The 72089-nt window shown below is 38.0% G+C and overlaps 2 protein-coding genes across 2 annotated transcripts; one reads left to right on the top strand and one right to left on the bottom strand.

Annotated features, from left to right (window-relative positions):
* Window positions 1-15380: 15380 nt before the first annotated feature.
* Window positions 15381-26315, top strand: LOC107795839 (putative mitochondrial-processing peptidase subunit beta, mitochondrial). The gene is made up of 9 exons (XM_016618544.2): window positions 15381-16119; window positions 20158-20322; window positions 20675-20812; window positions 20901-21052; window positions 21320-21428; window positions 24169-24267; window positions 24417-24482; window positions 25486-25593; window positions 25912-26315. The coding sequence occupies exons 1-9, from the start codon at window positions 15448-15450 to the stop codon at window positions 25996-25998; spliced, it is 1596 nt and encodes a 531-aa protein (XP_016474030.2). The 5' UTR covers window positions 15381-15447; the 3' UTR covers window positions 25999-26315.
* Window positions 26316-27173: 858 nt separating this feature from the next.
* Window positions 27174-33522, bottom strand: LOC107795840 (beta-glucosidase 6-like). The gene is made up of 13 exons (XM_016618545.2): window positions 33051-33522; window positions 31951-32017; window positions 31482-31540; window positions 31217-31292; window positions 30338-30409; window positions 29805-29892; window positions 29452-29707; window positions 29227-29342; window positions 28378-28601; window positions 28255-28286; window positions 27943-28045; window positions 27686-27794; window positions 27174-27581 (listed from the first exon to the last, which is right to left on the bottom strand). The coding sequence occupies exons 1-13, from the start codon at window positions 33198-33200 to the stop codon at window positions 27407-27409; spliced, it is 1527 nt and encodes a 508-aa protein (XP_016474031.1). The 5' UTR covers window positions 33201-33522; the 3' UTR covers window positions 27174-27406.
* Between the last annotated feature and the right edge of the window lie 38567 nt (window positions 33523-72089).

Raw genomic sequence — 72089 nt, 5'->3', positions numbered from 1 at the left:
CTCGGACTGCCTGCCCATCTGAGGGTGAAAAGGTGTGCTCAACTCAACCTGAGTACCCAACTCTCGCTGCACAGACCTCCAAAACTGTGAAGTAACTGAGTCCCCCTATCTGAAATGATGGAAACTAGGACACCATGCAAACAAACAATCTCCCAGATATAGATCTCTGCCAACCGCTCTAAAGAATAGGTAGTACACACAGGAATGAAGTGCGCGGACTTGGTCAATCGATCCATAATCACCCAAATAGCATCGAACTTCTTCAAAGTCCGTGGAAGTCCAACTACAAAGTCCATAGTGATCCTCTCCCACTTCCACTCTGGAATATTCATCCGCTAAAGCAAGCCACCCGGTCTTTGATGCTCATATTTCACCTGCTGACAATTGAGACACCAAGCTACAAATCCAACAATGTCTTTCTTTATTCTCCTACACCAATAGTGTTGCTTTAAATCCTGATACATCTTTGTGGCACCCGGATGAATGGAATACCGCGAGCTATGGGGCTCCTCCAGAATCAACTCTCGAAGCCCATCCATATTGGGCACACAAATCTGGCCCTGCATCCTCAACACCCCATCATCACCAATGGTCACATATCTAGCATCATCGTGCTGAACTCTATCCTTAAGGACAAGCAAATACGGATCATCATATTGGCGCTCTCTGATGCGATCATATAAGGAAGACCGAGAAACCACGCAAGCAAATACCCGACTGGGCTCCGAAATATCTAACCTCACGAACCGATTGGCCAAGGCCTGATCATCAACTGTAAGAGGTCTATCCCCAACTGGAATATATGCCTAACTCCCCATATTCACCACCTTTCAGCTCAAAGCATCGGCCACCATATTGACCTTTTCTCGGATGGTACAATATAGTGATATCATAATCCTTAAGCAACTTCAACCACCTCCGCTGCCTCAAATTGAGATCCTTCTGTTCGAACAAGTGTTGGAGGCTACGATGATCAATAAACACCTCATAAGACACACCATGCAAGTAATTCCTCCAAATCTTCACGCGTGAACTATGGCAGCCAACTCTAAATCATGAACATGGTAGTTCTTCTCATGGGGCTTCAACTGACGAGAAGCATAAGTAATAACTCTACCCTCCTGCATCAACACACAACTAATTCCAACTCTCGAAGCATCACAATACACGGTATATGAACCTGAAGCTGATGGAAAAACTAACACTGGAGCTGTGGTCAAAGCTGTCTTGAGCTTCTGAAATCTCTCCTCACACTCGTCCGACCATACAAATGAAGCACCCTTCTAAGTCAACTTGGTCAAGGGCGATGCGATAGATGAGAATCCCTGAACAAACCGACGATAATAACCCGTCAAACCAAGAAAGCTGCGAATATTTGTACCCGAGGACGGTCTGGGCTAACTCTGAACTGCCTCTATATTCTTCGGATCAACCGGAATACCCTCACTGGACACCACGTGCCCCAAGAAAGCCACTGAATTGAGCCAAAACTCACACTTGGAGAATTTTGCATAAAGTTTCTCCTCTCTCAATCTCTGCAACACAAATCTCAAATGCTCTGCGTGCTCCTCCTAACTACGTGAATATACCAGAATATCATCAATAAAAACTATGACAAACGAGTCAAGATAAGGCCGGAACACACTGTTCATCAAATGCATGAACGATGTTGGGGTATTGGTCAGCCCAAAAGACATCATCAAGAACTCATAATGACCATATCGGGTCCTGAAAGCTGTCTTAAGAATATCCGAGTCCCTGATCTTTAATTGGTGATAACCTGAATAGAGATCAATCTTGGAGAACACTCTCGCTCCCTGAAGCTGGTCGAATAAATCATCAATGCGAGGCAAATGATACTTGTTCTTAATTGTTACCTTGTTCAATTGCCTATAATCAATGCACATCCTCATTGTGCCATTCTTCTTCTTCACAAATAGAACCGGCGCACCCCAAGGTGACACACTAGGCCGAATGAACCCTTTATTAAGGAGTTGCTGAAGATGCTCCTTTAATTCCTTCAACTCTACTAGTGTCATACGATACGACGGAATAGAAATGGGATGAGTTCCCGGCACCAGGTCAATACTGAAATCAATATCCCTGTCTGGTGGCATGCCTGGCAGCTTTGTAGGAAGCACATCGGAAAAATCCCTCAGAACTAGAACAGAATCAATACTGGGAGTCTCAGCTCCGACATCCCTCACAAAGGCTAGATACGAAAGACAACCCTTTCCAACCATACGCTGGGCTTTCAAGAATGAGATCACTCTACTGGGAAGATAATCAGTCACACCTCGCCACTCAATCCATGGCACACCCGGTATAGCCAATGTGACTGTCTTAGCATGACAGTCCAGAATAGCACGACACGGAGATAGCCAATTCATGCCTAAAATGACATCGAAATCCACCATACATAATAATAAAAGATCCACACGGGTCTCCAGACCCCCAATAGCCACCACACATGACCGGTACACACGATCTACAACAACAGTATTGCCCACCGGGGTAGATACATGAACAGGTGAAGCAAGAAACTCACGGGGCGTACCCAAACAACGAGCAAGGTATGATGACACATAAAAAAGGTGGAACCAGGATGAAATAATACAGAGACATCTCTATGGCAGACTGAAACAATATATGTAATAACAGCATCTGAAGCAATAGCATCGGGTATACCCGGAAGTGCATAGAAACGGGTCTGACCACCACCTGATCGACCTCCCCCTAGCTGACTGGGTGGGTGGTGGTGAAGTAACTAGCGTTGAAGCCAATGACTGATTCACCCGAACGCCTCAAACTGGAACCAACATAACACATAACCGTGCAATCGACTAATTAATAGTGGACTCCCCCACTTGGCTCGAAGCCATAGACCAAAACATACACAATAACTCATAACGCATGTACTTTATTGCTGCCATAATACCATAGTGAGATTAAACTCAGTCCTTCATAAGCTCGTGGAACATAGACCATCTGGTACTTTATATCTTCTGCAAATCTCGCATTCACTCTCGTAGTAGTCAAGCCTACTCTCTTGAGCAACCCAAATTCAAATTGTAAAACCTATATTTCCTTGGCAACAGAGATCTTCCAATAAATGACACAAGGGATTACGCAAACTTCTGAACAATCCGCATGAGATAACCCCACCTGCTTTGCCTCAAACTAACATTTTTGTATACCTTCCACCGTCATAAACATTACGCAGTCACTTAAACTTCCCGAGTCTGAACTCAGACCGCAACATGAAATTTACTCGACTCCCAACTAGGACACATGGAAATATTTTTCACACACCCATAACTCGGGGTTATACCTCAAATCAATATGAAAATCGAGCACCTAATAGTCCTTTTATCCTCCAGTAGACTCTTCTCATCACTTCCAAATCACGTGAATACATCTCATAGTCACATCACACTCATCACGTAACCATCTAGTCATCACCTCCCTTAATAGGGACACAATAGAACATATGGATCCAGAAACACGCTCTCACGAAATCAACAGCTCAGGGCTCAAGCTATAGGCAAATATCCGACCTCGAGTCCTCCAGACTGGCCCAACATCAACGCACAAAGATCACATCTCGCCCCTCGATCGGGGAATCACAAGCCATCGATGCACATCGGGTACTGAGTGCTTATGCGCGCATACGAACGCGTGGAAGGAATTCAAAGAGTTACTTTTCAAGTTGACTCAAGGACGCACGATAAGAATTTCAAGAATATGAAATTTTTCCTAAAGGTTCTGCAGCCTCTCGAGGATAAATAAAGACGTCTCCGTACCGATCCATGAGACTCTACTAAACCTGATCATGACTCATGAGACCTATGTAACCTAGGCTCTGATACCAACTTGTCACGACCCTAACCCGGACCCGGTCATAATAGCGCCTCTCGTGAAGACAAGGCCAGCCGACACTTCCCATTTTCCATTTATTAACAGTTAAGCATTTAAGGAACGGTCTAAACACGATAAAATAAATCCGAAATAACCATGATAATATAAATACGTGGAAGAACACACATGTACAGCCCTAACCGGGGTGTCACTAGTCATAAGCATTTATAAGTCATAATACAAATCCGTTAAGTCAATAAACTAGTACAACTGTCTAAAAGAGATAGAAGTGATAAAGGAGTAGAGACACGGGGCTACGGATGCCAACAGCTACCTCGTGAACTCCAAATGCCCGCCTGAAGCTGGAGGGATCAGCACTCGGGAGCGGAACCAGCTACGCCTGAATCTGCACACAGGGTGCAGGGAGTAAAGTGAGTACTCCAACTCAGTGAGTAACAAATGTAAATAACGACCGAAAGTAAGAAAACACGTAAGGCACAAGGCATTCTATAATGAAGCAGTAAAACAATTAAAACAGTAAACCAGTAAAAGATAGATAAAAATTCTTTAACTCAAACGTAGTTTCATAAAAAGCCTTAATGAATAATTAAGTAGGTAATTGACAATTAATTATGAAAAATAAACACATAGAGGTTCGCCCCTCGGGCACATTATCAACAAATTCGCCCCTCGAACAACATCTCAGAATAGTACCAGCCCCTCGGGCAATCACATAGAACAATACCAGCCCCTCGGGCTCAATCTCACATCACAATGGGTACCCGCGCTCACTGGGGGTGTACAGACTCCTAGAGGGGCCCCTTACGGCCCAAGCGCAATATCAAGCCACCTCGTGGCATCATCACCAGGTCCTCGGCCTGATATCAAACCATCCACCTTATGGCGTACATATCTCAGGCCCTCGGTCTCATAATCATTGTCAAATGTTTCCTCACAACATAGGCCCTCGGCCTTACTCAGTCAAAAATCCTCACAAGCCACTCGGGCAGTAGTAAAACATGTTTCTCAGCCCAAATATCATTTAAAAGATCATGTAAGAGTTAAAACAGAGTAAACATGGCTGAGTACAAAAAACAGTGAAATATAACATAACTGAGTCCAGTAAAAAGTCAAAACAGTGAGGAGATACCAATAAAAATCCCCGAAGGGTTCAAATAATTGGCACAAGGCCCAAATATGACATTCAGCCCAAATAATAATGATAACAAATAGATTTTAGTCAAATACGTGGTAAAAAGTTAAATCCCCAATAGTGCACGACCCCATGCTCATCATCAAGCAGTGCCTCACCTCAATATAACACTGCGATGTGCAATCTGGGGTTTCAAACCCTCAGAAGATCATTTACAATCATTACTCACCTCGAACCGGTCGAGTCTCTAGTTCGCGAAGCCCTTGCCCTCGAATCATCCTCCACTCGTGTCGAATCTATCCAAAATTAGAACGAGGACGTCAAAATATGCTAAGGGAACGAAGCCCAAGCAAAAACAATCAATAAACTGCACAAATCCCGAAATTACCAAAACTTGACCCCTGGGCCCACGTCTCGGAATTCAATAATTTTACATCAATAGATTTCTTATCTCCCCACGAGTTCATACATATCAAAAGTTCTCAAATCCGACCCCAAATGGTCCTTCAAATCCCCGGTTAAAGGTCTAAGTTTCCAATCCCTAGTTTTTTTCCATGATTTCTAGCTCTAATCCATGTAATAATAGCATAGGAACGAGTTTTAGGTCCAAATTCCTTACCTCAATGAAGTTCCCTTGAAATCCCTCTTTCAAATCGCCCAAAAAGTTCTCAAACCGAAGTCAAAAATGGTGAAATAGCTCAAATTTGCAAAATGAAATAACTTATATGTTTTGCCCAGATCTTTTCGCATATGCGGCACAATACCCGTTTCTGCGGTACTGCATTTGCGGTTAAATCCTCTGCTTCTGCGGAAATCACTTATCCAGCCTAAATCACATCTGCGACCATACTTCCGCTTCTGCGGTCTCTGCTCACCTGACCCTTTTTAGCTACTGCGATGGATCTCCCGCACGTGCGGCGCCGCACCTGCGGTCCACAATACGCAGGTGCGAAAATACCAGAAGCAGCAATTCAGCAGCTGCAACAACAATCCAAACTTCCCGTCAACCATCCGAAATCTTCCTGATGCCCCCGGGACCTCAACCAAAAGCACAAACATATCCTAATACCTTATTCGAACTTGTTCCAATCATCAAAACACCTCAAACAACAACAAATCACCCAAAACACATCGGATTCAAGCCAAACTTTCTAAAATCTTTCGGATTTCGCTTTTGATCAAAAACCCAACCAAACCACGTCCGAATGACCTGAAATTTTGCACACACATCCCAAATAACACAATGGAACTACTGCAACTCTCGAAATTCCATTCCGACCCCTATATCAAAATCTCGCCTACCAACCGGAAATCGCCAAAATATCAACTTCGCTAATTCAAGCCTAAATCTACTCCGGACCTCCAAAATCCATTTCGATCGCACTCCTAAGTCCCAAATCACCTCCCGAAGATAACCGAACCACCGGAACTCACATCCAAGCCCTCTAACATAGAATCCAATATCCAGTTGACTTTTCCAACTTAAACTTCCTTAAAGAAGACTAAGTTTCTCAAATCTTATCAAAATCATTCCGGATTCGATCCGATCAACCCGATACCACAAAACATGGATAAACAAAGCATAATGAAGCAGAAATGGAGACAACTGAGTGGTAACTCATGAGACGACTGGCCGGGTCGTCACAATTTAGAGATGATATTACTTTAGTTAGGAGAGCTGTTGGTGTAAGTCAAGGAAATAATAGAAGTGCTAGATTAAATGCATTTAAGGAAAAATGTGTACACTATGGACTAAAACCAAGACTCATGCCTGAAGAAATAGTTACTAGGTGGAATTATACTTATTTATTCTTAATATGTTGTTATAAATATTGAATGCCTATAACTGAAGTTGCTAATTCTCATTGTACTGATCCTAACCGTTTGTTAATATCTAAAACTTGGGATGCCATTCATGATTTGGTATAATTTTTACAAAAATTTTATGTGGCTACGCTTGAGTTTTCTGGAGCTTATTATCCTACTATTGCAAATGGTTTAGTTCATATTGCTGAAATGTCACGACCCAAATTTTCCACCCTCGGGAGTCGTGATGGCACCTACTCGTAGAAGCTAGGAAAGCCGTGAAACATAGAAATTCCTAACTTTTTCATTTTTAACCCTTTTTACTCATCTGAATTAACAGGTAATCAACATTTAAATATTAACGATAAATGAAATCAAATGGAAGACTTAGTCTAATATAATAACCAAAATCAGTGCTACAAATGTCAACATACGTCTCTACCCGGAATCTGGTGTCACAATATCACGGACCGACTAAGATTACTACAACAAATGTCTGAAAGAAATAAAATTTGTCTCGAAATCAAATGAAAACACAGTACATAATAATATAGAAGAGAACGTCGGGCCTGTGGACGCCTGCAGGACTACCTCGGGATCTCTAGCTGGACTGAAGGCAGCCTCCCCAAGTGCTGCTGTCCAAAAGCTGCTCCGGGATCTGCACATAGTGCAGAGTGTAGCATCAGCACAACTGACCCCATGTGCTGGTAAGTGCCTGGCCTAACCCCAACGAAGTAGTGATGAGGCTAGGACTAGACCACCAAATAAACCTGTGCAATTATATAATATATAGCGGAAAATAAAACACGAATAAACAATTAAAGATGGAAGGGAGTGCATGCTGCGGGGGAAATATCAAATCCAATAGAAAATTAAGAGAAATATAAGAGAACAATTCAAGATCTACAACAAACAATAATAACATTGTTGCGGCGCGCACCCGATCCCTATTATTTAACACTGTTGCGGCATGCAACCCGATCCAACTGTATCATTGTTGCGGCGTGCAACCCGATCCATTTATATCATTGTTGCGGTGTGAAACTTGATCCACTATAACATTGTTGCAGCGTGCAACCCGATCCATTTATATCATTGTTGTGGCGTGCAACCCGATCCATATACTTACATTTAACAACAATCATACCAAGAGTCCCGGCAAGGGATCAACAAAGAACTATACTATCCTGACAAAGGATTCGACCGTAAAAAAATAAATACGTCCCGGCATGGGAGAAACAACTATAACCAATCTTATTCCAACATCTAACCATCTCAGCTAACACCAATACTCAATCATAAGTAATTTCCACGAGAACAATCTTAATTCTTGCTCAATATCGAGAATCATCAATTAAAGTATCCGTAGTATTATTTAAGAACACATTAAATTGCAATTTAAGACTCACGGTCATACTCGACACCAACGTGTAGATGCTCGTCACCATGCCTATACGTCGTACTCAACAAGAAGCAAATAGCAAATAGGACTCAACTCTTAATCCCTCAAGCTAAGGTTAGACCAAACACTTACCTCGAACATCTACGGCCAACTCAAACCTCAAACACCGCTTTTCCTTTTGAATTTGGCTCCAAATCAATTGTATCTAGACATAATCGACTTAATAATATCAATAAATGCTAAACAATCCAATTCCAATGCTTAATTATAGCTTTCTAATCATTCTTCCCAAAAAGTCAAAAATCGACCCCGGGCCCGCTTGGTCAAAACACGAGGTTCGGACCAAAACCCGATCACCCATTCACCCACGAACCCGAATATATAATTTGTTTCGAAATCCGACCCCAAAATGAGGTCAAATTCCCAAATAATCAAAAAGCCCTAACTCTGCCCAAATCCCTAATTTTCTACCCTTAATCTCATGTTTTAGGTCTAGAAATCTAGTGTGTGTTGATAAAAATGGAAGAAAGCGAGGTTAGGATTATATACCTATGAAGCTATGGTGAAGTTCCTCTTTAAAAATCGCCCAAGAGGTGTGGAGAAGATGAAGTTTATCAAAAATGGTGAAATTACCGTAATGCATTATGTTTTTGAACTTAAAAATAGCTGGGCGAATTTGGTCTATGCATTCGCGATAGGCTCATCGCGTTCGCGATGAGCTAGGCCTGAGAGACTTTCGTGTTCGCGAAAATGGGCTCGCGTTCGCGGAGCACTAACTCCTCGAGCCTTCGCGTTTGCGTCCAGGTGGTCGCGTTCGCGTAGGTATAATACCCCTCCCCTGCCCAGGCTCATAAGCCTTCGCGTTCGCGATACCAGGACCGTGTTCTCGAAGGGAAGACCCCCCCCCCCCCAAAACTTTGCATTCACAAACTGGGTCTCGCGTTCGCGTAGAAGGAAATTTCTTTCAGCATGAATAACTCATCGCATTCGCGAGGGCCCTCCCGCGAACGCGAAGAAGAAAATACCAGAACACCAGAATTGAAAAACCTGCAACTTTTTATGAGTTCAAAACCTTCCGAAACTCACCCGAGCCCTCGGGGCTCCAAACCAAACATATGTACTAACTCAATAATACCATATGAAACAAATTGCCAAAATAATGTCATGAACATCGAATTAAATCTCAAAATCAATGGAATTTCTCAAAACTTCTTTGAACATCAAATTTTGCATTTAAGGTCTAAATCACGTCAAATGGATACCGTTTCTTACCAAACTTTACCGATAACACATATAAATCGTATTGAACCTGTACCGGGCTCCGGAACCATAATACGGGTCCGATACCACAGATTTCACATAGCATTTCACTTTCAAAAACCTTTATATTTTTCAGAAAACAATTTCTTTTAAAAATTTATTTCTCGGATTTGGGACCTCGGAATTCGATTCCGGGCATACGTCTAAGTCCCATATTTTTCCACGGACCCTCCGGGACCGTCAAATCATGGGTCCGGGTTTGTTTACCTAAAATGTTGACCGAAGTCGACTTAAATGCATTTTAAGTCAAAAATTTAACATTTTCACAGATTTTCACATAATAGCTTTCCGGCTACGCACCCGGATTGCGCACGCAAATCGAGATGATGCTGAAAGAGATTTTTTAAGGCCTCGAAACGCAGAATTCATTTTGAAAATAAGTGATGACATTTTGGGTCATCACATGAAATTTCTCTTTTACTATATAATTTGAAGCAGAAAGAAGGATATGCTACTGTTGTTGAATTTATGCTAGATAATTTTAAAAAGTATTTCTACCCAATTCCCTACATTTACCTAATTGATGTTATTTTAAACCCTACTATCAAAATGATAAAGTGTCGTCAATTAATTAGAGCTTTATATACTTATGTGGATATTGGACCAACTGAAACTCCTGATATTGACACTTGTATTTATGAGCTACACACACATTTACAAATTTTATTTAATTATTATGCTAACATTGTTGATGCTTCTTCGGTTGTAGAAGCAAATACTCCTTCAACTAATACTTAAACATCTAGAACAACTATGGATGATGATGATTGTGTTCAAGATTATCTGATTTGGTCGACACTAGGAGAGCATCAACAAACAAGTAGCAGGAATATTGATGAACTACAATTCTACTTGCAAAAGTCACCAGAGCCCCTCACAAAGGATTTTCTACTGCTGGGTTGGTGGAAGAGAAACTCAAATCAATTTCCTGTTCTTTCGGCCATGGCTCGAGACATGCTAAATGTGCCGATTTCAACAGTCGCATCAGAGAGAGCATTTAGTCAAGCAAGACAGCAGCTAGGAGATACCCGTCATTCATTGGGCAGCAACGCTTTGAAAATTCTAGTGTGCTTCAGAGATTGGATAAGATCAGAACGGCGAAATCAAGGGCGTGCCGAGGTAGACGAAGAGGAGGACCAAGAAATTGGAGATATAATGATTTATGGTTCCGATTCAACCAATGCCGGAAACCTAGAACCTCATGTTGACATGGAAGAACTTACAAAAAAGATGCAAAATATGTGATGTGCTATTTCTTATTTTTTATAGTTGTTGTAAACTTTTAATTTGCAAGTTCAAAAATCAAAAAATCAAAAAAGAACTTGCAAATTAATTTGATGTATTAAGAATATAAAATGAAAGCCTTCGGAGTTTGTTCCTTACATATTGCTTATTGGTCTTATTGAATAATTTTTTGTAGCCACTTACTTTCTAATTTCAATTTTATAATTTTAAAATACAAATTTCAAATTTAAAACCTTAACTTTAAACTTCAAAAGTTTAATTCTAAGCCTTAAAAATTTGCAAATACTTAAGTATCAATAACATTGAATAAGAAAAATCAAATTTAATTAAAAAAATACAGTAGCTCGGCCTGCCCGAACCCGCTTAGCCTGAACCCGATCGGGCCCTAAAAAACCCGAAATTTCCCAACCCGCCCCCAGCCCATTATCCCAGCCCGCTAAACAGTCCGTCCGCTAACCGAACGGGTTGAAACTTTTCTCGTTCAATCCGTCCCAACCCGCCCAATAAACAGGTATAGACTTACCTGAAAATAGTATATGAAAACTATGGCACTATGATCTTTTGAGAAATACTTCTCAGCCAAACATACATCTACATGTCCCAGATATTATTGAATCTTATACTTGTTGATGTCATCCCTTATTTAGTTCATTTGAACATAAGAAATGATAAGTTGTATGATTATTTTTTCCTTCTTTTCTACCAGGTTGGTCTGAACAATATGTATATAGAGACATGTTTATGGAGATCAATAACAACAATTAAAACAGTTATTCAAGGAGTTGAAAGACTCAGAATTTGCTTTGACAAAGTTAATCCTTTAATTGTTTTGTACCTATTTTATTGTAATGCTACATGTTTATTTATCCTCTACTCCGAATTTGTAATGATTAGGAATATTGTTCAAATCCATTTAGAAAATATTTTTTCCTTAACTGTAAACCTTTCTGCAACTCTGGTGGAGTAGCTCTATCCATGTATAACAGAGATGAGGATTTCTTTACATGATATTTATTCAAATTTAACTAACGAAATTTCTTAGTCTACACACTGTTTTGGTATCACTTTGTTGATTAGTGTTAAAATAGCGGGTTACCCATTTTATTTGACGTAAAATATTTGAATTATACTACCAAAAGCTATAAAAAAGAAAAAGATATTTTATCTTTTGTTCTCATTTTTTTCCTTTTCATTTTAACAATCATTTTTCCACTAATGTGCTACATGACATGCATTCACAATGAAATCTGAAAAGATACAATTGGTCTACTTAATAGATTTGTAATTTTGTATCGTTTTTTATTTTATTCCTAACTGTTTCTTTTATTTTATTTATTTGAATAATATGTATTAATTTCTACAAGATTCTTTTATATATCGCTAACTCAGTATGGTTTTATGCGTTATACATAGAGTTTGTTTCTAACATAATTTGGATTGGCCGACCAAGTAATTATTTTCACTACAATCATTCTTATAATGTTTACAAGAATTATAAAAAGATAAGTATGCGTTTCTTCTTATTGTTTATTTTCCTATTTTGTGTCTTTCTCTTTTATATATAGCCTTATATATTTATTTTTTAAATATAAATTTTAGCATTTCAAAGAATTTTTAGACTACAAAGGAGACTTATAACATAGGTGTTTGAACTAATTATATATATATTTCTTATTTCACACCGCGCGAAGCGCGGCTATTTCATTAGTGATTAAATAAATACTCGGCTCTTTTTTACTCTAATAAAACATCGAGCACGCGAGTTGGGGGTTTGCGCAAAGAAGAGACCTTACATTTGGCGAAGTCAAAAGAATTGCCGATTCAATTGGCAAAATGCTATGAACCCAAAACCGAATTACTTCTCATTTGTTTCTTGGCGATTTTTCCTTGTATCTTTATATAAATTTGACACCAATTTCTTTTAACTCTACATCCCTATTCTCAAAGTGGTAATTATTTCTTAAGTGGATTAGTTCTGAAAAAGTTGACCATCTTAACCAGAACCATTATCCTCAAAATTACTTTGGTTGGTTTCATTTTAATAAGGAAATTTTACCTCTTAAAATAAACTTTACGTTCTATTTATTATAAATAAAAACTCTTTTAAGATATTATTTTTTATAGCTACTTTTTAGATTTTATAGCAAAATATGTATTTATGGTCACTTCCTACCGTTAAGCCATTAAATACATTATCTAATATTTTTTTCTCTCATTCTTTCAGTTTATTCTCTCCCAAAATCACGACATAGTATCTTATTCTCTTTCCACGATCTCTCTCCTCTCTCCTCTCTCTAAGCGACATGGAGACCTAGCAGGTGCCATGGCCGTGTAGCATTCATCGCACGTTCCTATCCATTCATTTCCTGATGAGTTCATCCATACAAAATAGCAATTTTTATTCATATTTGGCACATAAACATTTATTCGATATGCAAGCTCCAAATTTCTCTCCTAGCTCTCTCCTTTATCAGCGCTATTGTCTCCCTCAATTTTCAATATTTTTTACTTCAAAAAGTTGTGATAAGTGTTAAAATTTTAGGTTTTGGCTGGTTAAAGCTTATTCTTTTTCTCTTCAATAGTTTTTTTGAATATTCACCGTTGTTAGGTTTTCTGCAGAATACCCACTAAAGCACTCAATTTCGAAGGGCCATCTTTCGATACTATAAAAGTTTATTATGTTTTCTGCAGAATACCCGCTAAAGCACTCAATTTCGAAGGGCCATCTTTCGATTTGCAAATCACTCAAGAGGAACCTGTATTTGCAGGTTCATTAGCAACCATTGAAGTCGAAAGGAGAACAAAAATACGCAGTGCGACCCTAATGCAGATGTATTTATATGTATTCGAGTTTGGATACATTGATTTTTAGTTTGTATAGTGATTTTCTCTTCTTGTATTTAGATGTATTTATATGTATTCGATATACACTGATTTTTATTTTGTATAGTTATTTTTGATTGTTGTATTTAGATGTATTTATATGCATTTGAGTTCATACAATAATATTTTTAAATACATTGTTAGTTCTATCATTTTGATGTTATTTATCAATTAATTATGCATTCAATCTAACTGTATTCATTTGTATTTTTAACCTAACTGTATCAATTTGTATTTAAAACAATAATACAGTGAAATACAATAAAATACTCTCAATACAAATAGAAAATCAATGAATACAACTAATGAAATATACTCAATAAAGCAGTAACACTATGTATTAAGAATAAATAAAATATTATGAATACAAAAATAAACTTGAATACATTGAACACAACTATCAGATACAATAGAATTCAAGCACTAAGTTTATTATGAAATATGCAGGCAGTAGGTTACTATTACAGGTTGTATCTGGCATAAATACATGATGTATTCATGTACAGAAAATAAAATTTCAAAGTATTTCTGTAGATACTTGTATCAATTCCGAGCAAAACCTTGAACAATGTCAGGAAAAAAAACCTCGAACTGTATCAGAAAAAAGAGGGACCGAAACTCTGAAGAATGCTCTATTTTTTGTGTTTAGCGTCTGATAAATCTTCTTATTAATTAGATTGATAATGTTGTATGTTATAATTGATTTAAGTGAGTTATATTAGGAGTGTATCATATTAAATTAGCAGCTTTCTGTTATTAAACAACTGGAGAGACCTATTATTACGTTGTATTCATGAATACATGGTATGAACACATGTGAATACAGCAGCAGACAGTTGTGCTGCCTTGTTTTTTAGCCGATTTTTACTACTGTATTCATGAATACTGTAGCTCGAATACATCGAATACATTACCATAACAATTGAAAGGTAGCTATGGAAAGCAATTATGTCTATGATAACTATAGAAAATTAATAACCACTAAACAATAGTCATTTATGAAAATTCGTCTTTTAATAATTGACCAAAATATACTCAAACTTGGTTAGATAGAAGTAATATAAAGAGTTCTACATCACAATAATATTATACAATTCATTTGTTAAGATATTAAAAGGCTACAATCAAAGGATACTTAGGACCCGTTTGGCAATAAGAAAAAATTCACTTTTTTAGATTTTCTTTTTTACTTTTTCTAAAATTAGTGATTGGCCATAAAAATTTCAAATTTCACTTGAAGTTGAATTTTAAAATTTTTCGAAAATTTGAAAAACTCCAAGAACTGTTTTTCAAAATTTTCATTTCAACTCACTCATTAAAATTTAAAAACAACTCCAAATGTATTCATGTCCAAATACAACTCTAATTTTCAAATATCATTTTCACTTGAATTCCCCCCAACTTTTTTCCGAAATTTCACGATTCTTATATCCAAACGCCTACTTAATTAATGCTAAGATATATTGAGTTAGTAAATTATATATCAACTTTTAATTAAGTTAAAATCTCAATAGCAAAACTAAATAAGTTTCAAAACTAGTATAACTAAGTAAAAATTTGTTTTTACATCACGAAGGGAGGGAGAGGCCGTTGGTGCCATAAGTCAAAAAAAATTGGGCTTATTTTGCAATTCCATTAATTTCCTCTACGAGAATGAGTAAAAGGGTAAACTCGTCTTTACATAATCACCACCTATCCTAAAAAGGCAGTATCCTCATTTCTCCTCCGCTATCACTTGGAAAACTTTTCACTCCACTTGGCTCCCTTTCAATCCTACACCATGGCCACGCGCCACCTTCTCAACCTCACGCGCCGCTCTCGAATCAATCGTTTTTCTCTTCTACCACCATGTCTAACAATGTCTTCCCGATCCACCACCTCCGTAACCACCTCACCCCCTTCCTCCCCACCCTCCCCACCTCCCCCAGACTTCATGATCTACGATCGCTTAGCTGAACAAGTCAAATCAAAGATCAAACGCCTCGAAGACCCTAACCCTAAGTTCCTCCAGTACAATTCCCCGCACCCTACGGTAGCGGATCACACCTCAATTCTCTCATCACCGGAGACTAAAATCACTACTCTCCCTAACGGCCTACGTGTCGCTACTGAATCGAACCTGTCATCCTCAACGGCTACCGTCGGAGTTTGGATCGACGCTGGATCTCGATTTGAGACGGAGGAGAATAACGGCGTCGCGCATTTCCTTGAGCATATGATTTTTAAGGGAACGGAGAAACGGCCTATTAGGGCATTGGAAGAGGAAATTGAGAATATGGGAGGGCATTTGAATGCGTATACTTCTAGGGAACAGACTGCGTATTTCGCTAAGGTTTTGGGATCTGATGTGCCAAAGGCGATTGATATACTTGGGGATATTTTGCAGAATTCGCTTTTGGAGGAAGATAAGATTGTTCGGGAGCGTAGTGTGATTCTTCGGGAAATGGAAGAGGTATGAGGAAAACAGCTAATCTTTCTCTGATTCACAATGTGTACTGGAATTAGTCTTACTTTGTTATGATTTATTATTTTTCTCCCTCTACCCCGAAAAAGTGACGGGATAAAGCTCGAAGTATCTATGTTTGGCCTTAATTCGGATATCTGACCACACTTTCTTAAATAAAACTTACTTGATTCGAAACTAGCATACAAGCAAAAGATAAGGCACAATGGAAGAAAAAGATCTATATAGGAATACCGGTTAGTAGAGAATATGTTTTAGTCATGTTAGCAGTTCTACCTTACGTCCCATGTTTTTTAGGAATTTTCTAGCCTTTTTATTTTATTGGCATGAGATGAGTTTAAATGGGGTAACACGGTCAAATGAGGATTCATAAAGCCAATACCTCAACTTGTTTGGGATTGATGCATTGTTGTAGAAACTAGTACTTCAAAACAATCTCTTACAATCAATAAGTAATATCTTGGAAGTGTGTGAAAAAACTGCAGTTAAAGAAAAGATAGATTGATTCCCTGAATATTGATAGTTTACTCCTTTAAAATGGGACCGAGGGAGTATCAGTTATTCTTAAGCTTTGTAAAAAGAAATTATTCTTATGTTGAAGAAAGTATGATTGAAATGATAGTTAGAGCAAAAGAATTTGGGGATGCAATTATCATATAAATACACCAAGGCCATGGTTCTCGAGAGGTTTAAGTGATTCTTTGAGCTGGAAGAAGAAATTGCTGCTTGTAGGAGCTTTTTTAATTTCTAATCCAACTGAAGTTAATGATTTAGAGTACTTATCGTTTAGTTGGTAAGTTGGTTATATAAGTTGGATAGATAACCAGAAACTAGCACCCTGCTTTACCAATTTGATTCAGATTATAGTGAGTTTACTTTGTGCTTGTATGTTCTACCTTTTTAGCTTTCAGAACAGTAGTTTAAGGATAACATTCAAAATGATTTTGTCAAAGCAAATATCTGCAGAGCCTCGGTGAAAGCTGTTACATTTATCTAAAAGTCCTTGAGACCATTTATAATGAGATGAAAACGTGCCATGACGGTTCTGCTTGCCTATTTGGGCAAGATACAATAAATTTGGTGAATCTGATCATGTAGAGTTAGATTAAGAGCTCATCCATATCGCGTGCAGTGTGCTCCAGTGTTTTTGAGAGTGAGAAGCGCAAAAAAGCGACAGGGGCTCGCCTCGCTTCATAAGTTAAGCGCAATTTTTAAATAACACAAAGTAAACCTTGCAAGGTGGGGTTGCTCTGATGGTAAGCAACATCCACTTCTAACCAAGAGGTTGTGAGTTCGAGTCTCCCTAAGAGCAAGGTGGGAAGTTCTTGGAGGGAAGGATGCCGATGGTCTATTTGGAAACAGCCTCTCTACCCCAAGGTAGGGGTAAGGTCTGCTTACACACTACCCTCCTCAGACCCCACCAAGTGGGATTATACTGGGTTGTTGTTGTTGTTGTTGTAAACCTTGCAAAGAGACAAACATATATTTATAACATATATATGTTATGAACCCTGCAAAGAGATAAACTGAAAATACAACACATACACACACAGTGGACCACAAGGGTCTATCGTACGCAAACTTACCCTGCATTTCTACAAGAGACTATTTCCACGGCTCGAACCCGTGACCTCCTGGTCACATGACATCAACTTTACCAATTACGAAATGAGTAAAACCTTAATTAAATTAAATTTAATAACTGAAATCAGTCACATCTCAAAGAAAACGGAAAAAACTGAAAAAAAATAATTATTATTATGTTTAATATACTAAAATCAGCAAAGCATCATCATTTCAAAATATAATAATTAAGTTTATAAACTGAAATACACACAAAAATTAATAAATGAAGGCTAAATAAGAAGAATAAAATGGAAAAAAAGGATCACTGCCTACCCTAGCAGTGAGCAGTCGACGGGAAGAAGAAGAAGAAGAAAGAAGAGAGAAAAAAAGGAGAAGAAGAAATTACCCGGAGGCTGGACGGACTAGCAGTGATGCTCGATTGAATGGAAGAAGAGAAGAAATGTCTTTACTTTGGGGTCTATGTTTTGTATAATATAAAAAAGACCCAATCTCTTTTTAAAAAACAATTGACCCCTTTTGACTGACGCGATCGCTTTTTCGCTTCTCGCTTCAGGTGTTGAAGCTATCGCTTTTGATGGTCGAGTCGCCTCAGCTTCAAAAAAGCGATGAGCTGTCGCTTCTCGCTTAAAGCGACGAAGCGATCGCTTTTTTAAACACTGATGTGCTCCGCATTTGCTGGTGTATAGTTTTCTAATTTTTGGCATGATGTGTTGTCCTTTATGTTATTCTTGGCTGGTCGAAGTGGTATTTCATGTTAATCTTTAGCCTGTGCAGAAACAGGCTATATCTGACATGAAAACTGCATGTATTTTTGTCACTTTATTAAAACCTGCTTTCATTTCTCTGCTGTCTGAAAAGTTAGGAGTTGGGGGACTTGGTGATTGAAACTGGCACATGATTGGGAATGCAAAAGTTTTTTGGTGCTACTGAAAGTATCCTCTTTTGGATGAATGGTTGTACAAAAAATGTTTGAGCCATTTTATCATTTCAATGCACTGTAAGGGGTCGTTTGGTAGGGTGCATAAGAATAATGTTGAATAGGGTGTATTAGTAAAGCTGGTATTAGTTATGCTTGCATTAGTTATGCTGGTATTAGTTATGCTGGCATATTTCTTATCCATTGTTTGGTTTGATGTATTAAAGCATTGTGCAATTTCTAAAAGAATTGTTTGTTTACAAAAATGCCCTCAAAAGCAATCCATCACTTTAACTTTCTAAATGAAACATATGTTGAGAAATATTTTTATCTCAAAAAGTTTTTAAAAAATTATTTAATTTGTCTACCTATATTGTAAAATAGAACTAAATATTTATTTATAAAAAAGGAAATATGCTAAGTATTTATTTATTTACTAGGGCTATAATTTTATTTCTCATTATTTGGATTATTTTAAACTTCCATCAAGATAATAACTAGCATATTTTAATCAAGCATAAATGTTGAAGGACAATTTTGTCTTTAACTGAGCTAATACATGCATTAAAACCTATTGCATTGCTAATACCATTGTTTTCTATGCATTAGTTATGCATAGGATAATACCAAATAGGATGTATAACTAATGCTTGCATAACTAATGCATAGGTTCAAAATGTCTACCAAACAATGTATTATTAATACACAAAGTTAATGCATGCATTATTTTATCTAATGCATCCTACCAAACGACCCCTAATTGATTGTACAAGATGTTTACACATATTGAGATATCTGATTTTGTTCACTGGAGAACGGCGGGATAGGCTAGGCGAGATTTAAAAGCTGTAGAGAACGACCATCTTATTAAGAGGAATTTGCAAATTTATGATTGATTAAAAGAATTTACAAATGGATAGAAAATTGTCACTAACAAATTCTTAGCTGATGAAATGGTTAATTGATTAAAAAGAAAGGGAAATTTTGGCGGAGTATGTGCTGATCAATCAAATTGCCAATAACTTGGTCAATATTTTTTCTTTTTGGACTTGATATTATCTCTAGCTTCATTCCTGTAGCCAGTGTTATAGTGTTCCCCGCTGTTTTCTCAGAGGCTATCTTTGCTTGCAAATCATTTTGGCTCGTAAATCTGTAGGTGGACAATGGTCAGTAATTGAAATGATTTCAAAATGCTGGTATGCCTAGTTAGTACCTAGTCAGACTAGACAATAACCTCTTTAGCTTCTCCAATGATGGATGACTGTAGCTGTCCATGTAATGTGTCGTTGGTTTGCTTACAATTCATATCTGTTAAAGAGGTGTTATTGTTCATGTTAAGTCAGGTAGGTTTCCTTATGTTACACTGTTAATTCATCTTTGTAGTTTATTAGAGGAGTTTGTATGTGTACTCTGCTAGTAATTGTAGTATGTGACAATATCTGCTTCTGCTTTCTCTCTTAAGTGCGAAAATTTTCTTTAATCGCAATATTTACCAGTCTCCATGTTGGACAATCTTCTTGTAGGTGGAAAAACAACCGGAGGAAGTCATCTTTGACCAGTTACATACTACTGCATTCCAGTACACTCCATTGGGTAGAACTATTCTTGGACCTGCCCAGAACATTGAGAAAATGACAAGAGCTCATATTCAAGATTACATTTCAACCCACTATGGTGCTCATAGAATGGTACAGAACCTGTCATAGCTGATGTAGTATCTGTTGGTGACTTCCTTACTAATTTTCTCACCTCTATTTCTAAATTGAATTTCATTGTTTTCATCTGGGGCCATGTCCTATCTTCTCTATAGGAGCAAAGATTGAATGATCCCATTTTTGCTCTTCCTTTTATCAAAATGAATGACAGTTAATCGTTTGCCAGTGTGGTGTTACATTACTTTCCATTCCAAGCCCTAATCATAGATATCTCAAATACAGAAAAGATCATGTGTACGTGAAAAGGGGGGAGTTAAAGGTTTGTTAGTTATGTTCTCAAGCAACTTGTGCCAGACTAAAAGCGACATTTAACTCTTTGCTGTAGGTAATTTCTGCTGCTGGAGCTGTGAAGCATGAAGATGTCGTTGAGCTAGTGAAGAAACATTTTACAAAACTATCATCTAATCCTATTACCACTTCCCAATTGGTAGCAGATGAGCCAGCAATATTTACAGGTTCAGAGGTGTGGATTCACTGCTTAGTTTTTACTTTTTTCATTTTATGTGCTTTACTTCTACTTCTTTACTGATTTTGTCCTCCTGCATAAATAGATACGTATCATTGACGATGATCTGCCTCTTGCTCAATTCGCTGTTGCATTTAGTGGAGCATCATGGACAGACCCTGATTCCATAGCTTTGATGGTCATGCAACAAATGCTGGGATCATGGAACAAACCTTCAGGAGGCGGGAAGCACATGGGGTTGGTCCTTCTCATTTACTTACGCAACAAACAAATTACTTTTATATGCTTCAAGAAAAAAAAATTCTAGCCGGCAGCCAATGTGGCCCTTACAGAAAAGACAATAGTGTTTGTTGTTTCTTAATGCCTCATCTATTAGTTCCATGTAAAGGCATTTCTGGGCGTTGTTTGGAGATTTTGATTAAATTGTTCTGTTTTCCACAAAATAGAAAGTTGTTGAATTTGCCTTGCTAATTTCTCTTATTTCATTGGTAATTCTTTGAACAGTTCAGAGCTTGTCCAAAGGGTGGCCATTAATGAAATAGCTGAGAGTGTGATGGCATTTAACACCAACTATAAAGACACAGGGCTGTTTGGTGTCTATGCTGAAGCCAAGGTCAGTGACTTCAGATATATGGTTCCTACATGCTTGGAAAAACCAATGCTTCCTTTTCTCTCAGACTCTCACATGTATATAGAAGTGTTGAGGAGTTCCTGCTTATCTTGAATTACTCTAGTATTAGCCTCTCTTTTTTTTCCTCTTGGAAGTTTTTTTCACTCAAACTATTTGTTTCACTTGAATGGTTAGGTAAAACTACCAATCTGTGTATATTAACTTTGTCAGCTGGTCTTCTCCTTTTGGTGCAATTTTTATTGGTCAGTGGAAGGGAATGTGTGCATTTAGACCTGGAAACCTAAGTCCATTATGTTGGATTAGTAAGAGCAAGTACTCCCAAAAGAATTTGGCTTCTTCCCTGCCTCTCTTTTGCTATGAACTCGTTGGGCCTTCTTCTTCTGTTTGTGAAATACCTATAAAGTATTCTTTTGTGCTGAACAGATTTCGGTATCACTATTTTTTGAAACTTTGATGATAATCAAAGAATCTCGGGCAAATCTTTAAATAAGAAACTATAAGAGATGGATATTTCCCAAAGACGAGGCTAAATTATTGGAGGGCATCAGTCGTTGCTCTTTCTTTTTCGTCTCCGGCTTTTCTTGTGGACGGTCTTTGTATGCTTGGATTACTAATTTAACAGTGCTGAATTGATTTGGAGAAATTCTGGGTGTCCATGCTGCTCATTGTGTGTAGAAACACATAGGAATGTCGATGAAATACTTAAGGTTGGGATTACTCATTCATTGGAGAGGGAGATTGGTTCCTTAAAGGAGCATTTAGAGGTTATCCTAGCTGAAATGGGCTGGGAAATTAAGTAAACTTGAGATGTTCTGGAGGATTTGTGGTGGGCGAAGCTGGCTTTGATCCTTTAAAAATCTTGTAACAACGTGGCTGTGAGAAGCTTTTGGTGAAGTCCAGTCTAGTCACTTAAGCTTCTATGATCTTCCTTGGTCTAGGATCTCTTCTAATTCTGATCCAGAATATGCTAGTTTTGAGGATGATAAAACTGAGAAATCAAACACAAGTAATGACTTTAATATACCTACATTCCAGGAAATTGTGCACCACAAATAAGAGTCCCGATTCAGCTGTCCGTTCTGAAGATCTCTATGGGTTAATGTTTTTGTCATATAAACAGATAGTATTTTGGTGAAGCAAAGATAAATTCTCCCTCCAATATCACCAAAAATAAAATAGCTCAATCAGCTCAGGTGTAATTTTGAAATCCAGAGGTCATGTAGTTGTGCTGATTGATTATTGTAATCAATAAAGAGAACATTGAAAATTTTAGGTTATTGTTTCTTTTCTGAACATCTCATGTCTTTTTGTTGCCTGTCCTCTTTGCTCCCAACTACATAGAAAAAATTGAGGATGAACAGAAATGAAAGAAGAAAGGAAAAGTTATAGAATCTACATTATGTGGAACCTTTAGTTACACTCAACATACAGTTTTTGGTGGCGATCTGACATGATTTTCGTGCCTCTCTGATCCGACACGCCCCCACATCTTTGGAATAGAGTGCAACACGTGATGTGTAGGTTAGGCGTATGTCACGGATTCGAACCTTTAAGTGGAGAAGGGTAGAAGGGCGGGACCATTATCGGATTATCCAATGTGTCTTGAACTGTGCGCCAGTAACCCTCAGGGATTTCTCGGTTATAAAAAAATAAAAATAAAAGAGACACCGTCTCCGGTCAGTACGAAAGAGTTGCCTCTCAGTGTATACTTTTTATTTCGCGTAATCTTCTGAGAGAGTTGATGGTCTGTCCTCCGTCAGTGAGAGAGACTTCTCCTTCGTTGAGATAGATGCAGCAAGACAGCTCAGAGGCAACTCTTATCACTAGGGTTATGTTTAATTGGAAAAAAAAGGTTTTGCTTAACTTTGAGATGAACTGGAAAACAGATTGCAATACTTTAATAGGGGTGGATTGCCAATAATAAATTATGAATCAGGATATCTAAGACAATTAAGTTTAAAAGAAATTTGTGTTAGCGTGATACACACGACGAGAAAACAGAGTTACGCTCACTTGCATCATGCTTAGAGGTTAATAACTATGATGTTTTAATGATATAGAAGCATATTTGCACAACCCCAGAATTACCTGATCCCTTTACTTGTAGCAGTGCTTCTATCTGCATCCTTGAATCCTTGAATTTATGGGAAAGCGAAGCTGACCTATATATTCGTGCTCATATTTAATACCCACACCTGAGTCTGTGTAACATAGTATAGAATACATCTATTGCTTGTCAATTCTGTTTAGAGAGAAATTTCCACTACCTCTGTTTATCCAAATCTCAACTATTCCTGTATCATTAACTTCATATTTGATGAGATTTGCTGTTTTGTGGTCATTGAACTTTTGTTATCGCGGTTCATTAGTTCTCCTGTGAATTGGGAACTGGGTAAGGCCATTCCTGAATTTACATTAGTAATTTGAAATGTAAAAGCTAGTGATTTAAAATCATATTTCGTTGTACAATTTAGAGGCAGTTTTTTTTTAAATTCTGCTCAATTAAGTAACTGTGATTCTAATAATTGTTGTATTAGTAAGATTGCTATTTGATGCATTTCAAATTCTTCATAACTTGAGAAATTGTCATCCCTTTGATTAGTGTTTCTTAAATTATGTCAATTTAGAGAAGGGTAGCGAATTGAAAAACTTGTTCCCTTCCACTAAGTGACCTATGCATAGGCCCGAAACTTTACTCATCCATGTTTTCTGCTTGTTACAGCCTGATTGCTTGAGTGACTTAGCTTATGTCATCATGCAAGGGATATGCAAGTTATGTTATAGAGTGTCAGAAGCTGATGTCATTCGTGCACGTAATCAGGTATTCGTTTACTCCTCAGCTATTCTTTTGGTCCTATTTTAAAGGAGAGCTTTTTGCCTCTATTTAATTTGAAGGGACCTTTCCCTGTTGACTGGCATGTCTTTTTAGCAATATCAAGAACTTATATTTTATGTACTTAATTTCTGCAGCTCAAATCTTCTTTGATGCTCCACATTGATGGATCGGGCCCTACTGCTGAAGACATTGGACGGCAGGTAAAATCAAGTAGAAAGTATTTGTAACTAGAAACAAGCACAGGAGAGAGTATTTGGCTCCTTAGGTCAGAGACATTTTTTAGTCTCCTTGCTCTTAACTTCATGAAATAAAGTTACTATCATCATAAAAAATAGAATAAGGCTCTGCTGTAGAATGAAATAGAGGGAGCAGTAGCTCCTCCAAAGCCAACCAAGAAGAAAACAAGGATAAGAGTTCAAGAAGAATTTGGGAAGAAAATATTCTCTCTTGGTTCTCCTGATTTAAAAAATACGGGGCGAGAAGGGAGTGGGAAGAAAATGGAAGGAAGACTCCATCAGTCACAAATTAACTGGAATTTTCTTCCGAGGCTTAGGCTGTAAATCAAAGATATGTTTGGTCCCATAACAGGGAGGGGAAAGGTGAAGGGGAGAGACCTTTTGATTTACTTTCTTTTGCAAATTGTGGGTCATTTGGTTCTGGTTATTAGATGGAAGGAAAGTAAAAGAGATATGCTTCATCTGAAAACCCTTTTCTTTCACTTCTCATCGAAACCTTCATCTTGTAACAACTTCATGTTGAGCTTAAATTAGAGATTAGCATCTTGGCCTTCCAAAAACTAGGTAACAAGACTGACTCTTCTAACATCAATAGACATTTTGTTTCATGACTCTGCTGACAGGGCTCTGGGATCACTTACACATTATGGCAGAAACGTAGCTTTAACTGTCAATTGTTTGATATTACCGTATTTGAGATGAGTCGGAGGAATCATCGAAAGAAACTAGGAACTAAAAAAACTTGTGCCTAGATGCATTGATGTTACTGTCACTTTCTTCTAAATGAATGGAACCTAGATGGCTAGATGGTAGAAGCTTTGCCGTAGTTAATTCAATTACCCTCTTCAGTATCTGTGTGCTAGATGCTTTGTGGTTAAAAGGATGACCTTTAATGCATTCTTGTCAACTGATGCCACACTTTGAAATTACTAAATTTACTTACAGTTGAAGTTTTTCTCCCTTTCAGTTAATCACGTATGGCCGCAGAATTCCACATGCTGAGTTATTTTCCAGAATTGACAGGGTCGATGCTGACACTATCAAGCGAGTTGCAAATCGCTTTATTTTCGACAGGGTAAGTCCTTGAGATCTCCAGTACATCTAGTATCAGTCAATAACTATTTAAAGTTTTAACCCATTTTTAAGAGAAATCAAACTATTTGTCATGATACATTTAAGGAAAGTTAGGTTTAATCTAGAGCTTCTTTTCTTCAGTAGTACTGGAATAAAAAATAAGTGATTACACTCGCATTATCTCCCCATGCTGTAGGTTTGTAGGATGTGATTTTTTTTTTATTATCTCCCCATGATTTTTTTGGTTTTATTTTATTATACATTGGGGGAGAATTAACTGTAGGATTGAGCCTTCTTTTCTATGCTTTTCCCTCTGTAGGACATTGCAATATCAGCAAGGGGACCGATTCAGGATTTGCCTGATTATAACTGGTTCAGACGCAGGACATACTGGTTGCGCTACTAGATTGCTTATTCTTTCTTCAAGGCTTAAAGTCATTTTGTTTCCAAGTTGGAAGCCTGTCACTGGGCATTATACACATGGTCTACAAAAACACTTAGTTAATAAAATAAGTGACAGATTTTGTTGATCACATTCCTTTTTTTGTACATGGTGTTAATGACGAGTAGAAAACACTACTTGCGGAAGCCTTTGGCTGTCAGTTCAGTCAGCATAAATTGGATCTTTTTCTTATGCAATATATTACGAAAATTGCATTGGATATTCTCCCTGTATTAGAATCATTTGGGTAAAGTATGCCGTTGGTGGTACTGGTTTTGTTATGCGTATGCGTGAAGTGATCTCTCTCTCTCTCTCTCTCTCTCTCTCTCTCTCTCATCGTTTTCTTGTGGCAGAATGCTTCGTTTAACCCTTTTAAATTCTGTGGGGTGTAAGCACCAAGTTACAGGGATTAGGTGGGTCATCCCAGTATTAAATTTGTCGTCGTGGGTATTAGTTAAAACATGGATAACATTTATACCAAAATAATGAGATTCTCAATCTCATATAGAAGGTGGGATTATCTATTTTGGGTATAATTCCAGGATTATAATCGTGGGATAACCTGATTCTGAACCAAATGATGCTAACTGCATTTATATGAATTTCTACGGTTTAATATACATTTGTGGTTGGGTACATCTGAAGAGTCTGTTATATATAGCTTACACTTTGCAACTAAAAAATGGCTAATCGAACTCACTTTTATGTCTTATATGTATACTTCAAACAAGTAATTTCTCCATATGTTAAGAACTGAAAATCAAGGTATAGCTTTATATAATGCTGGTGAGAATAGAAATCTGAATGCTAACTTCTATCAATGAATAATTTTAGTCATTGAATTTTGAATCCGAGAAGAAACCCCGTCTCAAATTATTTTTTTACTTCTGTTTCTGATTTTTCAAGCTTCACTGCCTCAATACTGCTTGTTTCTCTGTTTTAAAAGAACCTATCTTATTTGCGTCTCCCCATACTACTGTTTGGTTAAGTTCAGATATTTATACGTTTTTTTTGGTAATGGTGGTGTCGGGACCAGTTTATGCCTACCTCAACTATTTCACCGGATACCCGTTATCTCTCACCAGCAAAGACCCATAGTAACTCCACTTAAGCAGATGCAAATAAATCAGATAGCGTTTTTTCCTGATGGGATTTGAACTCGATGGTCTTTTACACTTTAGTACTTCAGTAAGTGAAGTGCTAGTTCAGATGTCCAAAAAAAATTCAAGATTAACTTGACTACATATTTAAGAATTTCAACATTTGAATTGGATGTCTATTGTTCATCACAATATAGGTATGTTCACATGATATACTATTGACAACTTTGTGTTGTCTATCCGTGTAAAGTGAGTATGCTCAAGATAATTGCTTAAGCAGAAGACAAGAAATTGTTGAACCACTTTACAGAATTCTTGGGATATCTCTTGAGATTGTCATTGTAATCAACATAATAAAGACCAAACCTAGAGGAGAATCCTTCTTGCCATTCCCAGTTATCCAATAGAGACCACACAAAGTATCCCTTCACATTGCAACCATCTTCTCTGTATATCAAGCAAAATCAAATATTAACTGTTATCAACGGACAAAATCGTCGTAACGCCTGTTTATGTGATCGTAATCCTTGAGTCAGACGATAACTAATTACCTGATTGAAGCTAACAAGTTTGTGAGATAGTCTTTGTGATACTTGATTCTTTTCTCATCCTTTAGTGCATCTTTTCTAGAGATGAATAGACTATTTGGGTCATCCATTCCTTTAGAAGTAGTTCAATAGAAGTGCAGTCAGTCAATAGATAAACTAATTGAGAGAAAAGCACAAGACAAAGTTGGTTTTGCTGAGCTGAAATTCATGATTTTCTCCGGTATAAATGCTTAACATGGTACACATCTTAGACAACTTACCATTTTCTGTGATTATAATCGTGGGGTTCCCGTACTTTACACGAATGTAATTCATTAAGCTTCTGATACCATGAGGTACTATGAATAACCATACTGAATTTGCCTGCAAGTCAAAAAGAACAATAACATCAGTAAGTAAATATTGTTCAATGAGCATAGTGTTAATACCATATTAACAGTCTCTCTGTCACCAGGATAGGGGTAAGGTCGGTGTACACCCTATCCTCCCCCGACTCCACCCGTGAGAATCCATGTTGTTGTTGTCGTTGTTAAAACAATATTAAGTGTATTCCATTCTGCAGTATTACTTACCCGGTCTGGTATTGGCTTCCCCAAGCGCAATGCTACAAAAGGTAGCGACAAGTACTGGTTAAGCAATAAAGCGCGATCAACATTACTATTGTATAGAATGAGAGAAGAGGATTGAAAACATACGAAGAACAGTAGCACCAGAATCTGAAGTTGTGTCATTGAACAAAAATCCAATCAAGTTAGTAATGTTGCTTCTTGCATACCATGTAGTATAGTGATTTATGCCTATAAAATCGAACGAACCCTTGAGTAGAGATGACTCCTCTTGAGAGAATTTTGGCAACCGGCTTCCAACTCTGCTGATCATTGTGCTTGGATAATTACCAAAGACTAATGGCTCAATAAACCTGGATTAGACAAAACTTTCACACCATCAATTCTTCGTAATCTCTAAGCTCGAATGTATTGGGAGGTGGGAATAAAGTCTCACATGGAAAGTAGATAGGAAAAATAAGTTACTTATAAAGAGTTGGATACTCTTAATGGTGTGAGGCTTTTTGGGAAAATCGTGCGGGCTTGGCCCAAAGCGGACAATATCATACCATGTTAAGAGTATTTTTGAGCAGTTTTAGTCCAACAACTGGTATCAGAGCTAATAATTTGTCGTGAAGAGTATGAGGATGACAGAGTGATGGAATAGGGCCTGGCTTAGTGCCTTTGCCCGTCTATGGGCTGGTTTACTATCTTTACCCGTAGTTTCAAAGATGTATACACAACCTCTCCTCTGGGCTTCGGTGACCATAAATACTCGGATCATGTGGATGTAGAAAGGAAAAATAAGCTACTTAAAGGAGTTAGATGCTCTTAATGGTGCGAGTCCTTTAGGGAAAATGAACTTGATCCAAAGCAGATAATATCACATCATATTAAGAGCAACAGATTATAAAATGAGTAGATTATCGAATAGATAATATAAGTGCTCGATTTTACATCTGCAACAATTGAGCTTAAGTATGAGTCAAAAGTACTTACCAGCCTAGCTGAAAATCCATTGCTCGTTTTGTTGCTTCGATATCTTCTTTGTGGTTAGTTGCTGATTCATACCAATACGAATCTAACGATATCCCAATTGACCCTTGTTGATTTTGCTGTCAATATATATCACATGTCATTTTGTATAAAACCATGCTACAAATAAAGAATGGTAATCTGTAACAAGTTAGTGAAAGTTATGTCCTTAATTATTAGGATCAGTACCTTATACTTTTGCCTATAAATGTTCACTGCAGTAGCATGAGCCAAGAGAGCATTGTGTGCAGCAATGTAAGGCTCAGTACCAGAATTCCCTTCACTACAAAAGGCATGAAGGAGGATAGAGCAACGCGCCGGTGGTTGGCTGCCTAGATCATACCCTTGTTGCACAAAATTATGGGGTTCGTTGAGTGTGATCCAATGCTTTACTCGGTCACCAAATGCTAGAAAACACGTCTCTGCATATATCGCGAAGTCTTGTCTGCAATGAGTTAAGTGATCTAAGTTTATAGTATTATGTTTTACAATATTTATTTTTACCAAAGATAGAGAAGTTAAATTAATAAGCTCCTATTTACATGATGTCTGGACTGAGCCATCCCTTGTATTTATCTTCCAGAGCTAGAGGAAGGTCCCAGTGGTAGAGGGTCACATATGGTCCAATCCCTGCAAAATGAGACTATGATTAGTGAGTCAAATGTCAACCACGAGAAAATATTTCAAGAAAATGAGTTATTTTCTATTGAAATGGTGTGTTTGGTTGGACGTAAAATATTTTGTGGAAAAAATATTTACTAAAGATCGATAATAGTATTAGCAAATCCATTAGTGTTTTGATTAGACTTCTTGAGTATTTAAGATGGATAATAATGTCTAAGTGTTGGTTAAACCAGTAATAAGAAACTAAGAGTTGAGATAATTGGGTGAAGGGAGGTCAATTTTCACCCTTTTCGTGTAAAGTCTTTTCCTTCAAAAAATATTTTTTGGCAGTCAAACACCAGAAAATGACTCGAAAATATTTTTACCTTCAAAAATATTTTTGGCAGCCAAACACCAGAAAATGACTCGAAAACGTTCTTTCCTTCATAAATTAAATACACCCTAAGCTTACCGTTGGCCAATAACGAATCAATGACTTTGTTATAATGATCTACTCCAGCCTGATTGATCTTCCCAGAACCGTCTGTATAAACACATAATTAGTCTAAACAATTAAAAGTAAGATTTTAAAGATTTTTTTTTTTTTTAAAAAAAAAGGAAGGAACATGATGTTAGAAATGAACTATTTGCCACTAACTCAAACCCCTCTCGTCTTTTTTTATTATACTTAAATTTATTTAACCTCGAGTTTGACTTAGCTCCATACAATTATACAAGTGTAATAAAGTAGCTAGAGTTTGAGGATATGAAATATTACTATAGTCGTAGTTGCGCGATGCACGGTCAATATTAAAAAATATTAATCAAATTAAATTGTGATTGAGCTTGTTTGAACATTTTAGATCGTTTTGCTTTAATAAATTTCAATTGTTATCTTATTTGTCGATATAGTATACCCGATAATAAAATCTCTATTAAGTCAAAGGAGACTCATACAGTGATCGAATAATTTTTTTGTTATGTATTTTTCTTTATTATATTATCTAATATTTAGTATTATTACATTGTAAATATAAATTGTTATTAATGTGTTACTTTGTTTAATAAGCCACATATAAAATTAGTTATTTTAAAAAAATAAAAAAACCTGAAATTTGTAGTTCCTATTTTATAGGAGTGTTGTCATACATTGCCAAATGGCCTATTGTGAGGCTGCCACTTGACGTAATGTGGAGGCTCTTCCCTCTCTTTAATAATATAATATTATAATATTATAATTATAATTATAATATAGCTATAGATGTTTATAGTGAAAAAAATCTTAGTGGAATATATTTTTGAAAACAAACTTGGTTAATAAAATAGAGATATAGATAAAAAGAAAACTTACTGGGAAATATCCTAGACCAAGCAATGGAAAGCCTAAAAGCATCCATTCCCATGTCCTTCATCAGTTGTATATCTTCCTGTTTCAAGAAAATACTTTTCCAATATCAATATACTAGTATACTTGTTACATTATTAGTATAGTCTGACCTGTATTACAGGTCCCTTATCAATTTTTATCAGATTATAAATTAATATTTATAATAAAATTTACTTGTAATTAAATATTCATGGCCAGTTTTTCTTTAATTAATTGAAAAGTGACTTACTTGGAAACGGTGATAATGATCCAACGCGACATCTGCATTGCTAAAGTCGAGTATTTTACCTTTCACCCAAAGCCAAATATAACAACTTATTAAACATTGCACCATCTTTACACTTTGCCAATTGTAGCAACATTATTAATTTAAGTAAAAAAAACGCAACAATTAGACTTCAATTTTACACTAGTTCTTATGAGGTGAAAAAGTCAAAGAATTGCAATCTTGCTGCGCTGCTAATATTTTTCTATGAATTTGAATGAACAAGCATAACTAATGAAAATTTCAGTTACAATATAAGTAATAGCTAGATTATAGTATGTTGTAATTTGGTCATAAAAAAATTCATCAGATTTACATCACTTGATTTATACTAATTTGTCTATAACTATAATATTTTAATATGACAGTGTAACTATCATGCATGTGTTAGATCCATAAGGGTACATATATAAAATGTTTTGTAGCTAATTACCAAAAGTATGTGCAAATTTGTCCCATATAGTTGGACCTCTTCCATCTTCTTTCACGGCGCCTTCGTACTGCCAACATATTTTCAAATAACACATTACATAAACTATCATGCAAGTTGAGACCAATTTTATATTGTATTCTGCTAACTAAAAAATAAAATAAAATAAAATAGAACAGCCCGGTGCAAGATATCCAGTGTTCACCGGGAAAGGGTCATACCCCAAAGGATGTAATTTAAATAGCCTACTATAGTGTAAATATTAGTGACTGCTTGTACGGCTCGAACCAATAATATATATATGTGTAGGTCACACGAAGACAACTTTACTGTTAGTACTCCAAGGTGCCACTTTGTTCCGCTAATTATTTCTTATATTTAGATATGTGATTTTTAGATTAATAATTATACCTAATATATAAATGTTGTAGGCATTAGGGCAGCAAATAAGTTGCGTCTTTTGTACCAGTTCTATTTTTCTTTTGGTTTAACTTATATACATTGCTATGTAAAAGAATTTTACATGATCGGATTACTTTAAAGGTAATTTGTGAACCTATTTGATTCGGTATGAAGTTTAAGAAAAAACTTTCGAAGCGTATGATCTTAAACCGTATTTGTGTGATTATAAGACTTTTGAAATTTAAAGTCTTAAACATATCATAATATTTGTATGGGAAGTAAAATAATTTTTATATATTAAGGTAAAATGAAAAATTCATGTTATTCTTTTCAAGTTTAGAAAAATATAACGAGCTAAAAAGGAAAAAAGATCACAAACTGGAGTGGAGGCAATATATAAGAAGAAGAAGAAGAATATAGACAAAGATAGATGATTCAAGACAACAAAAATGAAAATGAAGAGAACGAGTAATGGAAATTCTCGGAGACAAAGAAATAAGATAATTAGAAAAAATAATACCGTCAGACCTCTCTATAACAATACTTCACTATAAAAGCCAAGCTTTTTTGAAACTAATTTTTATGTTACGTTATAATATATATATGTTCTTTACAACAGCACTTCATTATAACAGCCAAAAATATTCGGAACAAACGAGACTGTTATAGAGAGGTTCTGTTGGACCAAAAAAGAAACAAACCTGATAAGCAGCAGAAGCAGTTCCAAAAACAAAACCTTCTGGAAAGCTTCTTCTGTTTATGTTCTCTTCAGCCAAACAAATTCCATGAAACCCAACCAGAAATAATACCATCATTGCTACAAATTGGTCGTTTTTACTCCTCAGCAACATTTTGGCAGCTATTACCTCTTGAATATAGTACTGTATATAGAAGAAGAAATTAGAAAAGAGCAATCTTTATCATATTTATGTACCCGTACACCAAGTATCTCGTGTTCATGCAAGGTTCGGTGAAAGACTGTATCCTAAAAGGGTATAATGTAAGCAATCTACTCTGATACAATCACATCGGCTGATTCTACGGCTCGATCCAAAGTTTTGTACGTCAAAAAAAAACTATCCTTTGAAGTAGAGACTCATGACATTAATGAAGTTGAAGTTTGTGGTTTGGTTGTTGAAAACTCAAAAATGGTGTGAACTTTGAAATAGAATTAATGGCAATCATGGGGTCTTTATTGGTCCATTTTTGTAGGAGGTATTTGTTTTGTGTGTGAGGGGGGGGGGGGGGGAGGGGGCGCAAAGGAATATTAACTACATTTGAATGCACAATCTCACATATGCATAGGTGACATGGGCACGAGGGCAACATTAATTCTTCAGTCTCTTTAGTCTATATTTTACTAAGTACTATTTATTTTTTTAATATACAACAACAACCCAGTATAATCCCACTTAGTGGGGTTTGGGAAGGATAATATGTACGCAGACCTTACCCCTACCCTGGGGTAGAGAGGCTGTTTCCAAATAGACCCCCGGCATCCTTCCCTCCAAGAACTTCTCACCTTACTCTTGAGGAGACTCGAACTCACAACCTCTTGATTGGAAGTGGAGGTTGTCATTTGATATTCGATATTCATTAGTCTAACTAATTCAGATATGTATTACATAGAGCCTATTAAAGGGGAAGCGCTTATATTGAACTAAAGGAAGCAGAATATCAGTGACTATATATGCTTTCCAACACTTGAATGAAATTATGTCAAAGAAATAAATAAAGCAACTACGAGCAAAGACCAAACAGATACATATACAACATACGTTTACAATGTAATTTGATCAAATAAGGAATCCACTTAGAGGATCTAAAATAATTAGAGAAACAAACTAAATTTATGAAATATATTTATTAGAAAGACCTGATATAAATTGGAAAACTTTAGCGTCCTTCCACTCTTAATCAGAGATCTCGAATTCGAGTCTTGAAAATGAAGTCCTCTTTGATAGAAAACGTTAAAACTCCAGTTGAATTGGTCATGCCAAATGACTTGTGAACACCAAATAGTTTAATCAAAGTAAGAAAAAGAGAAGGAAAAAAATAAATACAAACCATGTGTATATTTGCATTTTTTATTTTTGACATTATCTGTCATATAATTAACGGATTCTTTATTTGGCAAGTAAAGTATAGGCTGGCCAATAAAATAATGTGAGATTTAAGATCACGAAATCTAGCTCATTAATAACCTTGCTTATAAATCGTAAGTTTATAGTACAAGTTTTATTATGACATATAGGTAGATAACTTAATCATATAAACTTGGAGAGACTATTTCTATCTATCAATTGTAACACACTTGTGTAATTTCTAAATACTTAAAATTTTCAAGAAATAAAATTCAACATTTGAATACATACCAAAAATTACACGCGTTGAATCTTGTATTGCAAATCCCATCATTCTTTTATCGTCACCAAAAAAATAGTATATATTTTTATATTTTAAAATAATTTAATTTTAAACTTTTATATATTTTTATGATCACAAAAATGTCATGATATTATGATCCCAATTCCAAAACTTTTTTTTTGTTTGTTTTTGTTTTTAATTACGTATACAATGACACATAAATTGGAACGAAAAATATTAGTTCTACCTTTTAATGTGAAAAGAAAATTAGAAACTTGTCACTTGAAAATGGGCCACATAATTTCTCAATAAAATAAGAAAAAACTATACAGTACAGCCGCTCTAAAAAATAGCAAGATATAAAATATATATTTTTTATATATTAATGTATAATGTGTGTGTCTATATATATATATATATATTAGCGGATACAATTATTTTTAGCTGGTCGGTCAAATATGTAACTTCCCCACAAATTAATAGGAGAAAATGACATTGTATGACAACACATAAAGAGAATTGGTAATTTTTTTAGCATTATATTAGTTTGGCAAAGGCAGCCTAAAAAGATTGACATTGTATAGCCAAATCTAAAAAAACTCTAGTTTCTTATCTATTCTCTCTCCCCGTATTTTTTCTTCTCTCTCGAATATTTCTTCTTCTATTTTTTTCTTCAATCTTTTTTTCTTTTCTTTCCCCATATTTCAATATTTTAGCTGGGCCCTTTTATACTGCGTGTGGGAATTACTCTAGATAGAACTATAAAGTTTTCCTTGCAGAACTTGGTCTGCATCTCAAACAAAGTTAGGATAAGGATTTCTATTTATTTTTTTTATTATTATTGTTTCAATTCCAACGATACGGTCGAAGTCTGCCGCATGTCACAAAAGTTTCTCGCACTAATTATTATGAGGATCCAACATTGCGATTACCGAATTATATTTTCCTTTCAAATTACCTATCGTAGATGTAAATTCTCGTACTAATAAATTTCGCCTTTCTTCTCTTGCTTTTTCAAGCGGCAGATTCCAATTTTCTTCTTCTTCCCTCCTTGTCTTTTTTTTTTTTTTTTAAATTATAAGAAAGAAAATATGTGTGTTTGAGGTGGTATACATTTATGTATATCACCATGTATATCCGTGTGTATATTGTGAATATATTGTTAGATATGGCAATAAATTAAATCGGAATCAAATCGTCCAATTTGATTTTAAGAAGGAGAAATTCATTTTGGATAAACTTATTTCAATTTTGTTCTTGTCAAAGAAGGAAAATAAATTTTAATATAATAGGTTTAGAGCAAGTTCTAAAATATAAAATACTAAATATAATCGTGGTAAATAAATTTTGGTATACATTTTAATATCTAAAAAAATAAAATAAATTTTTGATATATATTTTGATATACACAAAGAAAAAACATAAATTTTTGATATTCATTTTGGTATACACATATTCGATGTGTCATATACTGCGATATACAAGCAATATAATTATTTTTATTTTGATATACATTGATATAAAGACAATAATAAATTTTAAATAATTATATTTAAAATTTCATATTTAAGATAGACAAAGAAGGAAAAAGATTAATATACATTTCGATATACACTAAGAAGGTAAATAAAATTGTGATATACACACTCTTATTGTGATGTATAAATATTGGCTATCTGGTGCCAACTAGAACTTTTTTCTGCCAATTACGTAGGTCCGTTGTCACACCATGCCAAAATTAATAGGAATTTTTACATTCCTATACGCTATATGAAACTATATTATTCTCCCTACTCAAGTTTTACTATAATTACATTTTATATACCCAATTACCATTTATGTACATTTTAAGGGAATTAATGATAATAATTAGTATCCTAAAATCACTCTAACGTATCTTCCACTCCCTCCCCTGTCACGACCCAAAATCCACTAAGGGTCGTGATGGCGCCGGACACCACTGTCAGGCAAGCCAACCACAAATTTACTAGCAATTTCTCATTTTAATTATTTTGAAGTCATTTCCTTTAAACAAATAAATAATAAATAATAAACTCCGCTGGATAAATGAGGATGCCTTTACAAAAATTTAACTACTGAAAAATTCCGTGATCATCCCAGAACCCGGTGTCACAAGTATATGAGCAATTTCTAGGAAATAATATAGTACAACAACCGTCCGGAATACAATATTGGACAGAAAGTAAATACAGTAATTTGAAAGAGACTCTGCTGGCTGCGGGTCGTCTCGGGGAGTGCAGCTCACCTAAGTCTCCGTATCAACCATGCCGCTACGCACAGTAGGCCATTAGAGATGCATGTGCTTGTGCAACAAAAATGCACAGTAAGTGTAGTATGAGTACAAAAACAACGTGTATCCAATGAGTATCCCGTCTAATCTCGAAGAAGTAGAGACGAGAGGTCGACTTCGACACTTACTAGTGGTCCAATGATAAATAGTAAAAGTGTGAGAAATTCATGGATTTCATAAGCAAAATTAAAATTATAAAGCCAGAAACAGGTAAACAACTTTTCAAATAATAAGGATTTCCAAAGATTTACTTTTCATTATCTTTATTAATTTATCTCTGGCCAGAAAAGACAATTATCAACATTTAAAATTCTCAGGCAAGCAATACAAGCATGCGCATATCATGCCGAGGTCGTACGATCCGATCCAACAAAAATGTAAAATGTGCACTACCGAGGGTCGAACAGCCCGAACCATAGATGCATCTATTACCCCGCTCGCGAATCATACTTGCGACGCGGACAAATTTAAATAAACAATCACTCTGCTCGCGAATCATTCATGCGACGCAGGTACACATAGAAATGCATGCTCAAACAACCAATTAAGAATTTATCAGGGAAGACTTATCCAAATAAAAGCCAATTTTCTTTTAATGATTCAAGAAAAATGAAGTTTAATCCTTTGATAAATTCATTTAACAATTCGATAGGATTTAAGCAATTTAACTGTCAATAAGATTATAATTATTCCAAGTATAACATGTTTTTGGGTCCTAGACTACCCGGACTTAAACATAATAGTAGCTACACACGGACTCTCGTCGCCTCGTGCGTACGTAGCCCCCACAAATAGAAGCACATAATTAATTATTTCACATATGAGGACAATTCCCTCTTACAAGGTTAGAAAGGAGACTCACCTCGCTCCGAAATTTCCATAACCGGCTTACAAGCCCTTCCAACGACTCCAATTGATGCACAACGCCCCAAAACTATTCAAACAACAGGAAACCAATAAAAATTCACTCTAATACTTGTAACAATTCAAATTATAAATGTTCCCAACTCCGCTCGAAACATTGACCAAAATGCTCTCGGGCCCACGTGCCCGGATTCCTGAAATTTCTCGAAGATAAATTCTACCCATAGCTTTACTAACTCAAATATCCAATTTGCTCTAATTTTCATGCTCAAATTCAAGGTAAAAGTCCAAAAATTCCAAATTCTAGGTCTTCCCCAAAAATTCCAAATTTATACTAATTTTCCATGTCTAAATCCATGTAAGATCACATATTTAACTCAAAAATAGGAAGAAATCACTTACCTAGTGTTGCTTGGTGAAAATTCCTCCTTTAGTTCTCCAAAATCGTCCAAGCCAAATGAAAGAAATGGGCCAAAACTCGTGTTTAAAACAATCTGCCCATGCTTTGTAGACATGTAATTTTTGACTCTCCCCAAGATTTTATACATTCTAGCGTTAAATATTTAGTTTAGGTCTAATATCGCTATGTTAACTAGTTTTAACTATTTTACTTTATTTTATAACAAAAAATAAAAATTACAAAAATATTTTCTTTTATTTAGTTAATTGATATTTTATCTAGTTACTTTTAATTTATCTACCTTACATAAAATTCAAAAATACAAAAGAGTTCCACTTTGTTTTCAAGGATATTTGTTTTTGGTAATAGTATTATTTTAATTTTGCGATAATTTTAATCTAATCCTATCCTATTTTTAGTATAATCTTTGGAAAAAATATGTAAAATAATTTCGTTTTAACTGTATTTCAGTTAAAGTCAATTGTTAATTATATTTTATTATCTGTGATACTTTTATTTTACCTTTGGAAAAGAAGAATGAATTTAGGAACAATTTTGTGTCTTGATAGGTCCAATCTTAGGCCCATTTTTGGAATTTTTCCTTAGCCCATTACCCCACCCTAATATCTAAGACCTAGCCCAACATCACATAATCTTAAACCCGAAGCCATCAGACTGAGGGAGGGAGAGAGCCGCAAACCCCTGCTTATTCTCCACCCATTCTCCCTCATACCAAATGTCGACCGTCTCACACTCGCCGGAAAAATCGAGCACACCACCCATCTCCATCGCCACGCAACACCTGAGAACGCCCAAAGGACCAGGTTTTGGACACTTCTTCTCCAACAATCACACCAAACCAACAGCAGCCTGCCAACCACCAGCGCACCACCGTCCGGTAGCAACAGCTGCACCCTCACTACCACAGCTCGCCGGAGAAGAATCAGCCATAATCCGCCACCCCCTCAACCAAAAACCTCGCCGGAAATCCTCCATAACCGCTACCAAAACTGGCCGAAAATCCAGCAGAAACTTCCTAGAGTTCTTCAATACTATTTTTGTTTTCCCCTTCTTGTTTTTCAATTTCACTTGCTGAATACCAAAAACGAAAAAAAACATAAAAAGAGTATATCTATTTTTGGTTCTAAATCTCATTTCCAACTTTGGATTCACATTTTTGTTACTGAGATGGATGTGACTAGAGTTGTTGTTCGAGGTTCCGTCGCGTTAGTGTCCCTGTTGGCGTCTTTGTTCGCTGCTCGATTTTTCTTTTGGCCAGATTTTGTTTGCTTTTTGACTAAACAAGAATGTAAACTCGGAGTTGGAGTAATCGAAAAGTTACCACTCTTTGAGGTCCTTTCTTATTCTAATATTTCCCTTCAATTCTGTATTTTGAGTTTTTGACGAAAAGAGATCTTTGGTGCGTGCAGTTTGTGATTCTCAGTGTGTTCGTATGGTTGGAATTCATGTTGCTTTCATGTCGTTTCCTGATTAGCTTTTGAGATCAGTGTTCGTTCATTAGCCTATTACGCTATTAATTAAGTTGGTTAAGAAAGAAAAGAAAGATAATTCATGGATGAATTTTGTCTTAGCGACCATGTGAAATTAGTTGTTTAGTTCGTTGATTAACAAAAGCAGCATGAAATCCTTCGTTTTACTGGACTTGATGTTACTTGGAAAATTGAAGATAAAGACTTGAATGTAATATTGAATTGTCTGTAGATTAGCTTGTGCTGAGCTTTGGGTAGTGTTTCATATTTGAAGGAGATTAGACTAAAATTTAACAGTGAACTTGGGCTTGCCATATATTTTGAGATTGGGGTTGGATATTATGAGATGATAAGGAGAAATCGGCTGAAAAATGATCTTGTTATTTTACTTCATTTATTGTTTAACCGGTAGAGGCATGTCTAGGCCGTTATCACTCGGGTAGGCAAGCCTTAGTTTTTTTTTATCTTATTTTTTTTCGAGGTAAGAGGTCACTCCCTTTAGTTTATATTCAGGGGTTATAATTTAGGATTTTATTAGTTTTGAGGCGAGATGTCGTTCCCTTAGTTAAATTTATCCGGGGAATACCCCGAAGGATTAATATATATTTTATCTGGGGTATGCTCCAAGGTATTTGTATTTGGAGGCCGAAAGTAGTTAGGTGGGAACAACCTCGAGCCTCTTGTGTATTTATTTTCCTTTTTCTGTGTGTTTCTACCTCAATTGAATATTTTAAAAGCCAACTTGATCATGTATGCAACCGTACTATTTACGGGACTTGGGGAGTGCCTAACACCTTTTTCCCGAGTCAAATGAACCCCCTTACCCGAATCTCTGGTGCAGATTTAGTTTTGGAGTCCAAAGTATTTTAAAAAGAAAATCATTTTAAAAAAAATGGTGACCTGGCACACCGAAACCAATGTCAGGTGGCGACTCTGAGTTTTTTCCTTTTTGAACACAATTTGTCACTTTTTAATTAAAAACCCTTGTTTGAGCTTTACAAATCTTTTTATTTATTTAAGAGGTTAGTGAGGTTGTTTAAAAAAGGGGTGTAACATCTCTGGCGACTCTACTGGGGACTTTGCAAGTTCAAGCTGATACTTGATCTTGTTGGCTTTTAGGATATTCGGTTAAGGTGTTTTTTTTTTCTTTTATTTGCTTTGTTTATCTGGTTTGTTTGTCTTATTTCCTTGTTTTGTTAGTTATTTGTTTATCGCTTTTCTTTATGTGTTACTGCTTTATAAACTGTCATCATTTGCATAACCATGAGTTTTCTTTCTGCAACAAGTATTGGAGTACGCGTTGCGTGCATGAACTCTTTGTTGAGTCACCCTTAATTTAGGAGGGGGGCCATCAAACGTATGGAGTGGGTGGAAAGCTTGAGCAGCCACCATCGACCATACGCTCCCCCGAATTTCCTTGTTAGTGAACCCCAAACTTAGGTCAGCCATTAGGTCATTTTTACTTGCATCATGTCATTTACACCTAGTAGGGCTCGGTCCCAGGCACCGTGTCCCTTTGTAGGAAGCCTATCCAAATTTTGTCAAAAATGGGCTCATGGCCCAAAAAGACATTCAATCATCCCTATTTGATATATGTTGCATCTTTAAGGGTAAAAAGGTCATTTGGCGGATCGATATTTGGGAAAGAAGGGTGAGAAATGAAGCAAGTAGAAACCAGTTATATTTTTCTTTCATAACTTTTTCCACAAAAAAAGGACCAAAAAAAAGAAAAAGAAAATCCATTTTGGATTTTACACTTTCCCATCATTTTCCAAAAAAATCAAAAAAAGAAAGAAAAAGAAAATCCAAAAAGATTTTACACTTTCCCATCATTTTCCAAAAATTCAAAAAAAAAGAGAAAAATAAAATCCAAAAAGATTTTTCATTTTCCCATCATTTTCCAAAAATTCGAAAAATATTTTTTTTTTCAAATTAGTGTCATTTTTTTTAGCTTTCTCCCATATCCAATCTTCCCAAACTACGCATACCTGATTCTCGTCTTTCGGGGTGGGATATGTAGGCTACCCACATAGGGTTCGGTCTTCCTAGTGAGTCATAGGTTCTTGGCTTCACGGGGTCTTAGCCAAATCTTGCATGTCTAGCCACTTTTGGCCACATCGGCCATTCTTGCAAAATGAGGGTATTTTCGCAAAAGTGGTTCAATTACCCATGTCTTAGGATCTTAAGTCCACAGCTAGGTGTCATATTACTTTAAGGTCCTTCCTTATTGAGTTTGCTTCTTTAGCCATTTCTGGCCATATCGGTCGTTTTTGCAAAATGGGTCATTTCTGCAAATTAATTTTGGGCCATGATTATTGGGAGTTTGAATCCATATAAGCCTTAGGGAGGTATGTCCATGTCTTTGAGGTCATCTTTGTTGAGTTTGCGCTAATAGCCACATTTGGGTCGTGGCGTCACATTTGTCTTGAGTCACTAACTCTATTTGATTTTATTTTTCCCATTCAGGTATGGAGCAATTTGCTAGAGTTTGAGCATGACAAATACCTCAGGACCATTCTAGTCAAGACCATTGCATGCACGAGCTGCTTGAGGAAACTTTTTATTTTTTTAGTCTATCTTATGGTGTCTTTTAATTTTTAGTCTTGTATAGTAGTATCGAGTATGTCAGTCTAGTTAAGATTGTCGAGTCTTTTGTTATAGTACTTCCTATTTTGTATTTGAAAAATCAAAAAATTATAAATGAAAAATCCAAAAAGATTTTTATTTTTAATTTATTCGTCCATTACTTTTTCGAGAACTACGCTTGATCTGATTCATGAGGGACATGATACGTAAGCAACCTACATAGGGTTCGATCGAATCATTTTTTTTTTGAAAACAAAAAAAAAATAAAAAACAAAAAAAAAGAATAAAATTGTGGGACGTGAGAAATGAGAGGAAAAAAATAGTGATAATAAGAAAGAAAAGAGGGGGGAAAGAATGAAAAGTTAAGCGGTGTTAGAAAGGAAAATGAAGAAGGAAATGGGGCAAGAAGAGTGAAATTGGGATGATGCCAAATGACCTTGCGACACTCGAAGCCATTCTAGAACCGTTAATTGTTGCTAGGGGCATTGCATGGAATGTGATATTTCTATTTGATAAATGCCCTAACGCTAACATGTTGGCTTTGTTTTGCTCCCCTTTGTTACTTTCATTGTTATCATAACAGAGGGTGGTTAGTTTGTGGTACTTTGGCGATTCGTCCACACAACATAAGGTCAAAGAGCAAGGTAGCCATGGCTCGCAAAGACTTGGACACAGGAGTTGTTGACCCGTCGAGGGAGTTTGTGGAGTCGGAGTCTGAATTGAAAGAGGAGGTTCAAAGGTTGAAACAACAGATGGCAGAAATGTATCAGTCTTGGATCAGGGGGCATCCTCCACCTTCATTCTCCACTAACTACATTGAAAACCCTGCAACTACCCCACCACTATCACAAGCCCAAGTTCCCACTACCATTGACCTTTCCCCTCAACATGCACCGGGCTTTACCCCTTACCACAATTACCCTGGCACTTCCTCCCAAACTTTTCATGCTCCACCAGCCAAAACAACCTTATACTCCGTTTCGACATCTGCTCCTATTTTTGTACCCCCTCCACAAGCTACCCTCCACCAACCCTCTAGTGAGCCTGCATTCCAAGCTCCAAATACCCAATACTATGCCCCGGAACCCACATTCAAAGTCCCAGATCCTTACTCCTACACTCCTCACTTTGAGCCTCATGTTGAAATTGAGAAACCACCCAAGAACGCGGAGCAAGAGGAGATGTTCAGGAAGGTAAAGAGTCTGGAGCAATCATTGAGAAATATGCAAGGGTTGGGAAACCAGGTAAGTGTGGCCTATAAGGATTTGTGTTTGTTCCCTAATGTCCAACTACCTGCCGGGTTCAAGATGCCCAAGTTTGACTTATATGACGGACATGGGGATCCTGTAGCTCATGTGAGGGGTTATTGCAGTAAAATGAGAGGTGCCGTGGGAAAAGACGAATTACTGATGGCATACTTCAGCCAGAGTTTGAGTGGGGCGGCTCTAGAATGGTACACCCGCCAGGACGCCAACCGGTGGTACACATGGGACGATTTGGCTCAGGCCTTTGCTCGGCATTTTCAGTACAATATAGACATTGTCCCGGATCGCATGTCCCTGACCAAGGTATAAAGGAAGCCTAGTGAAAGCTTTAGAGAATATGGATTCTGATGGAGGGAGCAAGCTGCACGGGTCAATCCTCCGATGAAAGAAGATGAGATGGTTGAATACTTTCTTTAATCCCTGGAGCCTACTTACTTCGGCCATTTGATCTCAGCCGTTGGTAAGCCTTTCAATGATGTGGTAAAGATGGGAGGAATGGTGGAAAAGGGGCTGAAGTGAAGCAAGATCATGAACTATTCTGCCTTAAAAGCCACAACACATGCAATTCAGAACGACACAGGAAGCTTGCCGGGTCAGAAGGAACATGATGATGTTGCCATGGTTGTCTCAGGATCACGACATGGCCCAACGGGTCCGCCTCACCAATATACTCAGCCTCGACCCCGACCCCAACCCCAAACCTATCCCCGAGCTCCACATAATCCACCTTGGTACTATCCTTCTAACAACGTCTGCTCCTCTGTCCAGCCACCAAGACACCCTAGAAGGCGAGCGCCAGCACCGCAAAATCTCCACCAGCCTCCACAAAATTTTCAATTGCCCCATAACCCATATCTAAGCCAGGGGTATAGAGGTAAACAAAGGTTAAAAGACAATTTTACACTGATAGGAGAGTCCTATGCAAGCTTGTTTGAGAAATTAAAACATTATGACCTGATTGCACCTATTCCTCCAAATCATGTGGACCCGCGTGCAAGAAGCTTTGATACTTCTATAAGGTGTGAATACCATTCCAATGCCTAGGGGTACAATATCGAAAGTTCTCGGGATTTGAAAAGAGAGATAGAAAGAATGATTCAAGAAGGGATAATTGTGGTCCAGGATAGTGACACCCAGAATATCGCGCAGAATCCTTTACCTGCACATGATGATGCACACTTTGTGGGGAAGATGCACGGTGACATGGAGTATGAGAATCCTTGTGGGAACTTGCTGACTGAAGTTAATGATATTGAAACTGGTAAAGGTCCCAGTAATTTTGATGTGCATTCCAGTGGCTAAGATGTCGAGCTTGGTAATTGGAAAGACACTCCTTTTTTGGCTAGCCAGGGAGGAGTTTTGGTGGTTTATTTTGTTGTCATTTCTGTTTTTAGGTTATTTCAGGGTTGTCATCCGGATATTGTCTTGTGGCTCAAACCCTTCTTCTTTATATTTTGCCTAGTTCGTTTAGTTTTAGTAATTCGTCTAGTGTTATCTAGGATTGTTCTAGGGTTGCAACCCATGTCTATTTTGCTTGTTTTGTTCAAACCCTTTTCACCATTTGTCTAATGCAATCTCATGTTTTCTGTTAATTTTAGTCAGTTTTTGTCACTTTTCCTTCTATAGTTCTTTTGATGCCAACTCTAGTGACATGACATGCATATATAATTCTTAGCCTGGTCTTGAAAGTTAGTCTAATCATGAAGCAATTACGTAGTTTTGAATATGATAAGAAGATGCATTTGAGGAAACAAGCAAAGATTCACGCATTCTGAGATAACCTAAAGCTTGAATTAAGTGAAACTGAGGCATTTAGTCTGAAAAATCAAGATGTTGATAAGACCATACAACACGGAAATTTCTCTCAAAATTTTGAGGTAGATCAGTGAGTGTTGAAATGCATTCTTCCACATCAAGATAAGTTTGAGTCAAGTCTGCTTCGAACTGGCAAGGTTCATTCATTGGGGCAAAGGTATTGCCCATTGACATTTGGAACTTTTTGTTTGTATTGATGTCATCAACAGATACTATGTGTGATTTGTTTGCTTATCCTCAATTACATGTTTGTACTTGGCATTTTTAAGTTTGGTATGACGAAGGCATTTTATTTTGCTACCCAAACACTTTATCCTTTGCTACACCTTTTGAGCCTAAATTTTTTGTTTCATACCCCTCTTTTGGAATCAGAAGTAGAGTTAGGAACTAGAAAAGAAAAAAAAAAGAGAAAAGGAAGAAAAAGAAAATAAAAGAGAAAAAGAAGAAAAAGAAAAGGAAAAAAAAAGAGAGAGAAAAAAAGAAAAAGAAAGAAAAGGAAAAAAAACCAACTTTGTGTTTGAACTACGTTCGACCTGATTCTTGTCACCATAAGATACATAGGCAGCCTTATAGTTCGGTCACACCAAATAAAATATATTTCATAATCTCCGAAGTCAAGAGTGGGGCAGATTTCTTAGAAATCCCATCAAAGCAAAAAATCCAAAAACAAAAAGCAAAAAATAACAAAACAAATAACAAAAAAACAAAAAAAAATCCCCAAACTCCAAGAAACTGGGGCAGAAGTTTTAATTTTGCCAAAAGGCCTGATTCCAAAAGTTGTAATTTTGAACCTTTTCATCTTAAATTATTTTGAGCCTTCATGCCACCCTTTCTTTCCAACCCTGTCCAAAAGCCTACATTACGGTCCAAAGAAAGACCTTCCCACCAATCTTTGAGGATGTCAAATCAAGTGCGTGGTGAAAGTATGATCTTCTTGCATCATGGATAATACCTTGTTCTCAGCACAAAGAGAGAAAATGATAAAATGAGAGAGTCTTATCGGTGAAAACCCTCATGGGCACCGTAAGGCGACGGTGAGTTGAGAAAAAGAGCAAAATGAGAGAGGCTTGATGGTAAAAACCCTTCAGGGCACTACAAGTCGACTGAGGATTGTGGATCAGATGTGACAATTGAAGCGCTGAAGCCCAGTTTCATAGCGAAGAGGTACAACAAGAGTTGAATAATAGACTTGCTTGAGAGATTAGGCCACTTAATCCAAAGGTGCATGTCATGGTCATTAGAGTTGGTATCCACATCTGATAAGTTTCTACTTTGTAATTTTTTGTTAGGTATCATCTCTTTCCCTTGTCCCTTATTTTGTTCCTCTCGTTTTGTTTGAGTCCCTTCTTGAGTCTGTTTGGTCAGAACAAGTGAGAAATGACTGCAAAAGCTTTCCAATTACACAAAAATGAATTTGGCTAGCATATCAAAGTGGCATGAGTCAGGGAAAAGTGGTATGCGTATTGAGTTGGTAACAATCAACATGCTTTGGGATTCATGTGAAATGCAAGGGTTCGGTAAATGTTAATTCATGAGCAAAATGCAACAGATAAAGGATATTGGGATCGAATGGAGCAGAGGTGTTTTCTGTGATAAGGGTTGAAAGAAAATGGGTAATCGATAACAGTCAAGGTCGTCCCAAGTTGAAATCAAAGTTATCTTGGCAAGTGTAGAAGCAGCCGCCCTCAAGGTCAAGGCCACAAACTAACCACTACATTTAAACTCACAAGTTTTTTTTGTTTGAAACAGGAACAAAGCAGTGCAAGCAAGTGGGTTCAAAAGCAAGAAAAAAAAAGAAAAGAAAAGAAAAGAAAGAAAAAGAAAAAAGAAAAAGAAGAAGAGAAGAATCGACAAAGGGAAGTCTCTCAAACCTTTTCCCTTACCTGTCTTGCTAGTGTGCATAAAATGTTGCTATTGCTCTTCACATTTTTCCTCCTATGATGAAAAGTCCTAGTCTGATGGATTTTCCCCAAATCAAAATCTTAGTCTGATGAATCTTTCTCCTAGGATCAAAATCTTAGTCTGACGAATCTTTCTCCTAAGATAAGAGACCTAGTCTGACGAATTTTCTCTTAGGATTGAAATCTTAGTCTGATGAATTTTTCTCCTAAGATAGAAGACCTAGTCTGATGAATGTTTCTCCTAAGATAAGAAACCTAGTCTGATGAACTTTATCCTAGGATCAAAATCTTAGTCTAATGTATCTTTCTCCTAAGATAAGAGATCTAGTCTGACGAATTTTCTCCTAGGATCGAAATCTTAGTCTGATGAATTTTTCTCCTAAGATAGAAAACCTAGTCTGATGAATTTTTCTCCTAAGATAGAAGACCTAGTATGATGAACTTTCTCCTAGGATATAAATCTTAGTTTGATGAATCTTTCTCCTAAGACACCAAAAAAAAATACCCAGTCTGATGAATTTTCTCCTAAGATAGAAATCTTAGTCTGATGAATTTTTCTCCTAAGATAGAAAACCTAGTCTGATGAATTTTCTCCTAGGATAGATTTTTAGTTTTTCTTAAGTTATTAATCTTTAGTTTTCTTGAAATCAGGGGTCCCGCCTGGAGAATAGGGTCAGTTTTCACTTTAGTCAAGCTTAGCTTATAGTTTTCTGCAAGCTCAATCTTAAATCTAGGAGACACACTTTCTAGTCTGGGTCATCGGGTTCTATTCTTAGCTATGGGTGTCTAACGGGCCGGGTCAGCCCGTTTTCGAACCGGCCCAGACCGGTTAAAACTGGAACCGGCCCGGCCCGGTACAAGGGGGCTGGGTGGGGCTGGGTTAAAGGGGTAGGGGGTTTGGTCCGTTCACATTTTGTCAACCGGTTAACCGGACCGGTCAAACCCGGTTAACGTAAATTACTGTTAAACCGGTTAATCGGCCCGACCCGGTTTAAAAGCTATATTTCATTTTTATTTTATTTATTTATTAAGGTTTTAGAGTCTAAGGCAATGCAAAACCTTTGAATTTACTCTTTTTTGGTTAATTTACTTGTTGTTAAATGTAAACCTTTCAATTTGTAAGTTTGAATTTTGAAATAAATGTAGAACTTGCAATTTATAAGTGCAATTTTTTTCCCATCTACATTGTATTCTTTATATTTTACTTTATATTAATATAAATTACAATATTTATACAAAATACAAAAAAAATAAAAATAAAAACACTAACCCGGCCCGGCCCGGCCCGACCCCTTGTACCCGTAACCCTTATGGTTTATTTTTACCCGAATGAACCCGAACCCGTTAAATTTGGTAAGCCCCAACCCGTAACCGGCCCGAACCATAACCCGTACGGTTACTAATTTTTCCTACCCAGCCCAGCCCGGCCCACCCGTTAGACATCCATATTCTTAGCAGACGCACTTGCTAGTCAAATATTCTTAGTTTGATTCACAGGAGATGCACATCTCAGTCAAGTTTTTAGTTTTACTCTCATCATTGCATCAATAGCATAGGTGATTTACAGTTTTGCTAACAACTCACAAATCTTCCTAGTGCAAACTGGAGCAGAAAATTTTGTTTGTTTTGTTGTTTTGATTGCAGGCGCCCACCTGGAAAACAAGGGAATACAGTTCAAGTTTTGGCAATCAGGAGCCCACCTGGAGAACAAGGGAATACAGTTCAAAGTTTTGGCAATCAGGCGCCTACCTGGAGAACAAGGGAATACAGTTCAAGTTTTAGTAATCAGACGCCCACCTGGAGAACAAGGGAAGTCATTTCAGAATCCAATTCAAGTTAGAAATAGTAGAAGCTTGCGGAAAGAATGTGAGTCAACAGTCTGAGATGATCAACAGAAGTAATCTCAATCCAGAATAAAAAAGAAAAACAAAAAAAAAAGAAAAAAAAGAAAATGGAAGTGGATCCTAAATGCAGAAGTTGAGACAAGAGGTGGATTGCTCAAGACATGACTAAAGTCCCAAGCATGGTGTGTCCGGTTTTGATCCGAAAAGCTGAGGAAGAATGAACTAGCACCTGCAACTAGCAAGCGCCAAGGTTCAGATCTAAAGTTTGCATGAAGAACCATTCAAGACTCAAAATCAAGCTTCAGAAGACTTATAGATATGAATCTTGTAACTCATAGTTGACATGCTTAGTTAGTCTTTTTCATTTTTTGATTGTGAAATAATAACAGGACCGCGGACCAGAACCTCGACGGAACGACACCTCGACCGGCTCTCCACCTCAGTATACTCCATCACCTCATTCACTTCTGAACTACATGTGGCCTGATTCCTTTATAGCCAAGGATATGTAGGCAGCTTAGGTACTAGGGCTCGATCACATTCTCCTTTCTCTTAGTTTTTGGTCTCCCTAAATAAGGGTCGGGTAAAAAAAACCTGTCTAGTCGTTCTTTGTTTGAAAATACATCATATTTCAAGTCAAAGAGTGGCAGCTGTAGACATGTAATTTTTTACCCTCCCCAAGATTTTACACATTTTAGCGTTAATTATTTAGTTTAGGTCTAATATCGCTATGTTAACTAGTTTTAACTATTTTACTTTATTTTATAACAAAAATGAAAATTATAAAAATGTTTTCTTTTATTTAGCTAATTAATATTTTATCTAGTAACTTTTAATTTATCTACCTTACATAAAATTCAAAAATACAAAAAGAGTTCCACTTTATTTTCAAGGATATTAGTGTTTTGGTAAAATAGTATTATTTTAATTTTGCGATAATTTTAATCTAATCCTATCCTATTTTTAGTATAATCTTTGGAAAAAATATGTAAAATAATTTCGTTTTAACTGTATTTCAGTTAAAGTCAATTGTTAATTATATTTTATTATCTGTGATACTTTTATTTTACCTTTGGAAAAGAAGAATGAATTTAGGAACAATTTTGTGTCTTGATAGGTCCAATCTTAGGCCCATTTTTGGAATTTTTCCTTAGCCCATTACCCCACCCTAATATCTAAGACCTAGCCCAACATCACATAATCTTAAACCCGAAGCCATCAGACTAAGGGAGGGAGAGAGCCGCAAACCCCTGCTTCTTCTCCACCCATTCCCCCTCATACCAAATGTCAACCGCCTCACACTCGCCGGAAAAATCGAGCACACCACCCATCTCCATCGCCAAGCAACACCTGAGAACGCCCAAAGGACCAGGTTTTGGACACTTCTTCTCCAACAATCACACCAAACCAATAGTAGCCTGCCAACCACCAGCGCACCACCGTCCAGTAGCAACAGCTGCACCCTTACTATCACAGCTCGTCGGAGAAGAATCAGCCATAATCCGCCACCCCCTCAACCAAAAACCTCACCGGAAATCCTCCATAACCGCTACCAAAACTGGCCGAAAATCCAACAGAAACTTCCTAGAGTTCTTCAATACTATTTTTGTTTTCCCCTTCTTGTTTATCAATTTCATTTGCTGAATACCAAAAACGAAAAAAAACATAAAAAGAGTATATCTATTTTTGGTTCTAAATCTCATTTCCAACTTTGGATTCACATTTTTGTTTTTGAGATGGGTGTGATCTGAGTTGTTGTTCGAGGTTCCGTCGCGTTAGTGTCCCTGTTGGCGTCTTTGTTCGCTGCTCAATTTTTCTTTTGGCCAGATTTTGTTTGCTTTTCGACTAAACAAGAATGTAAACTCGGAGTTGGAGTAATCGAAAAGTTACCACTCTTTGAGGTCCGTTCTTATTCTAATATTTCCCTTCAATTCTGTATTTTGAGTTTTTGACGAAAAGAGATCTTTGGTGCGTGCAGTTTGTGATTCTCAGTGTGTTCGTATGGTTGGAATTCATGTTGCTTTCATGTCGTTTCCTGATTAGCTTTTGAGATCAGTGTTTGTTCATTAGCCTATTACGCTATTAATTAAGTTGGTTAAGAGAAAGAAAAGAAAGATAATTCATGGATGAATTGTCTTAGCGACCATGTGAAATTAGTTGTTTAGTTTGTTGATTAACAAAAGCAGCATGAAGTCCTTCATTTTACTGGACTTGATGTTACTTGGAAAATTGAAGATAAAGACTTGAATGTGATATTGAATTGTCTGTAGATTAGCTTGTGCTGAGATTTGGGTAGTGTTTCATATTTGAAGGAGATTAGACTAAAATTTAACAGTGAACTTGGGTTTGCCATATATTTTGAGATTGGGGTTGGATATTATGAGATGATAAGGAGAAATCGGCTGAAAAATGATCTTGTTATTTTACTTCATTTATTGTTTAACCGGTAGGGGCATGCCTAGGCCGTTATCACTTGGGTAGGCAAGCCTTAGGTATTTTTTTATCTTATTTTTATTTGAGGTAAGGGGTCGCGCCCTTTAGTTTATATTGAGGGGTTATAATTTAGGATTTTGTTAGTTTCGAGGCGAGAGGTCGTTCCCTTAGTTAAATTTATCCGGGAAATGCCCCAAAGGATTTGTATATATTTTATCCGGGGTATGCTCCGAGGTATTTGTATTTGGAGGCCGAAAATAGAACTCTTAGTATTTTTATTTTTATTTTCATTTTCGCTTCTATTTTATTAGGTGGGAACGACCCCGAGCCTCTTGTGTGTTTATTTTCCTTTCTCTATATTTTTTACCTCAATTGAATATTTTAAAAGCCAACTTGATCATGTACGCAACCGTACTAGTTACGAGACTTGGGGAGTGCCTAACACCTTCTCCCCGAGTCAAATGCCCTTTTACCTGAATCTCTGGTGCAGACTTAATTTTGGAGTCCAAAGTGTTTTAAAAGGAAAATTATTTTTTAAAAAACGTGACGTGGCACACCGAAACCAATGTCAGGTGGCGACTCTGAGTTTTTTTCTTTTTAGAATACAATTTTGTCACTTTTTAATTAAAAACCCTTGTTTGAGCTTTACAAATCTTTTTATTTATTTAAGAGGGTTAGTGAGGTGGTAAAAAAAGAGGTGTGACAGGCTTCATCGAGTTGTACCTTGCGCTGTGCAGGTTGTACATCCTATTAAAATTTTCCTCTACTGTACACCTTCAGTTAAAATGCCCATAACTCCTTGTGAAAATATCCAAATAACAAACTATTTGAATATTTAGAAACTAGACTCGAAGATCTTTCATTTGATAGGTTACACACCATATAACTCTTTATATATTCCGAGATATGAGCTTATAAAGTCGGCTCCATGCATCAGAAAATTCTGCCAAAACTGCTCCACCAACCATTTCAATCGATCATAACTTTCTGATAATATATCCAAATCATGAATGGTTTAAATTTTGGAAACTAGAATGCAAGGACAATAACTTTTATGTTTTGCAAATTTTCAGATTCCTTATATATTTTGAGATATAAGCTTTCAAATTCAGCTCTGCAATTGTACTAGTTGCTGTCAAAACAGCTTTTTGCAGAAAATTTCAGCAACTCTTTGGTCCGAAATTCATTCCGTTAACCTTCAAAAATCCACCCGAGACCCTCGGGACTTCAACCAATTATATCAACATGTCCCAAAACATGATACGAACTCGCTCGAGGCCTCAAATCATATCAAACAACGTCGAAATCATGAATCGTACTCCAATCCAAACTTTATGAACTTTGAAATTTCAAACTTCTACATTCGATGTCGAAACCCGTCAAATCACGTCCGATGGACCTTAAATTTTGCGCACAAGTCATATTCAATATTACAGACCTGCTACAACTTTCGGAATTGGAATCCGATCCCGATATCAGAAAGTCAAACTCTCGGTCAAACTTCTCAAAAACCTTCAAATTTTTATCTTTAGCCAAATGACTTCAAAATGACCTACGGACCTCCGAATTCACTTCCGATCACGCTCCTAATACCAGAATCACTATACGAAGCTATTCCCAGACTCGGAATCCCAAACGGACGTTGATAACACTGAAATGTACTTCAACCCAAACTTATGAGATTCTTCCAAAATGCTAACTTCCACAATAGGCGCCGAAACGTTCTCGGGTCTTCCAAAACCCAGTCCGGACATAGGCCCGAGTCCGAAATCATCACACAAACCTACTAGAACCTTCGAATCTCGATTTCGAGGTTGTTTACTCAAAAATCCAATCTTAGCCCATTCTTTCAACTTAAAGCTTCCGAAATGAGAATTCTCTTTCCAAATCAACTCTGAACTTCCCGAAATTCAATTCCAACGATGCGTACAAGTCATAATACCTGAAGTGAAGCTGTTCATGGTCTCAAACCGCCGAAGAACGCGCAAAAGCTCAAAACGACCGGTCGGGTTGTTACATTCTCTCCCACTTAAACATACGTTCGTCCTCGAACGTGCTAAGAACTGTGTTGGGGTTGTCCGAAATCACTGTTTAACACCTCGAGCACCTACCCGTGCTACCATAACTCAGTTGGGTACCCTAGCTCAATTAATCTGAAGATATCCTTTTTCACTTAAGCAAATAAGCCCCTTAGAGCCCAGTTCCTACATTCGGAATTCTCTGCCAGGTCTGTTCTAACATACGCTCACTATATCAATAATTACTCGTAGCACCAAAACACGACTGCATACCTTAGCTGAATTCACACCTTGCACCACTTTACTCACAGGACCACAATAACATTATCTGATCAAACTAGTCGAAATTCCACGAATCTGATGCTCCCATTGCACCTCAAAACCTACATAGGTCTTGCTCTAACTCTTACAATACTGCCAAGATAGAAGAGGTGTGTAGAAATTCATACCCAACTGTCGAATTAACAAATCATTGGGTCTATACTCCTAACAAGAACCATCACCTCATTCTAAACCAAATAATGATCTTAGCTCCTTAATATACTTCATATAATTATATTGCACTGATCCTAAATCCAGTGATCTCGTCTCACTCAGTACGAACCGCTCAGGCAATAAGCCACCCCGGACATGATCAAAAGTCTCATATGATGCCACAATGTGCCAATGGCTATGAACTCGAACGTGACAAAAGTAAAATAAACTCTGGAAGGAACTACTTAACTCACGCACTAATATGGACTTTCCTTAGAATATAGGAAACAAGGCATACAAAAATAGCATATAGAAAACTGCACTCAATATCACACTGTTGAGGCGTGCAACCCGATCCAAATAACATACCCATGGCAGCGTGCCACCCGATCCATACATAGAATTCACATAAGGAGATATACATCGAGCTAAATTGCTCATTACAACAAAATAAAGAATATCGGTCACAAGCACGCTAAGTGCATAATACCATCCCTGGGGAGACATATAGTGCCATATGCTACAAAACTCAAGCACAACTGAGGTGCGATATACGATATGAATCTCGAGAGCCATCCTGCTCATATAACATCATCTCTACATGGAACCTCAACATATAAGAAATTCACCAAGCTGTCTCACAACTCATACGACACAATATATCATTACATGAAATAGCTGAAGACAAAATAGTACCCCGACTACTTGTCCAAAGGAGCACATTGCTGAAATGAACACATTTGGCCTGATATAGAGCCCATATTCACATTTAGATCCATCCACAAACCTCAAGCTGATTCTGATCACACTGAACTAGGCTAATAACCTTTCGAAGGTTCATAATAACTCCCTTTTTCTTATAACACACGAGAACTACCATCATAACCGGGGCAATCCTCCACGGTCCACAACCTAATAAGTCGAGTGCCCTCCAGGCATAAATTCTCAAATTAGTGATATTACCACGATCTTCATACTTGGTTTAAATCTTTAATCAATCAAGTAACTACATGTCACACTTATATAATTTTCCCGTGAGATACGCTCTCACGACCTTCCGCACTAGATAACGAGTCTGCACATCTATACCACCGGTCACACTAATGTTGTAAAGCATATCAAGAATCTGTAACCAAGATGCAAAGCCTCCGACACAAAATGCCGATCTTAGGTGACGCTGAAGACAATAACAGCTTACTCCAAATATCCAATCCCCCTCTGTCATGACCCGGAATTCCTACCCTCGAGAGTCGTGATGGCGCCTACTAATGTGAGCTAGGCAAGACAATCCTTAACTATCTATTACCTTTTTCATATTACTTCTTTTAAAACAAACATAGGGCAACAATATGAATAAAGCGGAAGTTAGGAAATAGGCGGAAGTCAACATTTATAAAGCTTAGAGCTACGTCTATTACCACTTTTAAACTTCAATATTACCAAAATCTGGTGTCACAGTACTACAGACTGTCTAGGAGTCACTACATACATAGTCTGAAGAAAATACATAGTACTGTTCCTGAGTAAGAGATAAAGGAAACAAGAAATAGAAACAGAGGGAAACGCTAGGGCCCGCAAACATCTGCAGGTCTACCTTGGGTCTCCGGATGGACTGAAGGAAGCCCTCCAACTACTGTTCAAAAGCTGCTTCGGGATCTGCACACAGTGCAGAGTGTAGTATCAGCACAACCGACCCCATGTACTGGTAAGTGCCTGGCCTAACCCCGACGAAGTAGTGACGAGGCTAGGATCAGACTCCAGATAAACCTGTGCAGTTATATAATATATGGCAAAAAAGTAAACAGATAATAAGCAATTAAAGCTGGTGAAGGGGAACATGCCTCGGGGATAGCTGATAAAGCAAAATAGCAAGGAATAAATAAGGAAGCTGACAATATAACTTCTAACACAGATAAAGAAAAGTAAAGACAACTTTCACTTTCAGTTTCCATCTTGTTGCAGGCGTTCAACTCGATCCCATTTCTCATATCTTGTGGTAGGCGTACCACCCGCTCCCATTTTATAATATCTTGTGGTAGGCGTACCACCCGCTCCCATTTCATAATATTTTGTGGTAGGCGTACCACCTGCTCCCATTTCATACCATCTTGTTGCAGGCATGCAACCCGATCCCATTTCTCATATCTTGTGGTAGGCGTACCACCTGCTCCCATTTCATAATATCTTGTGGTAGGCGTACCACCCGCTCCCATTTCATAATATCTTGTGGTAGGCGTACCACCTGCTCCCATTTCATAATATCTTGTGGTAGGCGTACCTCTCGCTCCCATTTCATAATATCTTACAATTTCAAGGAATCCCAACAAGGGAAAATAATCAATATAATAACTTCCCGGCAAGGGAACTCAACAATATTGAAATAGTCATCCCAGCAAGGGAGAATTAGCTATAACCAGTCTCAACTTAGCTTGTACTCACTTCATTTATTGAAATGCTCAATCATAGAAGATCATTAAGTAAAGCACCCAAGTGTCATTTAAGAACACAACAACTTTTAATTTAAGACTCACGGTCATGCTTAACACCAACGTATAAATACTCGTCACCATGCCTATACGTCGTACTCAACAAGAAGCAAGTAGCAAATATGACTCAACTCCTAATACCTCAAGCTAAGGTTAGACCAAACACTTACCTCGATGCCTTGAACACCGCTCAAGTTTCAATTATAGCTTTACCCCTCGATTCCACCACCAATCGGCTCGAATCTAGTCACAAGTTACTTAATTACATCAATAAGTGCTAAATAAATCAACCCCAATGCATAAAAATGAATTTTCCAAAGTTTTACCCAAAAGTCAAAAATCACCCCCGGGCCCACGTGGTCGAAACCCGAGGTTCGGACCAAAATCTGATTACCCATTCCCCCACAAATCCAAATATATAATTTGCGTTGAAATCGGACCTCAAATTGAGGTCCAAATCCCCAATTTTAGAAAAAAAAACCTAGGTTCTACCCAAAACACCCAAATTCCCCCATGAAAATCTTTGATTTGAAGTTGAAATCATGTTAAAAGATGTTAAGGAGTGAAGAAAATGAGTTAGAAATCACTTACCAATGTTTTGGAGAAGAAAGGTTGTTTGAAAAATCGCCTCTTATGTTTTTGGGGTTTTGAAAAGTGAAAAATAACTAAAATTCCCGTTTATTTATACCCCTCTCAGACCCCTGTGCGGACCGCATCAAATGGACCGCGGCTGCACAGGCCTCCCTGAAGACCTGCAGTTCAGCACCCTGTGCGGACCGCACAAAGGCGACTGCGGCCGCACAGCCTCCACCGCGCTCCGCACAAAGGCGACCGCGGCCGCGCTGGCCCCTCCGCTGTTGCACGCGATTTCTCGCGAACCGCACTAGAGGGTGCAGAGACCTGCAACTTCCTGAACCTGCAACATCTGACTTTTTTAAGCCTAAGGCATCCCGGAACCTACTCGAAACTCACCCGAGCCCTCGAAACTCCAACCCGAGTATACACACAACCTCAAAAACATCCTACGGACATATTCTTGTAATCAAATCACAAAAATAACATCATGAACATCGAATTAAACCTCTAGATCAATGAAATTTCGAAAAACTCTTTTAAACATCAAATTTCCCAATTAAGGTCTAGATCACGTCAAACGACGTCCGTTTTTAACCAGATTTCACAGGAATGACTCAAATCATATATAAGACCTGTACCGGGCACCGGAACCAAAATACGGGCCTGATACCATCACCTTCTAATCAGTTTTCATTTCAAATTTCCTTAAACAATTTTAGAAAATAATTTTACTTAAAAATTCATTTCTCGGGCTTAGGACCTCGGAATTCGATTCCAAGCATACGCCCAAGTCCCATAATTTCTATAGACCCTCCGGGACCGTCAAATTATGGATCCGGGTCCGTTTACCCAAAAGGTTGACCGAAGTCAAATTAACTCATTTTAAAGTCAAGACTTAACATTTTTCACAAAATTTCATATTTAAGCTTTCCGACTACGCGCCCGAACTGTGCACGCAAATTAAGGCTACTCTAAATAAGGTTTCCAGGTCCTCGAAGGCACAAAATTCAATTAAAGATAGGTGATGACCCTTTGGGTCGTCACATTCTCCACCTCTAAAACAATCGTTCATCATCGAATAGACAGAAGAAGGAAGTACCTGAGTCGGGGAAAAGATGAGGATAACGGCTATGCATATCGGACTCGGACTCCCAGGTCGATGCCTCAGGAGGCTGACCTCTCCACTGAACACGAACCGAAGGGAAACTCTTCGATCTCAACTGACGGACCTGCCGGTCTAGAATAGCCACCGGCTCCTCCTCATAAGACAAGTCCTTGTCCAACTGGATAGTGTTGAAATCTAACACGTGGGATGGATCGCCGCGATACTTTCGAAGGATGGACACATGAAATACTGGATGTACGGCTGATAAGCTAGGTGGCAATGCAAGTCTATAAGCCACCTCTCCCACTCGATCAAGAATCTCAAATGGACCAATGAACCTAGGGCTAAGCTTGCCTTTCTTCCCGAATCTCATCACGCCCTTCATAGGCGACACTCGGAGCAATACCCGCTCACCAACCATAAAAGCCACATCTCGAAATTTGCGGTCTGCATAACTCTTTTGCCTGGACCGAGCCGTACGAAGCCTATCCTGAATGAACCTGACCTTGTCCAAGGCCTCCTGAACCAGATCCGTACCCAACAACCGAGCCTCCCCCGGCTCAAACCATCCAACTGGAGATCGACATCGCCTACCATACAAAGCCTCAAAAAGAGCCATCTGGATACTCGACTGGTAGCTGTTGTTGTAGGCAAACTCTGCTAAAGGCAAAAACTAATATCACGAGCCTCCAAAGTCAATAACACAATCTCGGAGCATATCCTCCAATATTTGAATAGTCCGCTCGGACTGCCCGTCCGTCTGAGGATGAAATGTTGTACTCACTCAACCTGAGTGCCTAACTCTCACTGAACTGCTCTCCAGAAACGTGAGGTAAAATGCATACCTCGGTCCGAAATGATAGATACAGGCACGCCATGAAGACGAGCAATCTCTCGGATATAGATCTCAGCTAACCTCTCGGACGAATAGGAGACTGCCACAGGAATGAAATGCGCTAACTTGGTCAGCCTATTAACAATGTCCCAAACTACGTCGAACTTCTTCCGAGTTAGCGGAAGTCCAGTAACGAAGTCCATAGTGATCTGCTCCCACTTCCACTCGGGAAGCTCAATCCTCTAAAATAATCCACCAGGCCTCTGATGCTCATACTTAACCTGCTGACAATTCAAGCATCGAGCCACGTATGCAACAATATCCTTCTTCATTCTACGCCACCAATAATGTTGCCGCAAATCCTGATACATCTTCGCTGCGCCCGGATGAATAGAGTATGGGCCTCCTCTAAAATCAACTCTCGAAGCCCATCCACATTAGGCACACAAACTCGCCCCTGCAATCTCAAAACTCCATCATCACCTAAGGTAACCTGCTTGGCACCTCCACGCTTCACCGTGTCTCTAAGGATACTCGACTAGGCTCAGAAATATCCAACCTCACAAATTGATTGGCCAAAGCCTGAACATCCAAAGCAAGCGGCCTCTCACCGACCGGAATATAAGTAAGACTGCCCATACTAGCTGACTTTCTACCCAAAGCATCGGCCACCACATTGGCCTTTCCCGGGTGATATAAGATAGTGATATCATAATCTTTCAACAACTCCAACCATCTCCTCTGCCTTAAATTCAACTCCTTTTGCTTGAACAAATATTGAAGACTCTTGTGATCAGTGAACACCTCACGTGCCATGCCATACAGATAATGCCTCCAAATCTTCAATGCGTGAACAATGGTTGCCAACTCTAAATCATGGACTGGATAGTTCTTCTCATGAATCTTCAACCGCCTCGAAGCATAGGCAATGACCTTGCCATCCTGCATCAATACTGCACCAAGCCCAATACGGGAAGCATGGCAATAAACTATGTAAGGCCCTGAACCTGTGGGCAAAACTAACACTGGTGCCGTAGTCATAGATTTCTTGAGCTTCTGAAAGCTCGCCTCACACTCGTCTGACCATCTGAACTGAGCACCCTTCTGGGTCAACCTGGTCATCGGGGATGCAATAGATGAGAACCCCTCCACGAACCGACGATAGTAGCCTGCCAATCCCAAGAAACTCTGAATCTCTATAACTGATGTTGGTTTAGGCCAGTTCTTGACTGCCTCAATCTTCCGGATCAACCTAAATGCCCTCTGTTGATACAACATGACCCAGGAATGCAACTGAACTCAACCAGAACTCACACTTTAAGAACTTAGCGCATAACTGACTATCTTTCAGAGTCTGAAGAACCACTCTGAGATGTTGCTCGTGCTCCTCCTGGTTACGGGAATATATCAAAATATCATCAATGAAGACTGTCACGAATGAGTCCAAATAAGGCCTGAACAGTCGGTTTATCAAATCCATAAAAGCTGCCGGGGAATTTGTCAACCCAAATGACATGACCAAGAACTCATAATGCCCGTACCGAGTGTGGAAAGCTGTCTTAGGGACATCGGATGCCCTAATCCTCAACTGATGGTAGCCAGATCTCAAATAGATCTTTGAAAATACCTTGGCACCCTGAAGCTGATCGAACAAATCGTCAATTCTAGGAAGTGGATACTTATTTTTGATTGTGACCTTGTTAAACTACCGGTAATCAATGCACATTCTTATCGAACCATCCTTTTTCTTAAAAAACAACACCAGCGCACCCCAAGGCTAAACGCTGGGTCTAATGAAACCCTTCTCAAGAAAGTATTGCAATTTCTCCTTCAATTCTTTCAAATCTGGCGGGGCCATGCGATACGGCGAGATAGATATGGGCTGAGTGCCCAAAGCCAAATCAATGCAGAAGTCAATATCCCTGTCGGGTGGAATCCTGGCAGGTCTGAAGGGAAAACTTCAGGAAACTCACGAACCATGGGCACAGAATCAATAGAAGGAACCTCAGCACTGGATTCACGAACGTAAGCCAAATAGGCCAAACACCCCTTCTCGACCATACGCCGAGCCTTCACATAAGAGATAACGCTACGGATAGAATGACCAGGAGTTCCTCTCCACTCTAAACGAGGCATACCCGGCAAAGCCAAGGTCACAGTCTTGGCATGACAGTCCAAGATAGCATGGTAAGGTGATAACCAATCCATCCCTAAAATAACATCGAAGTCGACCATGTCTAAAAGAAATAAATCTACACGAGTCTCAAGACCCCCAATCACCACAATACAAGAACAATGGACTCGATCAAGTATAATAAAATCACCCACCGGTGTAGACACATAAACAAGAACACTCAATGAATCACTAGGCATGATCAGATACGGTGCAAAATAAGATGACACATACAAGTATGTAGACCCTGGATCAAATAACACTGAAGCATCTCTATCACAAACCAGAACCGTACTTGTGATCACTGCATTTGAAGACTCAGCCTCGGGCCTGGCTGGAAGGTCATAACATCGGGGCTGGGCCCTACCACCCTGAACTACTTCTCTAGGATGGACTGCTGCTAGCTGGCCTCCACCTTTGGCGGCCTGAGCTCCATCTCTAGGACCTCTACCTCCACCTCTAGCACCTCTACCCATACCTCTAGCTAATTGGGCGGTCTGTGGAACATCTGGTGCCTGAACCATAGCACGAGAACCCTGATGCGAAAAACTGCTCGAAGCTCGAGGGCAATACCTAGCAATGTGCCTCGGGTCACCATAAGTAAAACAAGCTCTCGGCTGCTGGGGTTGACGACCCTGAAAACTCTGAAGCGGTGGTGCATTGATAGGTGCTGGTGGTGCACTGAAGGACTGTGGGTCAGAATACTGCCTCGGAGGACCACAGTTACTGGAGGCACCGTGAGAAACCTGAAGAACTGATTGAAAGGGTCTAGGAGGATGGCCTCTACCATATGAATCTCTACCTCCAGATGAGGTACCACTGAATCTGCCTGAATGACGGGGCTTCTTATCCGACCCATGACCACCTCCATGTGACAAAACAATCTCAACTATGCGGGACGCATTGGCCGCCTCCTGAAAAGTGATCTCACCCCGGCCTCCTTAGCCATCTGAAGACGAATCGGCTAAATAAGACCGTTGATAAACCTCCTCACCCTCTCTCTCTCTCTCTCTCGGTAGGAAGTATGATAAGAGCATGGTGAGCTAAATCGATGAACTTGGTCTCATACTGGGTGACCATCATGGAACCCTACTGGAGGCGCTCAAACTGCCTCTGATAGGCCTCTCTCTGAGTAACGGGGAGAAACTTCTCCAAAAACAATAATGTAAACTACTCCAAAGTCAAAGATGGCGACCCGACTGGCCTAGCTAAGCAATAATCCCTCCACCAAGTCTTGGCAGATCCAGACAAGCGGAATGTAGCAAAATCGACCCCATTGGTCTCAACAATGCCCATGTCCCTGAGAACCTCATGACAGCTATATAGGAAATCCTGGTGATCCTCATAAGAAGCACCGCTAAAAGTAGTAGTGAAGAGCTTGGTGAACCTATCCAGCCTCCGCAAAGCATCGGCGGACATAGTCGCTCCATCGCCGGTCTGAGCTATGGCACCCGGCTGAACTACTCTGACTGGCTGAACCGCTGGAGTTTGAATCTGGGGAGCTACCTACTCCGGAAAGTGTGTAGCAGGAGTCTGAGCCCCTCCTCCAGCCTAAGAAGTGGTTGGTGCTATTGGAAGCAAACCTTCTCGGGTGACACTCTCCATGAGGCCCACCAATCAGACCAGAGCGTCCTGAAGAACTGGGGCAGCAATAAACCCCTCTAGGACCTGAGTTGGGCCCATCGGAACTGCTGGGGCCGGAACCTCCTCCTCGAAATCAACCTGAGGCTCCGCCACTGGTGCTGCTGCTCGGGGCTGAACTCTGCCCCTACCTCGGCCTCTAGCATGGCCTCAGCCTCGCCCTCTAACCCTAGTAGAAGCTACTGCTGGGGGCTCGAGCTGCTGAGCGGTAGATGAGGAAGCGCGTGTTCTCGCCATCTGCGAAAGAACGGAGTAGAAATTCAATCAGTATTGGGAAACAAAACCGCATGACAAGAAAGAACAAATGTGAAGTTTTCCTAACTCTGTAACCTCTGGGGGGCATAAATACAGACGTCTCCGTACCGATCCCTCAAAATATACTAAGTTTGACTGTGAACTATGAGACCCATGTAACCTAGTGCTCTGATACCAACTTGTCACGACCCGAAATTCCCACCCTCGGGAGTCGTGATGGCACCTACTAATGTGAGCTAGGAAAGCCAGCCCTTAACTATCTATTACCTTTTTCATATTACTTCTTTTAAAACAAACATAGGGCGACAATATGAATAAAGCTGAAGTTAGGAAATAGGCGGAAGTCAACATTTATAAAGCTTAGAGCTACGTCTATTACCACTTTTAAACTTCAATATACCCAAAATTTGGTGTCACAATACTACAAATTGTCTAAGAGTCACTACATACAAAGTCTGAAGAAAATACATAGTACTGTTCCTGAGCAAGAGATAAAGGAAACAGGAAATAGAGATAAAGGGAGACGCCAGAGCCCGCGAACGTCTCCAGGTCTACCTTGGGTCTCCGGATGGACTGAAGGAAGCCCTCCAACTACTATTCGAAAGCTGCTCTAGGATCTGCACACAGTGCAGAGTGTAGTATCAGCACAACCGACCCTATGTGCTGGTAAGTGCCTGGCCTAACCCCGGCGAAGTAGTGACGAGGCTAGGACCAGACTCTAAATAAACCTGTGCAGTTATATAATATATGGCGGAAAATTAAACAGATAATAAGCAATTAAAGCTGGGGAAGGGGAACATGCCTCGGGGATAGCTGATAAAGCAAAATAGCAAGGAATAAATAAGGAAGCTGACAATATAACTTCTAACACAGATAAAGAAAAGTAAAGACAACTTTCACTTTCAGTTTCCATCTTTATTTAGGCGTGCAACCCAATACCATTTCTCATATCTTGTGGTAGGCGTACCACCCGCTCCCATTTCATAATATCTTGTGGTAGGCGTACCACCCGCTCCCATTTCATAATATTTTGTGGTACGTGTACCACCCGCTCCCATTTCATAATATCTTGTGGTAGGCGTACCACCCCCTCCTATTTCATAATATCTTGTGGTAGGCGTACCACCCGCTCCCATTTTATAATATCTTGTGGTAGGCATACCACCCGCTCCCATTTCATAATATCTTATGGTAGGCGTACCACCCGCTCCCATTTCATAATATCTTGTGGTAGGCGTACCACCCGCTCCCATTTCATAATATCTTACAATTTCAAGGAATCCCGGCAAGGGAAAATAATCAATATAATAACTTCCCGGCAAGGGAACACAACAATATTTAAATAGTCATCCCGGCAAGGGAGAATCAGCTATAACCAGTCTCAACTTAGCTTGTACTCAGTTCAATTATTAAAAATGCTCAATTATAGAAGATCATTAAGTAAAGCACCCAAGTGTCGTTTAAGAACATAACAACTTTCAATTTAAGACTCACGGTCATGCTTGACACCAACGTATAGATATTCGTCACCATGCCTATACGTCGTACTCAACAAGAAGCAAGTAGCAAATATGACTCAACTCCTAATCCCTCAAGCTAGGGTTAGACCAAACACTTACCTCGATGCCTTGAACACCACTCAAGTCACAATTATAGCTTTACCCCTCGATTCCACCACCGATCCGCTCGAATCTAGTCACAAGTTACTTAATTACATCAATAAGTGCTAAATGGATCAACCCCAATGCATAAAAATGAATTTTCCAAAGTTTTACCCAAAAGTCAAAAATCACCCCCGGGCCCATGTGGTCGAAACCCAAGGTTCGGACCAAAACCCGATTACTCATTCCTCCACGAATTCGAATATATAATTTGTGTTGAAATCGGACCTCAAATTGAGGTCCAAATCCCCAATTTTAAAAAAAAACCTAGGTTCTACCCAAAACACCCAATTTCCCCCATGAAAATCTTTGATTTGAAGTTGAAATCATCGATGAGGAATCAAGAAGGGAATTTCTCCTAACAGCCCTATAGCCTCTCGAAGATAAGTACAGACGTCTTCGTACCAATCCACAAAACTCTACTAGACTCGCTCATGACTCGTGAGACCTAAGAGAACGTAGTGCTCTGATACCATATTGTCACCACCCAAAATCCACTAAGTGGCGTGATGGCACCGAACACCACTGTCAGGCAAGCCAACCACAAATTTACTAGCAATTTCTCATTTTAATTATTTTGAAATCATTTCCTTTAAACAAATAACTAATAAATAATAAACTTCGTTGGATAAATAAGGATGTCTTTACAAAATTTAACTACTGAAAAATTCCATGATCATCCCAGAACCCGGTGTCACAAGTATATGAGCAATTTCTAGGAAATAATATAGTACAACAATTGTCCGAAATACAATATTGGACTGAAAGTAAATACAGTAATTTGAAAGAGACTCTGTTGGCTGCGGGTCATCTCGGGGAAGTGCAGCTCACCTAAGTCTCCTTATCAACCATGCTGCTACGCACACTAGGCCACTAGAGATGCATGTGCTTGTGCAACAAAAATGCACAGCAAGTATAGTATGAGTATGAAAACAACGTGTACCCAATGAGTATTCCATCTAATCTCAAAGAAGTAGAGCCAAGAGGTCGACTTCGACATTTACTAGTGGTCCAATGATAATATAGTAAAAGTGTGAGAAATTCATGGATTTCATAAGTAAAATTAAAATCATAAAGCTGGAAAACAGGTAAACAACTTTTCAAATAATAAGGATTTCCAAAGATTTACTTTTCATTATCTTTATCAATTTATCTCTGGCCAGAAAAGACAATTATCAACATTTAAAATTCTCAGGCAAGCAATACAAGCATGTGCATATCATGCCGAGGTCGTACGGCCCGATCCAACAGAAATGTAAAATGTGCAATACCGAGGGTCGAACAGCCCAAACCATAGATGCATCTATTAGCCCGCTCGCGAATCATACTTGTGACGTGGTCAAATATAAATAAACAATCACCCTGCTCGCGATTCATTCATGCGACGCAGGCACACATAGAAATGCATGCTCAAACAGCCAATTAAGAATTTATTAGGGAAGGCTTATCCAAATAAAAGCCAATTCTCTTTTAATGATTCAAGAAAATGAAGTTTAATCCTTTAAGAAACTCATTTAACAATTCGATAGGATTTAAGCAATTCAATTGTCAATAAGATTACAATTATTCCAAGTATAACATGCGTTTGGGTCCTAGACTACCCGGACTTAAACATATAGTAGCTACACACGGACTCTCGTCGCCTCTTGCGTACGTAACCCTCACAAATAGAAGCACATAACCAATTATTTCACCTATGGAGACAATTCCCTCTTACAAGGTTAGAAAGGAAACTCACCTTGCTCCGAAATTTCCATAACCAGCTTACAAGTCCTTCCAACGACTCCAATTGATGCACAACGCCCCAAAACTATTCAAACAACGGGCAAACCAATAAAAATTTACTCTAATACTTATAACAATTCAAATTATATAAGTTCCCAACTCCGCTCGAAACGTTGACCAAAATGCCCTCGGGCCCACGTGCCCGGATTCCGAAATTTCTCGAAGATAAATTCTATCCAGAGCTTTACTAACTCAAATATACAATTTGCTCTAATTTTCATGCTCAAATTCAAGGTAAAAGTCCAAAAAATTTAAATTCTAGGTCTTCCCCAAAATTTCTAAATTTATATTGATTTTTTATGTCTAAATCCATGTAAGATCACATATTTAACTCAAAAATAGGAAGAAATCACATACCTAGTGTTGCTTGGTGAAAATTCCTCCTTTAGCTCTCCAAAATCGTCCAAGCCAAATGAAAGAAATGGGCCAAAACTCGTGTTTAAAACAATCTGCCCAGGCTTCATCGAGTTGTACCTTGCGTTGTGCAGGTTGACATCCTATTAAAATTTTCCTCTACTGTACACCTTCAGTTAAAATGGCCATAACTCCTTGTGAAAATATCCAAATAACAAACGGTTTGAATATTTAGAAACTAGACTCGAAGATCTTTCATTTTATAGGTTACACACCATATAACTCTTTATATATTCCGAGATATGAGCTTCTAAAATCGGCTCCATCCATCAGAAAATTCTGCCAAAACTGCTCCACCAGCCATTTCAATCGATCATAACTTTCTGATAATATATCCAAATCATGAATGGTTTAAATTTCTGGAAACTAGAATGCAAGGACAATAACTTTTATGTTTTGCAAATTTTCAGATTCCTTATATATTTCGAGATATAAGCTTTCAAATGCAGCTCTGCGATTGTACTAGTTGCTGTCAAAACAGCTTTCTGCAGAAAATTTCAGCAACTCTTTGGTCCGAAATTCATTCCCTTAACCTTCCAAAATCCACCCGAAGCCCTCGGGACCTTAACCAATTATACCATCATGTCCTAAAATATGATACGAACTCACTCGAGGCCTCAAATCACATCAAACAACGTCGAAATCATAGATTACGTCCAATCCGTCAAATCACGTCCGATGGACCTTAAATTTTGCGCACAAGTCATATTCAACATTACAGACCTACTCCAACTTTCGAAATTGGAATCCGACCCCGATATCAAAAAGTCAAACTCTCGGTCAAACTTCTCAAAAACCTTCAAATTTTTATCTTTAGCCAAATGACTTCAAAACGACCTACGGACCTCCGAATTCACTTCCGATCACGCTCCTAATACCAGAATCACTATACGAAGCTATTCCCAGACTCGGAATCCCAAACGGACGTTGATAACACTGAAATGTACTTCAACCCAAACTTATGAGATTCTTCCAAAATGCTAACTTCCACAATAGGCGCCGAAACGTTCTCGGGTTTCCAAAACCCAGTCCGGACATAGGCCCGGTTCCGAAATCATCATACAAACCTACTGGAACCTTTGAATCCCGATTCTGAGGTTGTTTACTCAAAAATCCAATCTTAGTCCATTCTTTCAACTTAAAGCTTCCGAAATGAGAATTCTCTTTCCAAATCAACTCTGAACTTCCCGAAATTCAATTCCGACGATGCGTACAAGTCATAATACCTGAAGTGAAGCTGTTCATGGTCTCAAACCGCCGAAGAACGCGCTTAAGCTCAAAACGACCGGTCGGGTCGTTACATCCCCCCACCCCACCCACACATTTCTCTCTCCACATCCCACTGATGGATATAAATTATTCATATATTTTAATATATAAATATAGTATTTTAGATATAAAACATGACCAATTTATATCCTATTCTCGCACTTTTCTAACAATTCTTGTAGGAAAAAGAATACATGAAAAAAGAGAAAAATAAAGAACCTATAGTTCAAGGAAGAAGGATACATCCGTGACAACTTCATCTAAGACTACATAAAGTCAAGAGATACAAAAGTTATGGTAAAATCTCACCAAAATTTCATGAAAAATTGCCATGTCAATTTCTCATCAATGACATATGATATATTGATATTATCTTGCAAATTCTCACCAAGGTCTTGGAGAAATTTTCCTATAAATAGGTATATGTTTGTAGAAGAAAGAGCATCCCACTTTGTATCCAATTTTCTATCTAGTTTTCTCTAAGTTTCTAAAGAGAAAGAGAAGAGTAATCTTAGTCTCTTTCTCTAGTCTTTCTCTTTGTAGTAAAAATATTCTTAGTCTTTTGAAAGTATTTTTTAGCTTTTCTTACTTCGTAATGGAATAATTTCTTTTTGTTAGGATAGTTGATGAAGCTTGATATAATTATAATACTATCTCAATTTCAATACATTCTTGGCCTGAAACTCTATTTACATTTCATATTGTGATGGAATGATGATTTTTTAATCATTATTATCACATCTACATGTTTTATATCTTAGTTATTCTTATATTAATTTTGTAATTCTCACGGAGCAAAATTAATATATAATAACTAATGAATAGAATATTAGAGTGAAAGTAATTTTTAGTAAGGTTATTATTTCAAGTCTGTAATCTTGCTTTCCTCAGTTTTAATTCTCACGAAGGAATTGTTGAAGGCAAGATTATTGATTTTCTAGTAAAAATATTCTCACGAAGTTTTTACTACACTTGAGCACATAATATTAGAGTCAAAGTAATTTTTAGTAAGATTATTGTTTCAAGTCTGTAATCTTGTTTTCCTCAGTTTTAATTCTCACGGAGAAATTATTGAAGGCAAGATTATTGATTTTCTAGTAAAAATAATCTCACGAAGTTTTTACTACGCTTGAGCACAATTCAGGCAAGATATTTCAGTTTAATCATCACTAGCTTTAAATCAATTAATTGACATAACCTCACGGAGTGTTAATTATTTATTTATTTCTTAGTGTAAAAATATAATTGTATTAGCAATAAGCAATTATTCTTTAGAGAAATACGTATGAAACTGAGATTTTATTGTAATGATATATCAAGTAAATTCAATGATTCCCAACTCTTTTTATATATAAACTTTTCGGAAGAAATTTGTCTTAATTTATAATTTCAAACACACCTTTCATCAATTTGGTTCTCTCAAATAGTAGTCAAAATATTATAAGTCTGTAGCTTAGATTGTCTAATCTCTGTGGGACGATATTATAAACTATACTAGAATTTGACAGAGTACGAGCAGAAAATCCTATACACACAAGCTTCGTGTCACGACCCAGAGTTCTCACCCTCGGGAGTCGTGATGGTGCCTACTAGTGTGAGCTAGGCAAGTCGACTGTTGAACAAATTACCTTCTTCCCATTTTAATCCTTTACAAGAAATTTTGAGTAATAATTTAAAGACAGCGGAATTTATATCGAGCGGAAGAAAAATAATAAAATTACTGAGTATAAACAATGGAACTGTTTAAACAAGACTACCCAGAGCTGGAGTCACAACTTCACAGACAATCTAAGAGTACTACAAATAAAGGTCTGAAAGAAATAAAAGATACAATGTTTCTAAAGTAAGTAAAGGAAACTGGATAAGGGAAAGACAGGAGGTGACGCCAAAGCCTACAGACATCTGCTGGACATAACATTGACGTAATATTGCGGGGCGTAACATCATTAAAGTTGAGTCAGTATCAGCAGGTAAGCATATCTTCAGATTATCTTTGACTTCCAGCTACTTGCAGTTATATTGCCTTACATACTCAGTATATTATTTCGTACTGACGTCCCTTTTCTGAGGGCGTTGAATTTCATACGTGCAGGTCAGACAGACAGACGAGTAGACCTCTTCAATAAGTGTTGCCCGAGTTCAGCTTGATCCATAAGCTCCATGCCTGTCGGAGTTGCCGGGTCTAAAGCCTTATGTATATCTTGTATATATATGTATATATGTCATGAGTAGGTCGGAGAGCCGTTCCGATCACAGTATATCCATTAGTAGAGGCTTGTAGACATATCCTGTCAGTTAGTGTAGTATGTTGGGCTTCCAGGCCTTGTATGTATATTTGGTTGGTTTGCCAGCTGTAATAATTATGAGGCTTTGTCGGCCCAGTTTTATATTGATATTTAGTCAGCATTCGCAGTCTTCTTACAATGTGGCCCATGGCCAAAGTATGACATCATATGTTCAGTGCCCCTTAGTTGCAATTTGGTACGCAAGGATAGGTGAGGCACCAGGTGCCGGTCTCACCCCCAAGTTCGGGGCGTGACACGGGGAAACATGTTGCGGGGAGTAACATATAACAACAGAATATCAAGAGGAATTTAAAGAAACCAAAATCCAATTACTAACAAGGATAGGGAAAACAAATGCAGCGTTCACTTTCATTTCACATCTCGTTGCAGGCGTGCAACCCGATCCCATTTCATGTATCTCGTTGCAGGCATGCAACCCGATTCCATTTCATATATCTTGCTGCAGGCGTGCAACCCGATTCCATTTCATATATCTTGTTGCAGGCGTGCAACCCGATCCTATTTCATATATCTCATTGCAGGCGTGCAACACGATCCCATTTCATATATCTTGTTCCAGGTGTGCAACCCGCTCCCATTTCATATATCTCGTTGCAGGCGTGCAACCCTATCACATTTCATATATCTTGTTGCACGCGTGCAACCCACTCCCATTTTATATATCTCATTGCAGGCGTACAACCCGCTCCCATTTTATATATTTCCGTGGCGGCGTACCACCCGATCCAATTTAAAAATCAACAACAATCACAAAAAGAATCCCGGCAAGGGAATAATTATATTTCAACAACATCCTGGCAAGGGAACAATAATATCAAGACAACATCCCAGCAAGGGAACAATAATGATAATAACATGTAAAGCGCAATAAACTACAACGGAGTCATAACAAATACAATACAAGACTCACGGGCATGCTTGACACCGACGTATAGATGCTCGTCATCATGCCTATACGTCGTACTCCACAATTAACACGTAGCAAATAAGACACAACTCCTAATCCCTCAAGCTAAGGTTAGACCAAACACTTATCTCGATGCCACGAACACAATTCAAGCCTCAACTATCGCTTTACCTCTCGTTTCCACCACCAATTCGCTCGTATCTAGCCACAAGTTACTTAATTACATCAATAAATGCTAAATGAATTAATTCTAATGCATGAAAATGACTTTTTTAAAGTTTTACCTAAAAAGTCAAAAATCGCCCCCGAGCCCGCATGGTCAAAACCCGAGGTTCGAACCAAAACCCGATTACCCATTCCCCCAAGAACCCAAATATATAATTTGTTTTGAAATCGGACCTCAAATCGAGGTTCTACCCAAAACACCCAATTTTCCCCATGAAAATCATTGATTTTGAGTTGAAATCATGTGAAAAGATGTTAATGACTGAAGAAAACGAGTTAATTGACTTACAATTGATTTAGAGAAGAAGTTTTCTTTGAAAAATCGCCCAAGAGA

This window comes from Nicotiana tabacum, chromosome 20, assembly GCF_000715075.1.
Source record: "Nicotiana tabacum cultivar K326 chromosome 20, ASM71507v2, whole genome shotgun sequence".
Taxonomy (NCBI): Eukaryota; Viridiplantae; Streptophyta; class Magnoliopsida; order Solanales; family Solanaceae; genus Nicotiana; species Nicotiana tabacum.
Note: the sequence above shows the minus strand (reverse complement) of the source record. Positions and strands in the feature narration are given on the sequence as shown.

Coding starts and splice junctions, on each gene's coding strand:
- LOC107795839 (XM_016618544.2), top strand. CDS start 15,448: ATGGCCACGCGCCACCTTCTCAACCTCACGCGCCGCTCTCGAATCAAT. Junction 21,429..24,168: donor GTGTCTATGCTGAAGCCAAG/GTCAGTGACTTC, acceptor TGCTTGTTACAG/CCTGATTGCTTGAGTGACTT. Junction 24,268..24,416: donor TCATTCGTGCACGTAATCAG/GTATTCGTTTAC, acceptor TAATTTCTGCAG/CTCAAATCTTCTTTGATGCT.
- LOC107795840 (XM_016618545.2), bottom strand. CDS start 33,200: ATGTTGCTGAGGAGTAAAAACGACCAATTTGTAGCAATGATGGTATTA. Junction 30,410..31,216: donor TTGGTCTAGGATATTTCCCA/GTAAGTTTTCTT, acceptor GTGTTTATACAG/ACGGTTCTGGGAAGATCAAT. Junction 27,795..27,942: donor GATTATAATCACAGAAAATG/GTAAGTTGTCTA, acceptor CTACTTCTAAAG/GAATGGATGACCCAAATAGT.